This window comes from Hylobates moloch, unplaced genomic scaffold (assembly GCF_009828535.3).
Source record: "Hylobates moloch isolate HMO894 unplaced genomic scaffold, HMol_V3 SCAFFOLD_5, whole genome shotgun sequence".
Lineage (NCBI taxonomy): Eukaryota > Metazoa > Chordata > Mammalia > Primates > Hylobatidae > Hylobates > Hylobates moloch.
This window is the reverse complement of record NW_026652280.1, coordinates 9181477-9253565: the sequence shown is the minus strand read 5'-3', so window position 1 is coordinate 9253565 and position 72089 is coordinate 9181477. Positions and strand designations below refer to the sequence as shown.

At 38.4% G+C, this 72089-nt stretch overlaps 1 long non-coding RNA gene across 1 annotated transcript; it reads right to left on the bottom strand.

Annotated features, from left to right (window-relative positions):
• Positions 1 to 28949: 28949 nt before the first annotated feature.
• Positions 28950 to 50019, bottom strand: LOC116468050 (uncharacterized). The gene is made up of 3 exons (XR_004247972.1): positions 49675 to 50019; positions 41567 to 41745; positions 28950 to 29118 (listed from the first exon to the last, which is right to left on the bottom strand). It is a non-coding gene; the product is annotated as an uncharacterized LOC116468050 (long non-coding RNA).
• Positions 50020 to 72089: the final 22070 nt, after the last annotated feature.

Below are 72089 nucleotides of genomic sequence, written 5' to 3'. Positions count from 1 at the left end.
TTTCACATGCTCATCAGCCATTTGTATATCTTCTTTGGAGAAATGTCTATTCATGTTCTTTGCCTATTCTTTTAAAGCAGTTTGTTGTTGTTGTTGTTGTTGTTGAACTGTCAGAGTTCTTTCTTTCTTCTTTTTTAGAGATGGGGTATCACTTTGTCAACCAGGCTGGAGTGCAGTGGTGCTATCATAGCTCACTGCAGTCTCAGACTCCAAGGCTCAAGTGACCTTCCAGTCTCAACCTCCAGAGTAGTTGGAATTACCAGCCTCAAGCCACTCTATGGGGCTACTAGGAGTTCTTTATATATGTTCTGGATATTAATCTTATATTAGATATATAATTTGCAAATATTTTATCCTGTTCCTTGGGTCTTCTTTTTGTTCTTTTGATAATGTCCTTTGGTGCATAAAAAGTTTTTAATTTTGATAAACTTCAATTTATCTCTTTTGTTCTTCTGTTGTCTTTGCTTTTGGTGTTATGCTCAAGAAAGAGTTGCCAAACCCAATGTAATGAAGCTTTTCCTCTATGTTTTCTTTTAAGAATTTTATAGTTTTAGCTCTTACATTCAGGTCTTTGATCAATTTTTGAGTTCATTTAGTATACGGTATACATTTAGTATACGGTATACATTAAGAGTACAGTTTCATTCTTCTGCATGTGGATATACAGTTTTTTCAACACTATTTACAGAAAAGAATGTCCTCTTTCCATTGAATGGTCTTGGCACCCTTGTTAAAAATCCTTTGACCATAGATATGAGGATTTATTTCTGTGCACTGTATGCTATTCCACTGGTCTATTTGTCCTCCATGCGCCAGTACCGCACTGTTGTGAATATAGTATTTTTGTAGTAAGTTTTGAAATCATGACGTATGGGACCTCAAACTTTGCTATTTTTTTCTTTTCTTTCTTTTTTTTTTTTAATTGAGACAGGGTCTTATTCTGTTGCTCAGGCTGGAGTGCAATGGTGCAATCACAGCTAACTGTAGCCTTGACCTCCTGGGCTCAAGCGATCCTCTTGCCTCAGCCTCCCAAGTAGCTAGGACTACAAGTGTGTGCTATCACGCTCAGCTATTTTTAAATTTTTTGTACAGATGGGGTCTCCTTATGTTGCCTCGGTTGCTCTTAAACTCCTGGGTTCAAGCAATTCTCTCTCCTCAGCCTCCCAAAGTAGTGGGATTACAGGCCACGCCTGGCTGATCTTTTTCAATGTTGATTTGACTATTCCATACCCCTTGAGAGTCCATATTAAAGGTAGATTTTTCTATTTCTGTAAAAAAGTCATTTGGATTTTGAGTAAAATTCTCTTTTTAAATGAGTATTTACATATGGGATGATTTGGCAGAAAGAAGTTAAACATTTTGACTTTTATATTCTTTAATGATAGATCATGAGACACTTCCAATCTCAACAAAACATGTTAATATCTACAATTTTCCTCATCCAGAGACCAAAAAGAAAGATTTTAATTCATGCTTTTGTCTCCAACTGTGCATCTAAAATGGTTCTACCCTGGGACTGGGGAGACAGAGTAATGAGTGGTCAGAGAACTTAGAAGTCTTCTGATTGCTCTTTGCACTTGTTTATTTCCATGCATCCTCCAAATTCTGGCTAAACGTGGGGAACAAATGAATGTATGAATAACCAGCAGCCCCACAGGGTCGGGGAAAACACTCAACCAGAGAGACATAAGATTCATTTACTTTTCTTTTAATATTGTTTCATTGTGTCTTCTTTAGCTGTGGAGTTAAATATGGTTTTGTTTCAATACACTAAGTAATGGATTTACAGGAAATCATTGGTAGAGACTTCTAAAAGTTTTCTCAAATATCCACTGTAAAGATTGGGGAGAGAGGGATTGGGGGAGTCATGAACCGGAATCACAGGAGCCTAAGATCTGACCTCGCTGGTATAGATCTCTTCCCTCCATTTCCTCTTTTTCCCTATCTCTAAACGTTTAATCTTGAATTTGTTCTGGATAATTTTTCATAATCATAAATGGTTAGCACTAAAAGGCATCTCGGTAAGTTTTTAATCTTGCCTACCTTAATTATTTTAAATATAAAACAGGCGTATGTTTCTCAGTATTATTTCTTCTGTTCTGAGAGAAGAGAAACAGTATAGTCCCTCATTATTTCAAATCGAATTTACAGTGTTCCTTTTGTGCTGGTTCATGCTATTTGTGTTTTCTGTGTGTCAACCCTGTCTTCCTGTTTATGATACAAGGTCCTGAGGGGCGTGAGCTATAGCCCTTCAGGACCTCAGGTCCCTTTGCACTGAGTGCTTAGTGAATCTTACTGTTCAGCTGACTCCTAAAGTAATGAATTTTAATTCATGTAAAATGGAAAAATACCCGCTGCATTAGTGGAATGTGGCTTTTAAATGATTTTGACCTTTGGGGAAAGGACACAAAATAGAGTTTTCTTATCTTCTAATCCTGATGTAGTTGTGTTAGTCCATTCTCATACTGCTAATAAAGATATACACAAGACAGGGTAATTTGTAAAAGAAAGAGGTTTAATGGACTCACAGTTCCACATGGCTGGGGAGGCCTCATAATCATGGTGGAGGTGAAGAAGGAGCAAAGTCACATCTTACATAGTGGCAGGCAAAGAGAGCATGTGTAGGGGGAACTCCCTTTATAAAATCAGATCTCGTGAGACTTATTCATTGTCATGAGAACATCATGGGAAAGACCTGCCCCCATGATTCAATTACCACCTACTAGGTCCCTCTCACAGCACATGAGAATCATGGGAGCTACAATTCAAGATGAGATTTGGGTAGGGTCACAGCCGAACCATATCAGTAGTTAACACTGATTACACTCAGAAAGACACTAGAACATTTTAGTCATTACTGAGCTTTTGAATTGAAATTGTGGCACATATGGAATCATATTCTTCTTTTTTTGAGATTGCGTCTCTCTCTGTTGTCCAGGCCGGAGTACAGGGGCTTAATCATAGCTCTCTGCAGCTTTGAATTCCTGGGCTCAAGCAATCCTACCACCTCAGCACCCTGAGTAGCTAGAACTGTAGGTGTGTGCCACCGTGCCCAGCTTTTTTTTTTTTTTTTTTTTTTTTTTTGTAGAGATGGGGTCTAGCTATCTTGCCTAGGTTGGTCTCAAAGTCTTGGCCTCAAGCAACCCTCCCACCTTGGTCTCCCAAAATGCTGGGATTACAGGTGTGAGCTTCCATGCCTGGCCTGGAATATTTTTTTTCATGGATGTGCTTGATTTTTGCAATAAAAACCATAACATATTACAATAAAAAATTAAAATCTAAATAAATATAGATATACAACATGTTACATGTTTATGAGTCAGAATCCTTCGTATAATGTTAGGATGTAAATTCTGCTTAAATTAGTCTACAGATATAATGTAATTCCAGTCAAAATCTTAGCAGGCTTTTGTTTTTGAAGGAGAAATTGTTAAGCCGATTCTAAGATATATGAAAATGCAAAAGAGCTAGTAGATACAAAATGATCTTGAAAAAAGAACAGAGTTAGAAGAATTATAGAACTTAATTTCAAGACAGTGAGGCTAGTCAAATAGATCAATAGAACAGAATAGAGTCCAAAAACAGACGCTCACTAGTATGACCAATTACTTTTTGCAAAGTTACCAAAGGAATCCAGTAGAGATAAGAATATTTTCAATAATATTCCTAAAATAACTAGAAAACTGTATGGAAAAGAGATGACTTTTACAATATACACTAAAATTATTTGAGATTAATTTTAGACCAAATTTAAAATGTGAATCTCAAATCTTGTAGGGGAAGACTTAGATTATATAGTTATATCTTTGGGGTGCAAAAAAAGGAAAAGAAAATATATTTAACAATTGGTATATTGGACTTCATCAAAATTAAAAATGTCTTCTCATTAAAAATTATAATTAAAAAATGGACATGCAAGTTACAGACTACGAGAAAATATTTATAATGTGTGTATCTGATCAAGGAATCACGTCAAGAATTACAAAGAACCTCTATAGATAAAAAATAGGAGCCTAATTAAAACTTATCAAAAAACTTGAATAGTTTACAGAGGAAGTTTTATGAAAGGCCAGTAAATACATTAAAAGATGATGAATATCATTAGTCATCATTGAAATGCAAATCTGAATGGGAGATATCTTTAAAATCTCACTAGAAATGGCTAAAATTTTTAAGATTGACAAGACCAAATATTGACAAGAATGCGAAACAATGATCTCTCATAATTTGCAGATAATTGTGTAAAATGGTGCCTTTTTGATGTTTGACAGTTTCTTATAAAATTACACACTTCTCTACCCTACAATCTAGCAATTCTACTCCTATGTATACATACAAGGAAGATTAAAACATTATCTATAAAAAATACTGAATAAAATGTTCAGAGTAGTTGTATTCATAATAGCCAAAAAATGAAAGCAACCCAAATGTCCATCAACATGGACAAAATAGTCTGGCAAATATTCATGAATGAATATTCAGCAATAAAAACCAATGAATTACTGATAAACATAAAACATGGATCAATCTCTCTAAAAGTGTTTTGGACAAATTAAGCGAGGCACAGAAATGTACAAATTATATGATTCCATTTATAAAAAATTATGACAATTGACATCACAATGGTGGCTGACTCTAACGTGTCGGTTTGACTTGAGGGGAGCACAGAGGAACATTCTCCGATGATAAATTGTTCGACAATGATTAGAGGGTGGATTTTTCCACATGCCACAACTCATCAAACTATCCTTCGGATCTGTGCATTTCACTGCATGAAAATTATACCTCAGTAAAAAAACCAGTTGCATCCAGAATCAGAGCCGCATATATTAAAAGTTAATTCATGCTAGGTGAATCAAAGTAATGCTGCAGGATATTAAAGACAAAGAGAAAAATCTTAAAAGAAACCAGAGAGAAGAGACAAATGACCTATAAAGGAAAATGATTAGACCGCAGAGGAAATAGCAGTCAACCTAGAATATATTTCCAGAGCGGCGGGGCGCCGTGGCTCACACCTGTAATCCCAGCACTTTGGGAGGCGGAGGTGGGCGGATCACAAGGTCAGGAGATCGAGAGCAGATCACGAGGTCAGGAGATCGAGACCATCCTGGCTAACATGGTGAAACCCCATCTCTACTAAAAATACAGAAAATTAGCCGGGCGTGGTGGCGGGCGCCTGTAGTCCCAGCTACTCAGGAGGCTGAGGCAGGAGAATGGCGTGAACCCGGGAGGCGGAGCTTGCAGTGAGCAGAGATCACGCCACTGCACTTCAGCCTGGGTGACAGAATGAGACTCCATCTCAAAAAAAAAATATATATATATGTGTGTGTGTGTGTGTGTGTGTGTGTGTGTGTGTGTATATATTTCCAGAGCAACTATGATTCAAAATGAGGGCAAATAAAGACATTTTCTAGAAAAATTTCACAGTGGTTACTAATCAAATACTCTCAGTGAAGAAAATTCTGAAGTCCATAAGGAAAGAATGGTGTCTTGTCACAAGAAACCTTTTGCTGGGCTCCTTTGAAGAGTGTGGTGTAGTAAGTGGGTTATACCTGGGGTCTCTGTGGTCTCCATAGATGATGAACCTGGGGAGTCTCATCAGGTTGAATACATCTTGGAAAAGCCCAACCAACTTCACATTGAGTTGCATCAACGGTAGAGCGCACTGCCTTCCATCATCGACAAGGCACCCCGGAGCTGCTGCAGGAGTTGGCGTTGAGGGTCCTGAATAGCATGGCACACAGCCCTTGGTGCAGCTGGTTCCGTGGCTGGGTGTAGGAAGGATGTGTAGGGTGAAATGGGAGGGGATTTTTAGTGGTCACATTTTCTGGAGCAGCTCTAAATCTCCTTTTTTACATATGTTAGATTCTCCCCTATTTGTGGCTTTATTAGTGGTATCTGAGTTAGCCACCAACTCCTCCGATAATGCATGTGGATCTTGAAAATGAGAGCTTCATCATTATTTTTAAATACTTGACATGAAAAAGTTCACTTAGATTCAGAATGCTTTCATAGTTCAAGAAATTTCAATATGACATTTGTCAATGAAAGAAATAGAAGTGCTGCTAAATTCTTTAAATGTAATTTTAACTATTGTATGTTTTTCAAGTTTTAGAAAAATAAATTTTTACTCCCCACTTGTGTGAACAAAGTTTCTTGTCAAAGGTGACTATCAAAAATTGGAAGAGATCATCATTTAAAAGGTCTTATTGAGGAATTGTGTATACATATTTCAAACATTAAACCTGCTATTAAAGCAAAATATACATCCCGAATTGTCTCAAGATTCTCATTTATATATTTGAAAAATATTTGGGAATTCTATACATAGTATATAATATCTTCCCTAATACTTACTTTTTCTATAATAACTATATAATATTAAGATAGTCAAACTTTTTTCTGACAAGCTCCATTTAGATGCCCTTGCGTGCCTTTAGTTTACTGCAGTGTACCCCCCAAAATTTCATTTTTTCTCTATATACCATGATGTAAAAATGTGAGGAGACATTTATTAGCATATATAAGTATGCAGTATATATTGTTTCGTTGTAAGTATTGTTTCCAAGTACATACTGAAACATTTAAAATTTGTCTCTGTAACGGAAAGAAAGTGGAAAAAATAAGAAACCTAAGAAAAGACATTAACAGAAAGTAGAGATACAATACTAACGAGAGTGTTAGGTGGCATAGCCCCCAAAGATGTCCAGGCCCTAATCCCTGAAACCTGTGAATATGTTACCTACCTGCCCTAGGGACTTTGCAGAGTAATTAAGGTCACAGACCTTAAAACAGGGAGATTATCCTGAATTATCTTGGTGAACACAGTCTAAGCACGTGAGCCCTTGAAAGTTGTAGATTTTTCTCTAGCTGGAGTCAGAAAGATGGGGTAGTGGGAGAAGACAGACTGAAGCATGAGAAGAACTAGAACCGCTCCCTCTAGGAGCAGAGACCACCCCACTACTTGGCAGCCAGCAAGAAAATGGGGAACTCAGTCCTACAGCTACAAGAAACTGAATTCTACCACCACCCTTGGATGAACTTGGAAGTGGATTCCTCCCCGAGAGCCTTCAGAAATGAAAGCAGCCCTGCTAACACCTTGATTTTAATATCTATTTTTCCACTGATCTCACTGATTGAGTGGGCTTCACTGATCTATAAATGTCCATAATTCTGGGTGTGCCTGGCTATTCATTCAGGTCAGTAAAATTTTTTAGGCTCTCCAGCATTTATATACACAGAAGAGTTGCACTTCTGGCCCTTGTGGCCCATATTATTCCTATAATACGACAGCTAAGATGGTGTCATATTTGAGTTAGATGGGTCCTAAATCCAGTGACTAAAGTCCTTATGAGAAGGCCGTGTGATGACACAGAGAATTTCTGTTGTTTTAAGCCACCCAGTTTCTAGTATTTTCTTATGACAGTGCTAGGAAAGTAATACAACCTGGTTCCTGGATTCAGTGGGGAAATGGAGGCAGGACTAATATGACTAAATATTAAGTGACAAGGCACTATGATGACTCATGTATTTCCCCTATTAGGGCCCAAGTTAGTCCCACAATCCACAGCAGGAGCAAGGCTGAAGGCTGAGGTTAAGCAGATCTAGCTATGGGAGCTGCAGGAATTTGGAGGCAAGGAATGCGGCAGATTCAGTTCTAACGCTCTTGCTTGCACTCACATTGATCCACTGAGGGATAAAATGTACAAACAATTGTCATATATTGGCATGCATCCACATCTCTGCTCTCAACTCCTATCCCCCATTAGGACAAGAGACTCTCCAATATGCCTTAATAAACAGTGTCATCCCTCGAGTAGAATGTGCTTGGTACTGTGCAGAATTAACCTCAAGTAAAATAATTAAATAGGCTTTCTGTTCCACAATTTATGTAGCTTTCCTCCTGGTCTACATTACATTGAAATCCCGTAAACATCCTAATTGTTTTAAGAATCTGCAGTTTCCTTTAAAGAATTAATGATTGTGAAAATTACAGTTTGTTCTCTTTCAATTCCCCTAGGAACACCAAATGGTACTCTGAATGTCATTAATATAATATGCAAATGATCTGTTTGGCTCCTGCTTCTCCGTTTGGGGTAACCTTGTCAATCAGCCTGTTTGCACTAATGAGCTATCTGATGAAAGCTAGCCCAGCTGCGGAGAAGGTCACTGAAAATCTCGACCTTCCTTTTCTTGCTTAGGCCGACATGACGATATTTGATGGAAAAGGAAAGAGCTTTGATTGACGTTTATGTAAAATCACCTGAGTGTTAATGAAGGACCGTCAGAGATCTTATTGGGCTCTTTCCTCAAACACAAAGAGCATCTATACTTTTCAAATGAGCTCATTGTTCTATTTAAAGATTATTATTAGATATGATTTCAGGGTGTTCTTGAAGTGGGAATGAGAAGGTATACTAGATAATACAGTTGTGTATAACTACATTAAATTTTAGAAACATTGCAGCATGATATGAACATTACTACATGTCTGTATTTTTCCTGGTGATTTTCTGTTAATATCCTTGTGTTCTGAGAAACTTTCAATCTGTAGGTAAAAAGGACATGGTGTTTATTGTAACTAATTTACTAAATGGAGAAGTTAGGAAAATTTTCTTCAAATATCACTCAAAAATTTTAACCATACAAATAAGAACAAGATAAAAATCATGGGGCATTTGGATGTTCATTTGAAATTTTTAAGGGACATTTTTTTCCCATAAGAATTATCATGGATAGAAAACTTCTTAAGAGAAGGACCTTGTTGTGAAACAGAATTAACAGTGATCTTGGGTGTCTGAAATGAATAATGCACTCTAATAGTTGCTGTACATGAATGAAAAATAAAGAGAAGACATATATTTATTTCATCTTATGTGTTGCACAGTTTGATGTCTATGCATTCATCTAACTGATACATTTGATTTCATGTTTTTAGCTGATCTAAAAACTCCCACTTAAGATGTGGGCTTGGGTTAAGAATGCTCTGCAATTGACCCTCCAGTAGGCTAAATTGATACTGGTCATCCCATCTATCTCTCAATAGATTTTGTTTGATTGGTTTCAGGCAGAATCAGGGACATTGGCAACTGGTTGAAATGTAAAACTTATCTAACCTGATAACCCTGTGTATATGGATTTAGTGGAATAAAATATCCTAGTTTTCTCAAGGTCAGTTTCTTTGCAAGTGAACTAATTATTTCACTCATTCCCTATGATGTGGATTCCTGTTCTCAATTTGCTCACTGTTGTTAATGCTATTACTATTCTTCTATGCTCACAATGTTTCAACCTTACAATCAGCAGCAATCTATAGCAATCTCACACATTCATTCTTAAAAGTGTGTTCCAAATCCAGCATTGTCTTTCCTCTTGTTACTTTGGAGAACCTAATCCAGTCTGTGCCATCTCCTACCTGGATGACTCCAAAGACTTCTTAAATTCCGGTCCTTCCTGTAAGTGCACACATCATTTTTCCACCCATCTCGATGCCATTGTAGTCATCCAAAAGGTGTTTTCATCACGATTGCCCTTTCCCCAAGAGCCTTCAGAAACTCCCATTAAATAGGCTTCAATTCTGCTAAGACTTCAAGATCCCCCTGTACATTGTCTTCACGTTCTCACTTCCACTACTGTGGTATCTTTAGTGTCTGTTCATGATGTCTCTCAAAAACCTCATGTCCTTCTACTGTTGCTGGTCTTTGCTCCTGTGATCACCTGGGCTGGGAGATCCTCTTAATTCCTCTCCCGGAGTTCCACCTCCTCTGACAAACCCCTCCTCACGACTGTGGTCCATATCGATCTGTCTTTTCTCTTTCTCTTCATACTTTCTGACTTTTTTTTTTTTTTAGACGGAGTCTTGCTCTGTTGCCCAGGCTGGTGTGCAGTGGCGCCATCTCAGCTCACTGCAAGTTCCGCCTCCCAGGTTCACGCCATTCTCCTGCCTCAGCCTCCAGACTAGCTGGGACTACAGGCGCCCACCACCATGCCCAGCTAATTTTTTGTATTTTTAGTAGAGACAGAGTTTCACCGTGTTAGCCAGGATGGTCTCGATCTCCTGACCTTGTGATCTGCCCACGTGGGCCTCCCAAAGTGGACTTTTAAAAGTAATTGTTGCCCTACTAATTTGACATTAGAAACAAATGAATTAACCACAATCCATGACTTATGACACCCTTTCATCATTGATCCATACATGGCTTTCTTTTATTTGTATACTTGGTATTTTATTTTATTTTGTTTTATTTTATTTTATTGAGACTGAGTTTCGCTCTTGTTGCCCCGGCTGGAGTGCAATGATGTGATCTCGGCTCACCACAACCTCCGCCTCCCGGGTTCAAGCGATTCTCCTGCCTCAGCCTCCCGAGTAGCTGAGATTACAGCCATGTGCCACCATGCCTGGCTAATTTTGTACTTTTAGTAGAAACGGGGTTTCTCAATGTTGGTCAGGATGGTCTCAAACTCCCAACCTCAGGTGATCCACTCGCCTCGGCCTCCCAAAGTGCTGGGATTACAGGCATGAGCTACTGCGCCCGGCCTGGTTATTTTAAAATTGTAAAACAAGATTTCCATCTTATCTCTCAAGATTTTAGATCCTTATACATGATAATATAGTCTTCCATCCCTTCTTCCTACCTTTGCCTAAAGAAACCATCATTCTGAATCCTACATTTATCATTTTTTCTTCTCTTTTTGACATTTTTATTGCAGCTAAATGTTTTCCTAAAAATTTTGTTTATAAATGTTGGTTAGTTTTATCCTGATTAAAAGAGTTTGAGTGTTGTATGTAATTTTTGGAAAATTATTTAATGTTACAGTTTACTGCTAATTTTCAACCATATTGTTTCATGTTTTGGCCTGATCATTTGTGCTACTCTATAATATTCCACAACTTATTCACCTACTTTCCCAGTTGACGAATATTTGGGTTGCTTTTGAGTTTGCTGTTGGGTATGATCCTGCTGTGACCAACCTTGTACCTGTCTCCTGTTTTCCATGTGAAAGACTTTCTCAGGTACGAAGGTAGGAGTGAATAGCTGGGTCACTGAATAGTAGGTTATGTCAAAGTGTTTTCTAAAGTGACTGCCAATTTGTGTTGCCAGAGCAATACGTAAGAAATCCTGGCCGGGCATGGTGGCTCAAGCCTGTAATCCCAGCACTTTGGGAGGCCAAGGCGAGCAGATCACAAGGTCAAGAGATTGAGACCATCCTGGTCGACATGGTGAAACTTGTCTCTACTAAAAATCCAAAAATTAGTTGGGCGTGGTGGCACACACCTGTATTCCCAGCTACTCAGGAGGCTGAGGCAGGAGAATCGCTTGAACCAAGGAGGCGGAGGTTGCAGTGAGCCGAGATCGTGCCGCTGCACTCCTGCCTGGCTACAGAGCAAGACTCTGTCTCAAAAAAAAAAAAAAAAAAAAATTCTGTGGGATTATATCCCCTCAAATATTTGATATTGTAAGTTCTCTTGAATTTTCCCCAATTGTACACTATTTTCATTGTGATCTTCATTTGTTTTTCTTGGATTTCCAATGATGAACATCCCTTCTTATGCTCAGTGGCCATATGTGTTTCCTTTTCTGTGAAATCTTAGTTCAAGTATTTTGTTTATTATTTGTTTCTTTTGGGTTATTTGAAATCTTCTGATTTATTCATAAGGGTAATTATGATATGAATTAGTTATTCATATGTAATTAGTAATTGTTCATTTTGTGAATATAATATCCCAGTTTGCCACCTTTACCTTTAGAAGTGTCTTTGATTAAACCAAATTGCCAATTTTAATACAAGCAAATTTGTTAATATTTTTCATCAATTATATGTCTTAAATATTTTCCTATGAAATTATAAATATTTTCTAGTTTTTAATATGATTTAAAGTAAGAATTGTATTTGATCTTTAGCTTATGAATCACCCTTTTATCCAGCTCCATTGATTGAGTAGGGCCATTCTTTCATTCAGACATACCACTTGTGTCATGTTCCAAAATCTCATTTCTGTGGAACTGTTTGAGTTTTCCCCCTTTTCATTGATACATTTGTGCATCTCTGCATTACTATTACATGGCCTTATTTATTAGTTTCATAAGAAGTCCTGATAACTTGTAGGACATATACTACTCCCTGAATTTTTTTTTTCAAAAGTATACGTTTTATAGTTGGCCCTTGACAGTTTCTACGTTGAGTATGTATGTATGTGTGTGTGTGTGTGTGTGTATATACGTGTATATGTACACGTATATATATGTAGGTATATATGTATATATATACATGTACGTATGTATATATACGTATATATACACGTATATACTATACGCACACACACACACATACATACACAGTCATATGCTGCTTAATGACAGAGTTATGTTCTGAGCAGTGTGTCCTTAGGTGATTTCATTGTTGGGTGAACATCCTAGAGTGCCCTTAACACAAACCTAGATGGCATAGCCTGCTACAAACCTAGGCTATATGGTTTAGCTTATTGCTTCTAGGCTATACACCTGTACAGCATGTTACTGTACTGAATACTGGTAGGCAATTGTAACACAGTGGTATGTATTTGACATGGTTTGGCTCTGTGTCTCCACACAAATCTCATCTGGAATTGTAATCCCCAGGTGTCAAGGGAGAGACCTGGTGGGATGTGATTGGATCATGGGGGAGGACTTTCCCCATGCTATTCTCATGACAGTGAATGAGTTCTCATGGGATCTGATGGTTTAAAAGTATGATACCTCTCCACTTCATTTCTTTCTCTCCTATTGCTATGTCAGACACACCTTACTTTCCCTTCGCCTTCCACCATGATGGTAAGTTTCCTGATGGCTTTCCTGCCATGTGGAACTGTGAGTAAATGAAATCTTTTTTATTTATAAATTACCCAGTTTCAGGTAGTTCTTTATAGCAGTGTGAGAATGGACTAATATAGTATTTGTGTATCTAAACAGAAAAGGTACAATTACAAATATGGTATAAAAGATTAAAAATGGTATACCTGTATAGGGCATTTACGATAAATGCAGGACTGGAAATTGCTCTGGGTGTCAGTGAGTGTGTAGTGAGAGAATCTAAAGGCCTAGAACATTACTGCACACTTCTATAGGCTTTATAAACACTGTACAGTTAGACTACATTAAATTTATTTAAAAAAGAATAGTTGTTCTACAATGTTATAATGGCTACACAATCACTAGGTGATAGGAATTTTTCAGCTCTATTATTATCTCATGGGACCCTATTGTAAATGCAGTATAAAACTGACCTAAACATCGTTGTTAGGCACATGACTGTGTATGTGTATGTGTTTGTCTGTTTATATATTAGGATAAAATCAATATCTAGAATTTTGATTAGATTTGCTTTGACTATAATAGATAATTTGATGAGAATCAACATTTTATGTTATAATTCTAGTGATTTATATCTCTCTATTAAGGCTTTTAAAAATACCTCCTTCATAAAATTATATTATTTTGCCATGTATGCTACTTGCATATTTTTGTTAGATTCATTCTTAGATTCTCTGATACTAGTGTATATGGAATACTCTAATTGCATTGTATCAGTTGTTTTCTTTTTTAAAAAACTTCTATTTTAAATTCAGGAGTACACGTGTAGGTTTGTTACATAGGTTAATTTGTGTCATGGGGGTTTGTTGTACAGATTATTTCATCCCTCAGATATTAAGCCTATTACCCATTAGCTGTTTCTCCTGATCCTTTCCCTCCTCCCACCTTCCACCCTCTGAAAGGCCCCAGTGTGTGTTGTTCCCCTCCATGTGTCCATGTGTTCTCATCATTTAGCTCCCACTTAGACATGAGAATTTGCAGTATTTGGGTTTCTGTTCCTCTGTTAGTTTGCTAAGGATAATGGCCTCCAGCTCCATCCATGTCCCTGCAAAGGACATGATCTCATTCTTTTTTATGACTGCATAGTATTCCATGTATACCAGTTGTTTTCTGCTGGTACCTGGAAATGCATCTGATGTCTGCGTGTTCATCTTATACCAAACCATATCGCTAAATTCTTAAATTGTTTCTAACAATATTTTTTGTCTAATAATTTCTCTTGCCTTTCCTTTGGGTTTTTCATATAAAGATCATATTGTCAACAAATAATGAGTTTTATTTTGCCCTCCCAATGCTCTAGTCTCTTATTTTCCGGTCCCTTTGTTCTGGGTGTGATCACCAACACAAAGTTGAATAGAAGTGAGGACAGTTGGTATCCTTGATTTGTACCTGATTTTAAAATAAATGCTTTAAACATTTTCTCTTTCAGTCCAAATTTTTTTAATAGGTAATCTTTGTCAGGTTAATGAATTTACTTCATGTACCTGACTTATTAAGCGCTTTTTATCATGAATAGGTGTTGAATTATATCAAATGCTTTTTTGTTACCTACTGCATGTAGTATTGCTGTGGAAAAATTTGAAATCAATCTCATTCTTATTCTTTTATATGTGAGATGTTCTTTTCTGTGGATTTTAGAATTTGTTTTTCTTTTATAATGTCTGTAGTTTCAACTTAAAAAAAAATTCCTTCTCTTTAGCATTCTCGGTGCCCTTTCAATCTGAGGTCTTTTATTGTCCCCCTTCCCCCAATTGGGGAATTTATTTTCAATATTTCTTCAAGTTTCTTCTCACCTTCATGTATATTTTTGTATCTTTCTTGGATTCCTATCATTTAGATATTATTTTTACTTTTCATGTCTTTTTTATTTTATTTGAACTTTTTATACTTTACTTCTTCCTTTTGCAATATTTCCTAAATCTGGTTTTTCAGTTTATTAACTCATTCTTCAGCTGTATCATTTTGCTACTTATATAATCACTTATTACCTTAATAATGGTATGTATGTAAAATCACTCTCAGTGTCATACAACAATAAGCATTTATTTTTCAGTCATGTTTCTGGGTCAGCTGGGTGGCACTGTTTCAGGTGCCTCTCATTTTCTTCCTGGGGCTAGTGGCCTACCCGAGGACATATTCTTCTCATGTTGATAGTAAAAGGGCAAGAGCATAAGCTCCACCATACAAGTATATTTTGAGCCCTGTGTTGTGTCTGAAGACATCATACTAGCCAAAACAAGTCTTGTGTGGAGCCCCAAGACATTGATCTTTTGTGTCTCTTACTTCAGTATTACATTTCTCATACATAATATTTCTGCTTGGTTCTCTTTCATCATTTTTATCCCTTCATATTAATAATATCCTTTTGCATCCATCTAATTTGTATATTATGTTAATTTAAAGTTCACAGTTTACCTATTGTAATACTGTTGCCTGTTGCAATGTGCATTTTCAGTATGATGCTTTTCTTTTGTGGTGGCTGTGCTCTTGTCATGTTACTTTGTTTTGTGACCAAGCCCCTGTTTATGTCAGCGCCAAAGAGCTTTGGGGGCAGGGGGTTAATGAACTTCAGGGTGGAGACCTCAAGCAAAACAAACAAAGCCAGTCAATCCTTAGATTGTGCTTCTCTAGCCCTGAAGGTTTAGTGGGAGATGAGGAGGAGAGAGAAGTGACTAACCTCATCTGCTTTCCTTAGCCCTGCACTCACCCTTGACCCTTGTACTGCTCTGACTTTACTCCTGATACATATTAATGACTTAAATGACAGATGTAAGGCAGCACATCCACCCAGGTGATATTAATGAACAGGCAGAGCTGAGAACCACTGCCTTAGAGATTCTGTACAGCTTCTGCTTTGGAATTCTGCTGATCTCCCTTTTCCCTTGCTTGGGCTCTGTGAGGCTTGTGTTGTACTGGAAATGACCTCAGGTTGCGTATCCTGTGCATTCAGGGACTTAGGGCAAGTCACTCTTAAAAATATGACTTCACTAAAAATAATTTTTCCATATCATCAATTTATTATGCGTATATGAAGTGGCATTTCTCCCACTGGAATGATAATGAATAGTGTTGAGATATGATTCAATACAATATACTAAATAAATAAATTTGAAAGCTGTTTAGTGTCAACTGTAGATTTGTGTATTTAGAATTCAATGGACTTCACCTCTGCCGCTGGTTAAGGTCCTACTGCCATTGGTAATGATTTACTGTGACTCATGAACACTATAAATCAGTTTGCTCTCTAAATATAAGGAATCCAGTGAGTAGTGGAGGGAACCTTTTTATATTCTTTTTCCAGCTCCTTCATTGTAATACCAAATGTCATTGTAAAACAAATGAAATGCCATTCTAAAATATTTATTAGCTTCTTAAAGTGAAATTCCAATTGTGCTGCAGAAGGAAGTTTCATAAAATCTTTTAGACACTGCTAGCATGATCCTGCCTTTTTGTGCTTTCTGATTATGTAAACTTGGTCTTTGTGGTAAAACATGAGAACACTAATTGACATATTAAATACATGTATCAAAATTATGGGTAGTGTGTACAATGATAGCAGAAATACTGTGTGTTCAAGTTACAGGAAGTCCAGGCTCTGACTCGGAGCTTGCAGCCTTGTGTGGGGGCAGCTTTCCCAGAACACTCTTCTGGCGACCTGGACATATAGTACTGGTCTGAAGAGAGGCTCCAACACTAATCCTTGTTGGTTCTATTAACAGATAAAAAATTGAGTTGTTTAACATGAGGATTTTCTGAATTTGGCAACACTGCATTTGTATACAGAAACTTTATCCATCAATTTACTGTATACTATTAACTGAACATTAAAAAATGTGGTGAGGGGCCAGGTGCAGTGACTCACGCCTGTAATTGGGAGGCCAAGGCGGGCAGATCACGAGGTCAGGAGATCGAGACCATGGTGAAACCCCGTCTCTACTAAAAATACAAAAGAAATTAGCCAGGCGCGGTGGCGGGCGTCTGTAGTCTCAGCTACTCGGAGAGGCTGAGGCAGGAGAATGGCGTGAACCCGGGAGGCGGAGCTTGCAGTGAGCCGAGATTGCGCCACTGCACTCCAGCCTGGGGATAGAGTGAGACTCCGTCTCAAAAAAAAAAAATGTGGTGAGGAAACACAGACAAACATGCAAACGAAGCCCTTGTCCTCAAGGAGGTCGTATTAACTGCAATGACTGAGAAAGGAGCTCCTTGGTAGTGAAAGATATATAGAGGATGTCCTATATCATAAAGACAGTGTAGCCTAAGTCCAGCGTGTTTCTCTGATCATATAATGCCCAACTGACATAGAGTACAACTATGGTGTTGAGGGGAAAGATGCTCCAAGAGTTCATTAAGCAGCCTAGCATAGGGCAGCAGGAAGTTCAGGGAAAGCAGAGATGGATCGGGAAAGGATGCGTATGTGTAATTTCCATGAAGACATTTTTTAAATGGATTTTTCTGCCAGAGTCCAATTAGAAAAGTGGACATCATGTTATGCACTTCAAACGCAGGAGACTTAAGATGGGGAAGTCCCAAAAGTGTTGGATGAACCAAAGATTAAAACAGGGCACTCAATGTAACCAAGAAATAAATATCAGTTCAGAGAGCAAAAGGGAAGAAAGTGGTTTTACCAGAATTCGGAAGCACACTTGTTGTATTGCCTGTGCCACGTGAGATACTGAGACTGACTGGCTAGTGTCGGAACCTATAAGGTGGGAGTGTCCTGGGCCAATGCTGGATTCATGGTAAAGGGGCTGTGTGGCTGGTGATAACCATGGAGAGACTACTGCGCACACTAGGATTGCAGAGAGATGCCAACACTTCAGAGACACTGTTGGAAGGAGGGAGGTGGGGAGAATGAGCATAAACAGAGGCTTCTTCCTTAATCCCTTCAGTCTTTGGGTATTCTACTAGTTCCCAGAAATGACAAAATTCACAGCAAGCCAACAGGCAAGGGAGTCTGTAGGAAACGTAGTCTCTAGTATCATAGAGCCAATTATATAAGAGGGCATATGGGTTTGAAAGCCAACAGGTACATATTGAAACAACCTACCTTTTTGGCACTAGGAATCCATACACAGCCTTCTATTTATAAGCAAATTTCCATCTTACGCCAATAAAAAATCATCTTCCTAGCAAGATGAAATTATTCTTTTTTTTTTTTTTTTTGAGATGGAGTCTCACTCTGTCACCCAGGCTGGAGTGCAATGGCATGCTCTTGGCTCACTGCAATTTCTGCCTCCAAGGTTCAAGTGATGCTCCTGCTTCAGCCTTCTGAGTAGTTGGGATTACAGGCACGCACCATCATGCCCAGCTAATTTTTTTTTTTTTTTTGTATTTTTAGTACAGACGAGGTTTCACCATGTTGGTCAGGCTTGTCTCGAACTCCTGACCTCGTGATCTGCCTGCCTTGGCCTCCCAAAGTGCTGGGATTACAGGTATGAGCCACTGTGCCTGGCCTATTCTTTATACAGATGATCTAACTTGTGTCTGGACCAAAGAAGTGGATTAAATGGAGATGTAAAATTAATGATCAGTACTGCCTCTTTCAAGTCTTTTATGGTATTTTTATGGTATGACTAAATTCATAAATTTCCCCAAGGGCATAATACTGCTTTTGTTTTACTATTTGGTAGCAATGTGGTGATATCTCAGGGCCATCCACTTGGTCCTTCTTAGCTTAGGTCATGTAACCAAGGTGAGGATTCCGGCTGCTGCTAAGTGTGTACAGCAACTGTACACATTCCGGCAGGGTGGGTCTGTGGACCTATTATGAGAAAGACTTGGGCTAAAACTCCATTATTATCTAAACTGTATAAGTTTCCCCTCTGACAGTAAACCACCATGACTTTCCCTAGAGATTAGTGTCAGTGCAGGGCAAGTGTTTAGTAAATTCTAAAATCTGGGTGATTCTGTCTACCCAGTGTATAGCCCCTCAAGAATATGACACAAGTCCTTTTGAGGAAGCTTAGAAGAAGGATTGATAATGGACACCAGTGACAGTGTAGTAGGATTCAAACTCAAAAGGAGTCAGCTTCCCCTCCAATAAAAGGACTCTGCTTCTGTGAGATGGTCTTGTTCTGATACTGGGTAAGAGACTGTAATCCTCTGTTGTCCTCACTTGAGTTAGCTTCTGCTCACCAGACTGGAGACTATCCAATTACACAGTCCAGGTAATGATCCAGTAGGCAGCTCATCTCTCTCTTTCCTGAGTCTATTGGGTACCACCAGTGATCCCTGTGAGTTGTGAAAGAAATCAAATATGTTACTACCAAATGTACTTCTTTGACATCCTTTGAGATGGCTATTCATTGAGCCAGCAAACAGAAGTAGCTCTGCAAAGCTGTCTTTCGTGGGGAGAGTGGCATCTGTAGAGAGGCTGCATTGATGCAGCCAGGTCTCCCCTTGTCCAGATCTAGGAAAGATTAACCGAGTCTGACACTTTTAAAGGTCAGAAAGAAATATTTACCGTCCTTTGTCTCTGAGGACTGCTACCTGTGAGGTTTCATTTATATAACAAGACCACCTTGCTAGCCAGACTTCCTCTTCTCTTTCTCCCATAACTTGTTTTGCCATGATCAAAGCCCCCATTCACTCTGTAATTTCAAGATGGTATATAAGCTTCTGCGCCCTGTTAGGTGAAGGGGAGGTTTTCCCTTGGCCCCTACAGCTGAAACATTCGCATTGCCCTTCTGGCTCTATGGCCTACTACGTGCCCACCTCTCAAATCTGTACTACAACTTACTATTTAGTTTTTAGCATAATCCTCAGCCCTAAATGCATTCTGACTATAAGATGTGAGGTTTTTTGTTTGTTTTAGAGCTACCCTAAACAAACAAACAAATAAAAACCCTTACCTCTTCACTACTGTAGACATTCTTTGATTTTCTGACCATACCTTGAACCGAGAGTTTAACCTCTGAGTGTATCCTTTTCTTTCCCTGTATCTCCAGTGCATTTAGAAGTAACTGCCCCACACTGTAGCCCTTTGAATCATCGGTACTAAAAGTTACAGTTAAATGAAGTGGCCACTTGCTTTCCCAAAGCCTTGTCTTTAGTAGAATTTTGACCTCAAGCTACCAGAGCTGGTTAAGTCATTATAATACCACTTCAAGTATCAGTTTACTAGATACGTATTTTCTGCTACTAATAAGGAGGTCATTCTATGCAAGCTTTAACAGGTCAGCAGATCAATACTGGAATTCAGTTTTGAGTGATTGTTTCCTGGGATCACTACCGGTACTGAGTGCTATATAAGTCAGGGTCTTTTAAAGGAAATAAAAACCTAGATAGTCTACAAGGAGGGTGCTTAATCAAGAGAATAGCTTAAAAAATATTGGAGGAGATGAAAAAACAGAAAGTGGGTAGCAAGAGCTTGGTAACAGCAGGAAGCTGTTATTGCCCACAGATCTCAGGGAGGAAAAGGGAGGAGCTGGTGTTATCAGAGTCGAACACACACATGCTGCATGCTGCAGGGGGTCCCGAATTGGCGCTGAAACTTGTAGGAAGGGGCCCCTGATCACAAGGACACCTTAGCCAGTGCTGGCACCATGGAGGAGGGGTCTCAGAGGAGTGCCAGCAACACAGCGATTTCCAGAGACCCCGCCAGAGGCACAGGCAGGCAGAGAGAAGGAAAGAGGGAGGGAGGGAGAAAGGACAAAGATATTTCTCATTTGCTAGCCTTCTGTTTTCCTGCTGCTGCCTCCTATCCAACAGGAGGCCACATCATGAGGACACTGGGGAAATACTTACGGCTTTCTGGCTTTAGCCTTACTAAGCAGAGAACTGATATGTAGAAGTGAGCTAAGAGACCAGTAGAAACTGGTACAGAGAGATTTATATTGACAAGCGAACAAACAAAAGGTATGAGCATATCTCTATTTGCCATCATACCTGAAAATGTCCATTATTTGTGTTTTAACCCCCGAATAATTTCTTGGAGCATTTTTGGTGGAATTATAATGACATAAAGAATACAGAAGAACAATAATTCAAAGATATACACATATCAAATATATGATATCTCTGTATACCTGTATCAAATATATCTATATAATATATAGATACATATGACAGAAATATATATGTACAACTACAACAAACTGTGAGGGATCATTTTCCAAATGGTCACATTTTAAATCATTTGAGTGTGCATTGCCATGGCCACAATGACTGAAGGAACAGGAAATATTCCCAAGTAGCTTTTACTCTCTCTTGACCGTTACATGTTAGCTGTCCAGAAAATGTAGAAGAGTTGTTTACACTCAGAACTTATATAGGATTAAGAACCCATTCAGTCCTCCCCGATCATGCTCTGCTGACTGGTTTTATTAGAAGTTGGATAATGATCAAAATCATAAGGAAGCCTGCAGGAGGAATAGCATGCATTTATGCACACATAAGCATAATGACATCAGACACAGAAGGGACCTAGCAAGCCAGCGTGGACAGTTCTAAAGACCAAAGATATATATTTTTTCTTTTGTAAAAAGAGAAGATCCTTCCAAGAAAGAGGTCCCCCTGAGAAAAATAATTCATAGCTTTAGAAGTGAGAAAGTCATCTATCACTGGAGCAGTGTGGAGCCCTGATGCATGAGGCAGTCATCCCAAATCATTCCAGGGAAATCACGTACTTTGGAGATAACGCACTTTGCACATCCATACAGACCTTTGCAGATTGCAGATCATTGCCACTCACATCATGTGTTTTATGGCTTACGCCAATCTCATGGTGTACACATTAGCACTCCCTTTTACAAGACGGGAGCTGTTAAAGAGACTCCGTTCGTGTCCCAGGTCACAGAGTGAAAGCATCGGGTATTTACACTTGGTCTTCTGACTCAGGCCCATCATGCCAGTGTCCATCTGTTGTGCTGATGGTCTCTGCATCTTTGTGCCTTCCTCTGCTGAGTCACTGCCCAGGTCAGGCTGTCTTCATGTTCTGCCAAGACTACTGTGCAGCTTCCTCACTGATCTCTTCACTGTCAGCTGTGACACCTCCAGTGCTCCATATGGGGGAAAAATGACTTGATCGTATTACTCACTTGTGTCCTGTTGCCTCCAGAAAAAAGGCCCGCTCCTTGGTGTGGCTGATACTGGGGTGCAGGTCTGTCCCTACAGGGATTTCTAAGCTGTCTGCATTCCCTGCCCTCTAACAATATGAACGAGCCCTTCCTCCCTGCAGGTGCCGCATACTCTTCCTTGCCTCCTCGTCTGGGATGCCTCTGCCCTCCACTACCTCTCTACTGTTTGCCTGGGACATTGGGCTTATTGGATCAGGGTCCATTTAAGGGCTAGTTCCTCTTTGTCATTTCCTGAAACTCCTATTGGGAGAGTTTGGGCACCGGTGATCAGTGCCACAGCACTTCTCAGAATGACTTGCTCTGTGTTCCTGGCATTGAATCTTGTTGAAACTCCTTAACTAACTATATGATACCAGGCAATAACAATGACAATGAGGACTGCCATTTACTGGGTGTAAATGTTATGTGCACTGTGTGTCCGAAACTGTTCTCTCTGTTTTACATGTTTCCAGCTATTTAATTCCCTCAAAGCCTCAAGAGGAAGATAATATTATTGCTCTCATTATATGAGTTGTTTCATTTAATCATTAGAACAGTCTCGCCTATGGCATAGGTACTATTATTCTCCATGTGTAACGGAAGAGGAAATGTGGGCAGAGAGGTGAATTACTTGCCCAAGGTGACATAGCTGCTGAATGGTGGAGCTGGGCTTGGCATACTTCTTTAGAATCACGGCCTGCAGAGGTTCTGGTATATTTATTTTCAGGTCTCTAGCACCTACTCAGTAAATGGTTGCTAATTTGAATGTAAATTAGAAGGGAATAGTTATGACAAAAGTGCATATTGGGAGGCTTTCTCAAACTAAGACTGGAGAAGTAAGAAGACTCTGTGAAGACAAAACATACATTCAGACCCACCCAGGATCCGTTTCAGGACATCCACACATGAAACTTTTAAATTCCTGCATTGGTTATTTGTTGAACTTCTAGCTCCTGGTAATAGAAAGACAGGTTTTACAGAAAAGATCATTTGATCTCTCTCAGGAATGGAGTGGCGGCAGTTTATGCTCTATTCTCTGAAGTGCTGCCTTTAATTTATGACAGAATTAGAATGCTTTTTGTTAAGGCAACCTCTGTGCTTAGTGTTCTTTGTAGAAGACCATATTTTGAGACTTGAATTCTTGATTTCAAGGTCAGGAAGAGGAGATATGGAATGTCAGCGCATATAGTTCACATGCAAAATTTCATAGAAACTGGAATATCTCTGCCACCTATGAACCCTAGTGATTTTAATTTAGAAACAAATACAGCAAATGCTAAGAAAAATATAGTCTAATCCCTTGTGAAATTGATATTTTGTGGCTTCTATTTTGACTAATTTTCTGGTTGCACTTTTTTCCTGGAGGGCCGTAGAAAAATAACACATTTGGGAAGCTAGTCATTTGGATATGTTGTTCTGTTAAGAATGACAACCTCATTCTTTTTTTATAGAAAATCTACGTGGTAGAATGATAAGGATACAGTCCTAGAATTGGGTGAAGGATGACTTGTCAAGAAGGATTTGATTTTCAGATACACAGAGGTGATGACTAAGACTAAATCAAGGATGGATTTTCTTAAAGTGTCAGAGAAGAGTGTTAGATTGATGATTGGATTGTGGGGAACATGCTCAGAGACTGGGACATGATATAAGGTCAGTGTGTAAATGTGGAGAAAGAAACAATTTTGTTTTTGAGGCAGGAAGACTAAGTTGGTGTGTTACATATCAGCTAAGGGAAGCTCTTTGGCAAGGAGAGGGTGGTAAACAGTTTAATGTGCCAAAAATATTAAGAAGGATGAAGATTAAAAAAACACCATTTCATTTGGTGAAAAGTTGGACATTCCCTTATTTCCCAGGGCTTTGTATGGGAAAGTTTCTTTCCGCTTCTCTCCAGGTAAGCACTAAGGGGCACTTATGATTTAACCTGTCTTTTCCAGAGCACTTTTAAAAATAGAAAACATATGATTCATCTAGAGTACACAATGAATAATGAAGTAAGCAAGCTTGTTATAATCAGTGTAGTATCTTGCACTGTTTTCATCAGGGAATTTGATGGTTTTCTTATCTAAAGAAGAGGCAAAAATGAATCAAGCTAGGAAAGTCACTTTTACACACATGTCAATAATCCCATTAAAAGAGATTGATGAGAAATAAATATGGTGGCACTAGTTCAATTTTGTAGACAGAAAAGTCCCCAAGTACCTTTCCTCATTGGTTATGCTTGCAGGGAGAAGAGGCCCAAGCACACCAATGGAGAATTTTGCCATTAAAACACACACACAAAGCTCAAAGTACTTTGTACCAAAAGCACAAGTAGCTTACATTAAGATCATTTGAATAAATCAGTGTTTCAGTCTGCATCACATTGAATAGCATATTTTAGCTTCTTTAAGGGAATAATAAAAGAAGCAGCTCCTTGTGTTCCTCTCCAGAGTATTCACAGCTAATGAGCAGCTGGAGGCCTTGTTGGAAGTTAATAAACTCATCTTCAGAGGAGGCAGGCTGTGCTGCACCTTGTTGTGACTGAGCACTCAGGTCTGAGTCATTCATTCTATGGCCACGACTCTGGAAACTGCTTACCCTGTGGCCTTATCCATTTCGTCCAATTTCCAATTCATATCAAGTTTATTTAGCTCTCATTATCTCTCCTTAAACTAAAGCTACAAACAATCCACATCTTTACTTGTTAACATGATTATTATTAATGACAATGAGGAATTTATCAAGATCACATTGTAGATGCTACATGAGGCAATAAGAAGTGGGGAAAAATGTTCTTGAATGGACAGACTTGATAATCCTATAGAATTTTCTTTTTAAATAAATAATTGGAATACATCTGAATAGCAAATAATTGTCCTATTAAAAAGCACAGCTGGCTAGAGACGAAAAAGAAAACAATATAAGGACTCATGGGAAAATTAACAGTGAATATTGAATTTCCTGAACTTGGTTTCTAAACCGTTTGACATGCTGTTTTCCTTTGGTCTCCTTGTTTCCCACCTGGGGTTAGTCTTTTCACTGTGTGTAGTGGTTCTCTTTTAATCTTGCAGTTCATCAGTTCGGTGGAAATTTGAATTTTATAATTATTACAGATTGGGACAGAAATCAAAAGTAGGCCAAAAGTGAGAACCTTTCTAATTTTCTCCTTGGGCTCAAGCAATTCTCCCACCTCAGCCTCACAAGTACCTGAGACTACAGGCACGTACCACCATGCTTGGTTAATTTAAAAATTTTTAAAATAGAGATGGGGTCTCTCTATGTCGTTCAGGTTAGTGTTGACCTCCTGGCCTCAGGTGATCCTCCAGATTTAGCCCCCTGAGTTGCCAGGATTACAGGTGTGAGCCACTGTGCTCAGCTCCCTAATTTTTAAAAATCGTTTACTTACAGTGTCTCCTTGCTCCAAGAAGAACTATATATTCTCCTGATCCCCTTTGGCTGCACAAGGACCCAGTAGTAACAACTGTCACCTGGTGCTCTCCCCTTTAGCATTCTGAACTCTGAAAATTTACAAACAAGCTGCCTCCTAAAAACACCTGTCCAGTTCCTGCTTTGCTGAGTGATAGCGAGTCAATACCTTTTAAATTGGTTCAGCATGAATAATATTGTCACACATTTTAGAAAACGCATTGTAGAGAATGACACCTTAAGCTAAAATAATGATTTTAGTTAAAGAAAATCCAGGCCTCTTGGCTGTGGGAATAAACTAAGTCTTAGTATTCCAAATCAGAGCACATCACTTTTACTTGCAAGTGGCTACCTCATTATGAAGCCCCTTGTGGACAAATGTGGGAGTTTGTGTAAGATGAGTTGCTTAGCCTTTTATCTTTTTGTGACCCCTAAGTGGAATATAATAGCATTTTGGCTCCTATTACTGGCAAAAAAGTCAGTGTTTGCTCCAGGAAGTTGAACATTTCAATGATAAACATCCCAACAGTTGAATTATAAATTGGTAGCCTGCCTGGTGTGGTTGATAGTGCCAGCTGGCTTATCTTGAGCCCATGACATTTGATTGTCTTTTGCCTTCCTTTGAACAAGTTATCTCTTAGCCATCTGTCTTATAAAGTGAAAATAAATAGCTGCGATTCAATCTTGCATTGTAATGTATTGTTTTTCTCAGCAAGTCATCATGAAACTCATGAATGATATACGGGTAAACACAGCATAAACACAGGGCATGGTGTCTGATAGGACCTTTAAGATGTTAAACTTAGAGGTGATTTATGGAGACTGAATAGTACATTGTATTAACTTTTCATTGTTCAGCACCTTAAATATCCTCTTTGCTAACAAGTGAAGTGGTTTCTGTTCATTTTACCTGAATTTTCCTCCATAGCCCCAGAGCTTGCTTTGAAGGAAAACGAGCCCTGTGCGGATAAAGAGAGATGAATTGAATAACAAGGCAAGAGCAGACTGTGGGATGGGAGATTTCATCGGGTCGCTCATTTACTTGTTCTGTACAGTTGCTCCTACAGAAGACAGAATGAAAGGGCATTCCTGTGTCAGATAACCATGCTTGAGCTTCACGTTTCAGGCAGGAAGCAATGGATATATGTCCCTGAAATCAATTCAATGTGATTATTTGCTAAGTTTTCATGAATACTAAAAAGGAAAGGTCGGGTGACATAAAAAATGCCGTGCAATGGTTCCCTCAGGGGCTGGGCACTGGTGAGGTCTGCATTATTGCTTTTTGATCTTCCATTTGTCCTTTTCTGAATATGAATAAAATATACTTTGAGATTTAGTTTAAAATTAAGGAAAATTAATGATCCCCTTTGAAAATCAGTCTCTGCTATGCTATTAGTCTTTAAGAAAGTTAAGAAACCTTTCAAACTTTAATTTAATTAGGAGTCCACCATTCTCCCTCTCTTTCTCACTCTTAAATTGTATAGATTTTTCCAGGGGGAAACACCCTGATTTTCATTGGCGATTGTTTTCAGCATGCACTCTGTAGGTGTGGCTCAGTGGGCAACTTCAGTAAAGTTTCAGGATACAAAATCAATGTACAAAAATCACAAGCATTCTTGTACACAAATAACAGACAAACAGAGAGCCAAATCATGAGTGAACTCCCATTCACAATTGCTTCAAAGAGAATAAAATACCTAGGAATCCAACTTACAAGGGATGTGAAGGACCTCTTCAAGGAGAACTACAAACCACTGCTCAATGAAATAAAAGAGGACACAAACGGAAGAACATTCCATGCTCATGGATAGGAAGAATCAATATCGTGAAAATGGCCATACTACCCAAGGTAATTTATACATTCAATGCCATCCCCATCAAGCTACCAATGACTTTCTTCACAGAATTGGAAAAAACTACTTTAAAGTTCATATGGAACCAAAAAGGAGCCCGCATTGCCAAGACAATCCCAAGCCAAAAGAACAAAGCTGGAGGCATCATGCTACCTGACTTCAAACTATACAAGGCTACAGTAACCAAAACGCATAGTACTGGTACCAAAACAGAGATGTAGACCAATGGAACAGAACAGAGCCCTCAGAAATAATACCACACATCTACACCCATATGATCTTTGACAAACCTGACAAAAACAAGAAATGGGGAAAGGATCCCGTATTTAATAAATGATGCTGGGAAAACTGGCTAGCCATATGTAGAAAGCTAAAACTGGATCCCTTCCTTATACCTTATACAAAAATTAATTCAAAATGGATTAAAGACTTAAATGTTAGACCTAAAACCATAAAAACCCTAGAAGAAAACCTAGGCAATACCATTCAGGACATAGGCATGGGCAAGGACTTCATGTCTAAAACACCAAAAGCAATGGCAACAAAAGCCAAAATTGACAAATGGGATCTCATTAAACTAAAGAGCTTCTGCACAGCAAAAGAAACTACCATCAGAGTGAACGGGCAACCTACAGAATGGGAGAAAATTTTTGCAATCTACTCATCTGACAAAGGGCTAATATCCAGAATCTACAAAGCACTCAAACAAATTTACAAGAAAAAACAGCCCCATCAAAAAGTGGGTGAAGGATATGAACAGACACTTCTCAAAAGAAGACATTTATGCAGCCAACAGACACATGAAAAAGTGCTCATCATCACTGGCCATCAGAGAAATGCAAATCAAAACCACAATGAGATACCATCTCATGTCAGTTAGAATGGTGATCATTAAAAAGTCAGGAAACAACAGCTGCTGGAGAGGATGTGGAGAAATAGGAATACTTTCACACTGTTGGTGGGACTGTAAACTAGTTCAACCATTGTGAAAGACAGTGTGGTGATTCCTCAGGGATCTAGAACTAGAAATACCATTTGACCCAGCCATCCCATTACTGGGTATATACCCAAAGGATTATAAATCATGCTGCTATGAAGACACATGCACACATATGTTTATTGTGGCACTATTCACGATAGCAAAGATTTGGAACCAACCCAAATATCCATCAATGATAGACTGGATTAAGCAAATGTGGCACATATACACCATGGAATACTATGCAGCCACAAAAAAGGATGAGTTCATGTCCTTTGTAGGGACATGGATGAAGCTGGCAACCATCATTCTGGGCAAACTAACGCAAGGACAAAAAACCAAACACCGCGTGTTCTCACTCATAGGTGGGAATTGAACAATGAGAACACTTGGACACAGGAAGGGGAACATCACACACCAGGGCGTGTTGTGGGGTGGGGGGAGTGGGGAGGGATAGCATTAGGAGATATACTTAATGTTAAATGATGAGTTAATGGGTGCAGCACAGCAACATGGCACATATATACATATATGCAACAAACCTGCACGTCGTGCACATGTACCCTAGAACTTAAAGTATAATAAAAAAGTAAAAATAAAAATAAAAAAATAAAAATAAAAAGTGTGCCTCTGTCATTGACAGGAAGGCGACCAAGGATAAATCACTTAACCTCAGGTTTTTTTCATTAGTAAAGTAGAGATATTAACGTGTGCCTAACTTAGGTTTAAACACAACACTTAAATTTGGGTCATTGCAAGAATGAAAGGAGTATATGAAGTCGCTGTAGAACACTGTAGAATACTGTGTAAAGCAGTTATTTTTATTCATTAGTCCATAATGTCACTGACAATAGAGACAGTAGTGATGTCTTTCTATCCTGATTTGTCTCTCTTCATTGGTACTGACGGATGGGGCCAAGCTTGCAGTAGATGAGTTCTTCACTGTGTTTCTTACCTGGATTTTGAAGATCCTGAAATACAGAAATATTGTTTAGAAACAAAATTTTCTCTGGGTCTAATAATTTTCTTTTACATGAATGTACTTACATCACTGAGGGGAAGTTATTGCCAGTCCTGAACATTCTAGAAAGAAGGCCAGTAAAACTCAGTGATTAAGAAAGTTTTGAAAACCTTTCCCTATAGCCAAATTGGCTTGTCACTGCCTTCTGAAATATAATGTGTGCATGTCATTTCTGCTTTTGTTCCTAACAGTTATCATTTCTCTTTTTATTTTGTATAGAATGTCTCCCCTCTCTAGTCTTTCCTTTGTTTAGAACCCAATTAAGTGCACTTTTTCTAAAAATAGACATTTTGATTACTTCGGCTGTCCAGTAAAGACCATTCTTAAAAAGTCTTTGGTGGGCCGGGCGTGGTGGCTCAAGTCTGTAATCCCAGCACTTTGGGAGGCCGAGGCGGGTGGATCACGAGGTCAGGAGATCGATACCATCCTGGCTAACATGGTGAAACCCCGTCTCTACTAAAAATACAAAAAATTAGCCGGGTGAGGTGGCGGGCGCCTGTAGTCCCAGCTACCCGGGAGGCTGAGGCAGGAGAATGGCGTGAACCCCGGGAGGCGGAGCCTGCGATGAGCTGAGATCGCGCCACTGAACTCCAGCCTGGGCGACAGAGCGAGACTCTGTCTCAAAAAAAAAAAAAAAAAAAAGTCTTTGGTGAATGCGTAATTTACCATAATATGTATGTATCATTTGCCTCTTAAGGTCAATTGTGAATTCTTTGGGGGAAGGAATATGCATTGTCCTCAACTGTTAGAAAATAATAGTAGAATTTTATGATGACAGGATGATTAGATGAATAAGAAGGGCTACCCTAGTAAGTACTGTTTGGGAGCAAACAAAGTTAATTGGCCAGAAAGAGTTTAAAACATTGATTTGATGGAAAAAAGTTTTCAAAATCAATTTAAAGCTTGATGAATTTGAAATTAAGGAGGCAAAGTATTGACTTGGAAACCACTGATGTATGACCAAGAGTGTTTAAAGGAAGAAGACAAAAATTTAAGTTTCATATTTAGAAAAGGAAAAATTGAGGGTAAAATTAGACCCATGAAGAGAAATCTGGTGGGTCTCTTTTAGTTGTCTTGCCTTCTGTAGTCAATGCAACATAACTGTTGTATTTTTCACATAGAAAAACGAATGTAGAACCTATATCTCTTGCAAACCACATCCTGATCTTTACAAATCAATCTTCTTCCTATACCAAAATGTTCTCCTTTTAGATGGCAGCATTTGAAGTGATGGTGTGAGGTCCCAGAAAGAAATGCACAATTGTTGCATTATTTTATTTCATATTTAAATAGGTGGTCATCTTCTTATTTTCTTACCTCTTCTAACCAAAGTCAAAATACACAGAAAGTTGAATATACAGTTTTTGGAAAGAACAGTTTGCTATTAAGATTGGCAGCTTCTGTTCTGAATGTTCTTAACAGGACCAGTTCTTGCTTAGCATGTTCTTAGTTTTCCAAGTTTTTCAGACAATACTAAGACAATTTGCTTTTTCATGATAGAGATAAGTGTTACGTAAAAATGAAGTTACTTTATTGTCCATTCTCTGTTCTTTTAATATTACCTTACTGGTTTAGGTTGACTTGTGATTTTCTTTCCCAGTGGAATTTTCCATTAGATTGCATTTAGAAACAATATGGGTTCTTAGACTCCAGTTAAAAATGTTCACTGCTCATGGCCACTTGTCTTCAGGCCATAAGAAAGACACAGATTGACTGCATACACCATGAAACGATGTTCAATCACATTGGCTTTTGTAGGCTCACCTTTTAAATTATTCTTCTTGGCCGAATTTGATAAAATGAAAGGATTTTTACTTGTAGAGTCTTTGTGGCTACTTAACTCAGCTTTAGTATGCTGCATTGGCAACAACTCATTTGCATTTATAACTTAAATGTAGTGACATAGAAAGCAGACTTTCAAAGATCTGAATGTAGTTTTACAATCGAATTCTTTATCCCCATAACCTGTGGTATGTGATCATCCTGGCCTACCTTCACCAAGAATCCCATGAAGTCGGTTTAGCCAGAATTCCCATTACATCTGATGTTTCCTCTCAGTAATTTTCCATCCACTGACTTCATCCTCCTCTTGGCTATAAATCCCCACTTGTCCATGCTATATTTGAATTGAACCTGGTTTTCTTTCTCCTTTGCAATTGTTCCTGAATAGAATCTGTGTTCACAACTTTAACCTTAACCTCTGTCCAGTTCTGGTTTTCTTTGCCAGGCAGGATTTCTATTTCTAGGATCTCTACATAGTGTATAAATTTGAAACAACAATTGTGGGGTTTCTTTTTTTGTACTTCTTTCTTCTCATCTGTGAAAAAAATTAAGAACTTTATATCTGGATTTTCTCTGAGAATAAGTGTAATATTTATGGGGCTTATAGTATAAGACAGAGGCATAGTAAGGAAGAGGAAAGAGAGAATGGTGAACAAGAATTTCTATTCCAGTGGAGATTAATTTGTCATACTTGGGATGTGTCATTATTTGCTAAGTTATGTAAGTCAAATTATTTCCTATACATTATTTTTTATCTTTTGTAGTAAAATCTAAATATTCTATGGTGAGAGAAGACCGAAAACTCTAAATGCCGTGGCATTAGGGGCCCAATTTATTTTGGTTAATTTTTGCATCCTTAGCATCCAGCCCAGCAGCAGATAGATACAGAGCAGGTGATAAGCAAATATTTCTTTTTTTCCAAATATTTATTGATTAAGCAAATGAATAAAAATGAAACGAAAGTTCTATTCTATAAGTAATTTTTTAAAAAACCTGGCTAAACTGAACTCTTGAAAAGGAGGCTAATTCAAACACTTGGTCATTTCTACTATTGTTTTAAGTAGAAAAATCACAAACAAGTATCTAACTGAGCACTGAAGAAAAGAGCTAACAGCTTAAATAAAGTTGCAAAGGAGTTGATACTGGCATGCATACACAGAGACATTCCTAACACCTTGTTTGACTGTTCCACACAATTTTATTTCACTGGTAACAGTTTGCTGAAGAAATGGAGACAAACTGATATTAACAGAATGCTTCTCTGAGCTTGATGAAAGCATATTAACCAGACAGATAATAGCAACTTCTAGGAACTTAGTTGCTTCCTAACTCCTGCATAACAGAGACCTAAAGGTGAAGGTGAGAGTTTTATTTAATTATGCTCATTATGACTATCACAGCCCACTCAGGGATACAGAATGATCACTTCCTTCATTCTATCATTGCTTTAACTTAACAGACACCATCATTTTTCTGGCCAGTGAAAAATGTTTATTGTGTTCATCCTTTTATCTAGATTGGTGCTTCCCAGTAGAATTTTTGGTGCCGATAGCAATGTTCTAATATCTCTATTATCCAACACTGTGGCCATAAGCCATGTGTGGCTTTTGAGCCTTGGACGTGTGGCCAGTGCATCTGAGGAACTTGATTTTTAATTCAACTAATTTGAATTTAAATTTAAATAGCCGTATTGGCTAGTGGCTCCCATACTGCACAGGGTAGCTTCAGACTGTAGCACCGGTGTTCTGTGGTGGTATTTGGCTTTGGGCCAGATAGAGTCAGGGTTTGAACCCAGTGCTGCTATAATATTTACAAGTTATGGGAATTTTGCCACATTCTAAGGGATGACTACACACACACACACACCCCTACAGCCTAAGTAGACTTACCAAGGAGTCAATGTATAAAATATGCGTCTACAATAGTTACTGATGTATATTAGGCCAGCAATGATCCTCAAAGTCCCCTCACTTTCTGGATATATTATAGATAATAATTACAGTTTCTTAAGGAATTACTTTGGGCCAAACACTCTGCTGATCACCTTCCACACTTTAAGGTTAAGCAAAGTGACCAAGGCAGCAAGTGATGAAGCCTAGATTTAAACCCAAGGCTGAATCCAAAACCTATATGTTCATATATCATATATATGGGGTAATAACATATATAGTACATAATATATAATATATATACATTATAAAATATATAATTATATATTTATATATTAAAATATTTTTCATATATTATAAAATATGTTTATAATAAATTTTAAATATATATAATTATATATTACATACATAATAATATATAAATATTTATATACATATAATGTATTACCCCAGCTTTGCCTTTTAGCTTCCTGAGTGTGGGATGAATGGCTTATCCTTCCTCCTTGGCAGAGCACTTTGAATTTGACAGGAGCTCAACTTATGTGGGTTTATCATTGGCTTATTTCGTACAGAAGGCATTGATGAATAAGAAGGAAGATAGTATGTTGGGGGTGGCAATTCACTCCCTAGAGAGTATCAGTACAACAGTGTCTCTTTTCACTTGTTTCAGAAGCTCAAAGAACCCAAGAGCACTGTGTGATAGGCTGCTTTTACAGAGGAGTACAGGAAGATTAGAACCGAGACCTCAATGTCTCCTGCAATGATTCACAGCAACTTGGCCAGAGACCAGTATGTAAAACTTACCTAAGACAAGCCTCAGGACATATTTCAGAGTATCAACTTGCAAAAAAACCCATTTCTGAGTGCTAACATCATTGTATGTTGTCTTTTGCTACATAATTTTATTCTTATTTTGTTAAAAAAAAATATATTTTTGATTATTTTTCTTGTCACTCTTTGATTCCTGGTATAATAATAGCAGGGGCCCTGAATCATAGAATGAGGCCTAAAGACTCTGACAGTTGCAGCAGAATGGGGAAATTGGTTATGCTCACTCAGAAGAAGTGACAGATGCTCCTTCATCTCATGTGATGCTGGGAGGCGTGGGCATAGTTTCACGATCATCTCTGCCGAGGTAGGCAGGGAGCTCATGTGGACTTGATTCTAACCATTGGCTCCAATTTAGCATGGGCTTCCTGTTAAGTAGGGACAGCAATATTGACACTATACAATGCACAAAGTGTGAGGATAATGTAAGACAGATAGGACTGTTCCTTGCAGATGGTAGGTAAGTCTTTGACTCTGCACCAGGGAAGAATGCGCTTGGGTATAAGAGCTCATAACAGCTGCCACTCTGGGCCCTGGTCAGCTCTTTAGGCTCAGATAGAAGCCCTCACACATGTGTAGCTGAGTAAGAACACTCTCTTTGATAAGAACGATTTTAAGAGGGGCAAATAGAACCATATTAGGGTTCTCTTTTTATCTTATTTCTCAATGACATGACACTGTTCTGAATGCTGGATGCTTTATTGACGTGAGAATAAAAAGGGAGACTCTTCTGGTGCTGACAACAAGGTGTGACTCTCAAAAACTGGCCATTCCTCAGTAGGCATGTGGCCCTGCTCTCAAAGTTGCATCAGTAAGAATGGCTCAAGATCAATTTTTCTGAAAATCTAGTCATTATTTTTTGGCAGGCATTCTCTAAATATAATTGGCTTATCACTAAAATCCTATGTAGCAGGTTAACTCATTTAGTTACTTGGGATTACATTTTGTATTCAATGTATCTTGGAGGTACACCAAGAAGTTACCTTCATTAAAATTAGATGTCCTTTGACTGCAATCTGGAAAGAAGTGTTAAATGGTTTAAATGGGCATTTTATAACACCTGCTTTAAAAATTCTGTAGTATAAAATACTTATTTATAAGCTTTATAATGCAAAACTTTGAGACCTTTGGTTTGAGTGGATCTGATATTGCTGTTGAGATACTTGACCTTTTCTGCCAACCTTTCCTTTACCTACCTGATGGACAAGTTTCAGAGCTTTCTATGAAAGCATAAATCCATAACTTTTATTAAGGGATTAAAATCCTAGTCTTTTTGTTTGTGCACAAAATAAATCAATCTGTCTTTAATTAGTGGTGTAGATTATCTTCAAATGCTTTCCAAAGAGCTTTAACTCTTAGCTGTAGGATATCTTAGCTTAGCTATCAGGTTAGAACATTTCTTCAAGATTACTTGAAGTGCATGTGATAATCTATTCTTCTTATTGTTCTAAATTTTAGAACTCTGGGATCAAGTCAGACCACTAGAAAACCACATATTTAGAGAATCAGACAATAGTTTTGGCCTGTTTGCTTGTTTTTATTTTATTTATTTATTTACTTTTTTGAGACAAGAGTCTCACTCTATCCCCCAGCTGGAGTGTGGTAGCACCATCTCGGCTCACTGCAACTTCTGCCTCCCGAGTTCAAGCAATTCTCATGCCTCAGCCTCCCCAGTAGCTGGGATTACAGGTGCCCACCACCACGCCCAGCTAATTTTTTTATTTTTAGTAGAGATGGGATTTCACCATGTTGGCCAAGCTGGTCTCGAACTCCTGACCTCTGGGGATCCACCCTCCTTGGCCTCCCCAATGTGCTGAGATTACAGGCATGAGCCACTGCACCCATCCTGTTTTTTTATTTTTATTTTTAACTACATGTACATATTTTCTTCAGTGTCATGCATGTGACCATGTCAAGGGATGTTGTCAGAGAAATGCTATTAGGACTTCTTTTTGTGGGCAGAGGTTGTGGATTTTGTGCTTCATATACACAGTGAGACCTTCATGGGGATTCCTAGCATAAATGTAGTCCTCCCTTGTTATCTGCACTTTCACATTTTGTGGTTTCAGCTTCCTGAGGCCAACTAAGGTCCAACAATATTAAATAGAAAATTCCAGAAATAATACATTTTAAAATTCCCTGTTGATTTTGGGTAGTGTGGTGAAATATGCTGTCCTGTTCCATCCCACATGGGACATGAGTCATCCTTTTGTTCAGTGTATCCACACCGTAGATATTACCTCCCCCTGTTAGTCACTTAGTAGCTGTCTTGTTTATTGTATTGAAAAAAAATGTAGTATGTAAAGAGTTCAGTGTTATCTAAAGTTTTAGTCATTCACTGAGGGACTTGGAACGTATTCCCTATGAAAATATGTTGCCCAGTTCTTTTTATGGAAGAATGCTGTGTTTCCTAGTTCTTGATACCTAAGGAAAACTAAACTTTTCCTGAACATTTTTTTTCTTTTGGCCGTTCATCTTTTTTAATTTTAATTTTTAATTTTTATGGGTACATAGTAGGTGTACATATTTATGGGATACATTATATAATATATATTAATATTATATTAATATATATAAACATTATATATATTTATTGACAAGCTCTCACTCTGTCACCCAGCTGAAGTGCAGTGGCACTATCCTGGCTCACAGCAGGATAGTGACCTTTTAGGCTCAAAGAATCCTTCTGCCTCAGCCTCTCAAGTAGCTGGGACTACAGACACTATGCCTGGTTAATTAAAAAAAAATTGTAGAGATGAGGGTCTTGCCATGTTGCCCGGACTGGTCTCAAACTCCTAGCCTCAAGTGATCCTCCTGCCTCGGCCTCCCAAAGTGCTAGGATTACAGAAGTTAGTCACCAGACTTGGCCTACATGAGATATTTTAATACAGGCATCCAATATATAATATTCATATCAAGGCAAATGGGGTATATATCACCAAAAGCATTTATCATGTCTTTGTGTTACAAACATTCCAATTATGCACATTTAGTTATTTAAAAATGTACAAAAAATTATTATTGACTATAGACCCAGTTGTGCTATCAAATACTAGATTTTAATCATTCTGTCATACTTTTATACCCATTAACCATCCCCACTTTCCCGCTCCCATCCGCATCACCCTTCCCAGCCTCCGTTAACCATTATTCTACTTTCTATCTCCATGAGTTCAATTGTTTTAATTTTTAGCTCCCACAAATGAGTGAGAACATGCAGTTTGTCTTTCTGTGCCCAACTTATTTCATTTAACATAATGACCTCCAGTTCCATCTATGTGGTTGCAAATGACAGGATCTCATTTTTTTTTTAATGGCTGAATCGTACTCCATTGTGAATATGTACCACATTTTCTTGATCCATTCATTCACTGATGGATACTTAGGTTGATTCCAAATGTTGGCTATTGGGAATAGTGCTGCAGTAAACATGGGAGGGCAGATATCTTTTAGATTTACTGATTTCTTTTCTTTTGGGTATATACCTAGCAGTGGAATTGCTGGCCCATATAGTAGTTCTATTTTTAGTTTTTTCAGGTACTTGTACTAATTTATATTACCATCAGCAGGGTACAAGGATTCCCTTTTCTCTACATCCTCGCCAGCATTGGTTATTTACTGTGTTTTGAATAAACGCCATTTTAACTGGGTTGCAATGATATCCCATTGTAGTTTTGATTTGCATTTCTCTGGTGATCATTGATGTTGAGTGCCTTTTCATATACCCGTTTTCCATTTGTATGTCTTTTGAGAAATGTGTATTCAGTTATTTGGTCCATTTTTAAATTGGACTATTGAATTTTTTCCTGTTGGGTTATTTGAGCTCCTCATATATTCTGGTTATTAATTCCTTGTCAGATGAATAGTTTGCAAATATTTTTCTCCTATACTTTGGGTTGTCTCTTCACTTTGTTGATTATTTCATTTGCTACTGTAGAAGCTTTTTAACTTGATGTGATCCTATTTGTTCATTTTTGCTTTGGTTGCTTATGCTTGTGGGGTATTACTCAAGAAATCTTTGTCCAGACCAATCCTGGAGAGTTTCCCCAGTGTTTTCTTGTAGTAGTTTCATAGTTTGAGGTCTTAGATTTAAGTATTTAATGGATTTTGATTTGATTTTTGTATATGGATAGAGATAGGGATCTAGTTTCATTCTTCTGCATATGAATATCCAATTTTCTTAGCACTATTTATTGGAGAGACTCTTTCCCCAATGTATATTCTTGGCACCCTTGTCAAAAATGAGCTCATTGTAAAGGTATGGATTTCCTGCTAGGTTGTCTATTTTGTTCTATTGATATATGTGTCTGTTTTTATACCAGTACCATGCTATTTTGGTTATCATAACTCTGTAGTATAATTTGAAGTCAGGTAATGTGATTTCTCCAGTGTCGTTCTTTTTGCTCAGGTTGGCTTTGGCTATTCTGGGTCTTCTGGGGTTCCATATAAATTTTAAGATAGTTTTCCTATTTCTGTGAAGAATATCATTGGTATTTTGATAGGAATTGCATTTAATCTGTAGATTTTTGGGATAGTATGGATATTTTAACAATATTGATTCTTCCAATCCATGAACATGGAATATCTTTCTATATATTTGTGTGTCCTTTTCAGTTTCTTGCATTAATGTTTTATAGTTCTCATTGCAGAGATCTTTCACCTATTTGGTTAAATTTATGCCTAGGTATTTTATTTGTAGCTATCATAAATGGGATTACTTTCTTGATTTCTTTTTCATATTGTTCACTGTTGGCACAGAGAAATGTTACTGATTTTTGTATGTTGACTTTGTATACTGCAACTTTACTGAATTTGTGAATAAATTCTAATAGGTTTTTGGTGGAGTCTTTAGGTTTTTCCAAATACAAGGTTATATCATCTGCAAATAAGGATAATTTGACTTCTTCCTTTCCAGTTTGGATGCACTTTATTTCTTTCTCTTGTCTGATTACTCTAGCTAGGATTTCTAGTATTATGTTGAATAACAGTGGTGAAAGTGGGCATCCTTGTCATGTTCCAGATACTAGAGAAAAAGTTTTCAGTTTTCCACCATCCAGTATGATACTAGCTGTGGATCTGTCATATATAACTTTTATTTTGTTGAGGTATATTTCTTCTACACACAATTTTTTGAGGGTTTTCCATCATTAATTTTTTTTGAGTCATTACTCCCCAGACTGTGTTCTGCAGTCTTTTTCTTTTTTTTTTTGAGACGGAGTCTCGCTCTGTCGCCCAGGCTGGAGTGCAGTGGTGCAATCTCGGCTCACTGCAAGCTCCGCCTCCCGGGTTCACACCATTCTCCTGCCTCAGCCTCTCCGAGTAGCTGGGACTACAGGCGTCCGCCACCACGCCCATCTAATTTTTTGTATTTTTTATTAGAGACGGGGTTTCACTGTGGTCTCAATCTCCAGACCTCGTGATCCACCCGCCTCGGCCTCCCAAAGTGCTGGGATTACAAGCGTGAGCCACCGCGCCCTGCCTCTGCAGTCTTTTTCTAAGCAGACTGGTAAGTGGCACAAGGAAAAAGCTTTCTGGCCCCTTTATATGGTAATCATCACATTAACAGCTATGTGTGGTTGAACAGTTGAGAAGAAACAAACATTAACTTTAGTTAAATCCTGAATTTGCCAATATTTCTTACATCATGTGTGTGGTATGTGGGCATTTCAATTATGATCTGGCAGAACAGCATTAAGCAGATACCAGTTTGTGAAACGCTCCTACAGTTTCATGATTTTCCTCTTTACTTTGTTTTGGTTGCCAAGAGACTCAGAGAGAAATTTGCAAAATTTTAGACTTTAATTCCCCAGCCTGTGACCTGGACAAGGTAGCCATAGACATCTTGGTAAAATTTCAAATTCCACTTCATCCTACCTGCTTTGTGAATTGTGGCAGAGCTGTTTCTGCTGGGTCCCTGTCCCCACGAGAATGCAGGACATCGTGATTCCTCTTTCTCAACAATCACGATAGCAGGCTCTGCTTAGTTTTTCTCATTTATCTTAACTACTAATCTCTTTCTATTCTGGGCATTTTACTGACTTATGTTTTACTTTCAGTTCAGTTCTTCCAATGACCTGCAGTGAATACAAGTCGATAGACTTATCAACCAATCTCATATTTACTTGTTTCTGAAGCTTTAATATCCAGTCTCTTCCAATGAGCCCTACTCAGTGGATTTTCAACATATACTTTATCTTATAATATCATCTTTTTATGACTTTTATTTCTATCATCTTATTTTCCTTCCTTTATCTTTTTTCTTCAAATTTCTGACTTATTTATTATCCAATTTTCTTATACTTATCTCTGAAATCTGGCTCAAGTCCTTCATGTAATGAGATGATGGCATAAATAAATTACTTTTTTTCACAATTAATTAAAAATAAATAGGTTGTTTCCTTTCTAATACCTGAAGGGATATAGTCAGATGGAAGTGGGGATGATGCCATGGCAGGGATATTAGTGGGAGTGTTGCCAGATCATTTTGGAGAATGGGAGGTGTTAGGCAGAGCTGGGTAAGCATGAGGCTCTTTGAGGCCCTGAGCAGCATGGAATAAAACAGTGTTTCCTGGTCTGACTGACCCTAGCAGAAATCTCAGCTTTGTGCCTGACCAGTTGTCCCTTCTGGGTCACAGCCATGCAAGAGAGACCTTGGCCATGCTGGTGTTGTCGTCTCAGGATAAGGTGTCAGCTCCCTCCCAAGTGTGTGATTTGGAATCCTGATGTGCAGCAGCATGCAGAACAAAGTGCCTGCCACCACAGAGTGTGCCCCTCACTGCTCTCGGCTGCACTCACAGCACTGACTCCAGCTACTCTGCAATATTTTGGGAGAAATTACTTGTGTGCTTACTTCATTGGTCAAAATTCTCTTCCAGTTGAAATCGAGTGACCTACAATCATCTTTTTTTGCTTCCTGGATATTCTGGAGTGACACAATAGAGTGCATTGAGAACAAATGTTTAATTATTGAACAGGGCCCTGCCTCTGAACTGTTTTGACTAAAAGAAATACCACAGACATATTTCTGACCCTGATGCCTCGGACTTTGTTTTATGCCTTGATTTGTCAACATCCATTTGTCTTTTTCAAAACCGAAGTAGAGAATTTCATAAAAATTTTATTTGTCTTGCATTGGAATGAACACACCTCATTTATTTGATTGAAGTTGCCTCCTTTTCCCAGTTTTATTCCTCCTAACATCACTACCAGTTGAATACTTCAGAAACACCTCTTTTACATAGGTTACAGCATAAAACCCTTTAATGACTCCTGTTACGTATAGGTTAAAATCTAAACACATTATTATTTTGGATTTCCAAGTCTCCAAAGTTTGGGTCCAGTTTTTATTTTTAGCCTTATTTTTGATTAGTGCTCCTTTCACAAACCATTTGCTCCAATCACACTAACGTTTCCATTTGTTGCTTTAAGATTTTGCCTTGAATGTGTTCCAATACAGGTCTTTAATCTACATAAATAATATAGATAGTAGTAGAAGCAGTGAAAATAATGGTGACCACATTGAAATGTTTCAATCATGTATTTTTTTTTCCTGTCTTTCAACTATTTGTCATTTGTCTTCTTTTTACACGTTTCTTCACCTATCTTAACATCACGTCAGGGTCCTCTCAGCCCCCTTTTCCCTGTTATGCCTTCTGGACCACTGTGGCTAGAAATAAACCCTCTTTCCTGAGTTACTTTGATTCTTACTGTCCAATCATTGGTGACCACATTCTGGGCAACTTCTGCAACTAGGTACCCTTTTTTGTGTGTTTAGAAAGTTCTCAACTTTTAGGAGTGACTTATGTTCATTTTTCAAAGTGAATGGCACCTATTTCAAACCTTTTGTGGGATGTGTTGATTATATATAGAAAATTAAATTCTATTATAGCTAATACATACCTGCACACACATGCATAAATAGGAGCAATAAATGAGAGGACCAAAAACACTTACATGCAAATGGCAGGTGGTGACTCCTCCCCTCCTGTCACTGAAGCCACTCGGAAGATTTCTGTGTTCTCTCTCCTCCCTCTTCCTCCTCTTATTTGCAGGTCTCCATTTTGATGAGTTTTTCTGATCTGACAAAGTAAAATGGGGACTGTGAACTGAATTGCATTAATATAGTTCTAATTGAAAGTAGTCCAAGTTTACTATTTAATTTATTGTGTAATATTTAGTTACAAAATTTTGTGTTGATGAATGTGCTTTGTTTTTTTAAAAAAAATTGTGAGATGTAAACAAAAATTTAGAGGAGATCCATACTTAATCTTGTGCTTTTTTCCAGATGTTTTGGCTCAGTCCTGCAAGCATTATACTAATGACAAGAGTAAAATCAATGGAGATAACATAGGGATGCAAACATGAGCGCTTTAATCTATTAGACAACTTGATAATTCACATTTAGATTGCAAGGAAATGAAGAGAAATGTGCTGTCCTCTAATTTAATTGTTTGGCTCATTATTTTCTCAGAATGGATGCTATGTGATTCTTTCTGAGGTCAGCTGGGGATTTCTTGGAATGCTGTGGAGGGAGACCTGGTACAGGGTGGAATACAGACCTCCTGGGGACTGGCTGCATCAGCAAGATGCCCTCTCCTTTAGGCTGCAGCTACATCTGTGAATCATACATTTGGGAGGAATGTAGATTTTACTTGGGGATTTAACCTACTTGCAGTTTGTGGAAAATATCCGAATGGAATTACGAAAGCATCACCTTAATTATAACAACACATTTATTTTCCTTGACAGTCTTTTGTTTTGACTTATTTGAATTTGTTTATTTAAAGAAGGTTGGTAGGTGGCAGTTTTTGTCTGCCATGTGTGGTGTGTGTGCATGTGATACTGACCTAGCTAAAAATATTTGCATATGCCCACAGGCCATTGGTAAAATCAGAATCAGCATAGAAATGAATCAATTTATGCTTTGCGAGGATCCCATTTTTTTATATATACAGATGGGATAGTTGAATCAGGATGCATGATACTCCAGTGCATTTCTGAATTTTACTGCACCACCTGCAGCCTGTCTTTGTGCACCTGAAAACCCTTCAGAAGCAATGATCTCTGTATGTGATGTCCTGCACCCTGCTGAATTCATGCTGTGACGTTGTACATTGTCTCAGGGGAGGTGAAAAACAAGAGGGTTTAGACAGAGGCTCAATTTAGCTCTGGAATATGGGGGAAAAGAGCCTACAAAAATTTGCATACAATCTCTATTATTTTGTAATTGTGGAATTATTACTATTTTTCATTTAAGTCACTCATTCAGTGCACTTTATGGAGATTACCTTAATGAGAGTGAGTGTTTGGGGTCATTGGGACTCCTGGAGCTTTTTCTTAGTTGGAGGACAACTTTTTATTAAGGTTTTAATTTTTAAATTAATTTTTAAATTTTATTTTATTATTTTTTAAATAAATAAAATTTTAATTTTAATTTATTATTTTTTACTTTTATTAATCTATTAATTTTCTATTAATTTATTTATTAAGGTTTTTTTTCTTCTTTTTAGACTTCAATATTAGCCTGAAAGTAATTGAGAAGCCAATTCCAGAATTCTTGAGCTAACTGCCGTGGATATTATGCAAAATCAATGGATAATCTCCATACTTTTTATATGTCATAACAACCGTTTGATTAACTATTGTGGAAGATTTCAATTTTCTTTGAATCTCTGAATAGGCCTATTTGAATGTTTTTTAAGGAGAAGAAAACAGATTTGTAGTGTGAAATTTGGTGTAGGAAATGCTGATAATAATTAAAGAGGAGGCCGGGCATGGTGGCTCACACCTATAATCTCAGCACTTTGGGAGGCTGAGGCAGGTGGATCACTTGAGGTCAGGAGTTGGAGACCAGCCTGGCCAACATGGCGAAACCCCATCTCTACTAAAAATACAAAAATTAGCTGGGTGTGGTGGTGTGCATCTGTAATCCCAGATACTTGGGAGACCGAGGCAGAAGAATCGCTTGAACCTGGGAGGTGGAGGTTGCAGTGAGCTGAGATTGCACCACTGCATTCCAGCCCGGGTGACACAGTGAGACTCCCTCTCAAAAAAATAAATAAATAAATAAAGAGGAAATTAGGAATAAGAAAACAAGAAGGAGGTAATGATGTGTACAGAGTAGAACATACACATACACACAAACACACACACTGAGATTTTAAAAGCAGTCTTGAGAGAAGGAGGATGAACTTGACATGGCTGTGAGAGTCCCATGGGAGAGAGCCAGAGTGTTTTGCTATGCACTGGCATGAGGAGAGAGATGGAGAGATTATATGTACACTGTATACAATCAATAGGTAGGAGTTGGGAGCTCAGCCATGTGGACACACTGAATTTTCTTCCTTAGATAGGCTGTGCTAAGTGTGTTAACTTGGGTTTCCAAAGTTTTCTTTATCTTAAGTATCATGTTAACTTGGCATAATAAGGCATGATTAAACAGGGAGGCTAGAGAAAATACGCATTCCATCTTTCAAGAAGAATCCACGAACAACCTTGCTTCTCACACTGCTCTAGTGCTCATCCAGGCACTTGTTTCCTCTCAGAACAAGTATTTGCTGTTAGGGAGAATCTTAAAAGATGGGCTCATGTTTCCCTATGGAGGGACTTGTGTTTGGGACTTCTGCTTTCCTCTGCCCCTCATCCTGGACATTCCTCCAGGAGAAGGAGGCATGTCCCTTCCCTGACTGGTGAGAAGGAGGAACTGGCCATGCTTGGCTCAGTCCTGATGGCTTCCTTTTTCTCTCTCCCCCAGGGTCATCTGCCTGTCCATGGCATGCATTCTCATCTGCTCTTTGGAGCCCAAATCTTGCCTTTACTAATGGCTAGCTGTGTAATCTTGGAGAAATTTCTCAAATTTTTGGTGTCTTACTTTTTTATTTTCTAGATGGAAAATAGATGTGATAATAGATTGCCTCCTTGGACATTGTATGGAAGATTCTTTAATTAAAGATAAGGAAGACTTTTGTAGAGGTAAACAGATTAAGCACAGCATACACTATCTCTCACCTCAGAGACAGAGCCAACACATCCACGAATATGTGTCTTGTTGAAGGGGTGATATTAAAGGATAGGGGTGTTACACTTACTAAAAGCTGTCTGTATCTGATGGACACTTGATAAACCTTTGTTAGATGAAGCCCTAATTGAAAGAAGGAAGCTATATTTTGAAATGTCTCCAGATGATTCTGCTAAATACCCCTTTTCCTCTCCTGCTACAACACACACGCGTGCTCGCACACATACACACACACACACACACACACACACATTTGTATATATAAGCACATCACCTATTGAGAGTCATTGTGAAACCTCCCTCTTTAGAGCTGTCTTTTATTAAATTATTTATGACACATATGCTTTCTAAAGACAGCAGGCTGGTAATTTCTTTTTCCTCTTGACAAGCACTGTTAAGAATATACTTATTTTGTACTATTTTAAAAAGTAATATTTACAAACCACTAGCATTTTCTGAATTATATTTGACAGCATACACTACTTGCTTCATGATCCAAATATAGTATATTGAATAGATGGCGATGTCCTTCACAGTCACTATTGAGTCATAAGGCGCTGAAGGGAAGTCTGGCTCATGGGAAGTGCTCTCTCATACGGTGAGAGCAAAGGCTGGGACACGACCTTTGATTTCTTCCTTCTGTTATAATAATAGATTTTTAAAAAGTTCAAGCTCAAAATCTAAGTTGTCTTTCATGTTATATTCACTAATAGTGTATATTATAGCTAGATATATGTAAATATAGGTCTTTAGAATATCTTCATCTAAAATAATTATTTGCAGACAACACATCTATCATTTAGGTTCATGTTGTAGAAACCTGGATTATGGCTTAAAAAGGTTTCTAGTCACTCATTACTAATTTTCTTTACTTATACTTGCCTTTAATTCAATTTTGAAAATACATATAATATCAGAGATTTCCTTCTTGGATGTTATATGGAATGGTGAAATAATACCCTTTAGTAGTTGAGAAACATGGAGAATTTAGGAGGGTTAAGCTCAAAACAATATCGGCAAGGAGTACAAAGGCTTGGTTAAAAAAACAAACAGGTTATTTATATGTGGCTTATCATGAGATCATATAGTTTGATATGTGTAAAAAGTAATGCTCAGATATGTGGTAAAGTAGGGAAGATAAATAAAATTTACTCAATCTGTTTCTCTTAGATGGAAAGCTAGTGCCATATATTCTTTTTTTAATCTTCAGGGATAAACATAAAACATGGTCCCATAATTACCTCCGTTTCTAGTATGTTCTCTGTGTTGCAGGTATGATAGTAGGTAACTGGCAAGCATTGGCTAATTTGATTCACAATTTAGTGTGGCAATAATATGTTGGCTCTAATTTTTTAAATAGAAGAAAAAATAAGCATTCGATATGTAAATTGGAAAGCATTATCTCTTTAACAGAAGATTAACTTTATTAAACATTTTGCTGCACTAGGTCTATGACATTTGAGAAGAAAATTTTACAAAGATTTTGGAAATCCCCAAATCTACATATATATCTTTCCGTAAAGTACACGTACAATGATTTTGAGAACAAAACTCATCTGGAAGGCACATCCTGGAAGATGGGCTTGGTTCACTCCCTGAGTGCCCACTCATGTTCACCTACTAACATATAAACTCACAGGGGTAGGACTCCTGGTAGGACATGTGACAGATCAGAAATGTGAGAAGACAAGGGGGCTCGTGGACAGCTGAAGAGAGAGATATTCAATTGTAGAAGGCCCGTGTATAATCTCTTTCCACACTTGTTTGTGCGTATTTGAATAATGTTGTATATACAGATTTGTACCTGCGTTTCCCCTTCTATGCATTTCCCATGTCATTAGAAGAATTAAAATTCCTCTGTCATAGAGAAAAATAAAAATTATTTGTATTGTTGACTAGATATTTTATGTTAAGAATTATTAATGTTTGTGTGTAATAATGTATTCTGAAAGTTTTTCTCTTGGAAGCACACATGCTGAGGAATTTATAGATGTAATAATATGTCAAGATTTTGCTTCAAAATATGTACTTGAGAGGGACAAAGTAAGTAGGAGTATGAATGAAGTAAGTTTGGTACTGCGTTGATAATTGTTGAATCTACATGATGGAAATGATGGAATTTATTATACTGTTCTCTGTATTTTGCATATATTTAAACGTTTTCGTGATTAAAAGTTAAAGTTTTTCTATAAATTTAATTTCTAATGGCTTTATGATGGTCACAATAAAGATATATTCATGTAATCATTTATATTATACAATTTGGGGACATTTAATTTATTTTTTATTTTTCGAGATCATGTAAAGTATGGTAATCCACATTTCTCTGTGCATGAAATTTTACCAACATTTAAAATTATTCTAGGGGGAGAATTTTGGGGGTATATTACTGCACCAGGCCAGCCTGGGATACAGGCATCACGCCTGTAATCCCAGCACTTTTGGAGGCCAAGGTGGGCAGATTACTTGAGGCCAGGAGTTTGAGACCAGCCCTGGCCAACACCGGAAAACCCTGTCTCTACTTAAAAATCAGCTGGATGTGGTGGCACACGCCTGTAGTCCCAGATACTTGGGAGGCTGAGGCATGAGAATGGCTTGAACCCAGGACGTGGAGGTTACAGTGAGCTGAGATTGTGCCACTGCACCCCAGCCTGGGCGACAGAGTGAGAGTCTGTTTCAAAAAATAAAAAAATTTCCTGCAGCAATGGATGTAATCATTTAAAAGTGATATGCACTTTTCCAGTTGTTTCCCAAGTAGACTTAATTGTTTCCCAGATAGACTGGATATTTTTTCTAATATTATGAGAATGCCTGAGCCACCTCATGCTATTAGTATTGCCCATCGTCGTTTAAAAATATATCTTAAATTGATCATTTCATTATGGACATTAGAAGAATAGATACTTCTGGAAATATGAGAAATTTATGCTGGTTGTAGAAAATTTGGAAAGTGCAGAAACATCCCAACAGTAAAAGAAAAGCCACTGTTGAAGTGCGAATTTTTCTTTTTTTTTCTTTTCTTTTTTTTTTTTTTTTGAGATGGAGTCTCGCTCTGTCGCCCAGGCTGGAGTGCAGTGGCGAGATCTCGGCTCACTGCAAACTCCTCCTTGCAGGTTCACGCCATTCTCCTGCCTCAGCCTCCTGAGTAGCTTGGACTACAGACACCCGCTACCACACCCGGCTAATTTTTTGTATTGTTTTTAGTAGAGATGCGATCTCACTGTGTTAGCCAGGATGGTCTCGATCTCCTGACCTCATGATCTGCCCGCCTTGGCCACCCAAAGTACTGGGATTACAGGTGTGAGCCACTGCACCCGGCCTGAAGTGTGAATTTTTCATAACAATCTTTTTTCAAAATATTTTGAAATATTCTCTGCTGTTCAGTTATAATGATAGCTGGAGGCATTATACAACTTTATTTTGTAACATATTTTTTTCCAGTACAGATGTGAAAAGCTTCACATCTATTATTTAGTACTGCAATGTCAAATAAAGTTAGAGAGAAGTTTCAGAAAAAAAGATAAATTCGTAAAAGGCTGTATAGTCTCTGTGAGGAAAAGTGACATAGGACATTTCTCCATTGGCAGCAGTTAGGAAATGTAGAAAGAGCGTCAGAGTTTCTGAGTCAGCTTTCAGATGGATGTCCTCACTTTTTCTTCATTATACCCAAATGAAGATCTTGTTTGAATTTTTTTTTATTATACTTCAAGTGTTAGGGTACATGTGCACAACGTGCAGGTTTGTTACATATGTATAAATGTGCCATGTTGGTGTGCTGCACCCATTAACTCGTCATTTAACATTAGGTATATCTCCTAGTGCTATCCCTCCCTCCCCCCACCCCGAAACATTGCGGCACTATTCACAATAGCAAAGACTTGGAACCAACCCAAATGTCCAACAATGATAGACTGCATTAAGAAAATGTGGCACATATACACCATGGAATACTATGCAGCCACAGTTACATAAAAAAAAGGATGAGTTCATGTCCTTTGTAGGGACATGGATGAAGCTGGAAACCATCATTCTCAGCAAACTATCGCAAGGACAAAAAACCAAACACTGCAATGTTCTCACTCTTAGGTGGGAATTGAACAATGAGAACACATGGACACAGGAAGGGGAACATCACACACCGGGATCTTGTTTGAAATTTACAGATAGAGAAGTGAAGGCCTTGGAGATACAATGTTCTTCAGAAAGTGGTCAGAGCCTCCTAACATTGCGTCGGGGCTGCGCCCCTCCCTGCTCCCTCCTGCTTTGGCTTCTTGCCAGCCTGGGTGTTCCTGGTCCCTGCAATGCTTGCACTTTCCTGAGTCATTACTGTGGAATCTGTTGACCCTTCTTCTTGAGAAACTGTTCTTCCAATTTTTTTTTTTTTTAAGAAAACTGTAAAGTTAATGCATACTCTTGGGAAAAAAGAATTCTAACAGAATTAAAGATTATAATTGAAACATACTTTATGCACAGTTTTATATACCATTTTTTCTTAATACTATGAACAAGTTTTCTGTGTCCTTAGAATGGTTGTAAATACCATAGTGGTTACAAGGGGCGTAGCCACATTCTAAGAGTGCATCGCCATTGACTTAATGCTCCACTGTATGCTGTAATTAGGCCATAGCCTTGACTGACCCATGCTCCTGCCTAACGGTGACCAGTCTGCACCTCAGAAGGCCAGGCTCTCCCCTTGGCTGCCACCTACAGCCAATCTAACCAGCTGTGTACCCGAGTCTCTGTTTTTTTTTTTTTTTTAATGTTTTCCCCATTACTTCAAGGTTTGGATAAAATAATGTACTGTGGTTTGCAACCTGGCTTCCCAAATAAGGAGGCTGGAAGTCACAATCTGAAACTGAGTGTTAAATTAACCCCCTGTTCAGGGAATTGAGTAATGAGGAAAAAAGACCTTGAAAGAGCTAGGAAGATTCATTTCCTCTTCTCCCTTTTTCTGATGAACAAACTATTTCAGGAAAGAGATCTTGCTTACCTCTGCAGCCTCTCTGAGATATCCCTCATGGCCACATGAGTGCACTCAGCAAAGGACTCAACTTGGGAAGCTGTGGCCAGGATGGTATATGTCACTTTGCATTGCTTCTCATCCTTCCCTCTGTAGCTGTTTTCCTCACCTTCTTGCCATGAGTTTGCACGTCCTTAAACAAAATAGGATCCTTTTTAGTCATTGCCTCAGACCAGGCTTTTTAGGGAACCTGGGCTCAGGCAGAGACCTAGATGAAGAGGGAGGTAGAATGTTCCAGGAAGGAGATGCAGAATGTACAAAAGCTTTGTGGGGTGAGGGAGCATGATAGGGTAAAAGCAAAGGAAGGTTGAAATGAAAAAAAAAAAAAAAAAAAAGTAAATGGCAAATGTGAAATGTGATGGAGAAAGGAAGAGGAGGGGCATGTGATGTAAACTAGCTGGGGACAAAACCACAGAAGTTGGTGTAGACCCCGGAAGCAGTCTGGTCTTGATTCTAAGAGTAACAGCAATCTACTGTAGGGCTTCAGGGAGGATGGCAGTGGGATGGAGATAGGGTAGTGTGTTAGTCCATTTTCACGCTGCTGTAAAGAACTGCCTGAGACTGGGTCATTTATAAAGAAAAGAGATTTAGTTGACTCACGTTTCCTTGTGGCTGGTGAGGCCTCAGGAAACTTACAATCATGTCAGAAGGGGAAGGAGGGATGTCTTCAATGGTGGCAGACAAGAGACAGCCTGTGAAGGAGGAACAGTCAAACACTTACCAACCATCAGATCTCATGAGAACTCACTCACCGTCATGAGAACAGCATGGAGGAAACTGTTCCCATGATCCGGTCACCTCCTTCCCTTGACATTTGGGGATTACGGGTCCCTTCCTCGACACGTGGGGGTTACAATTTGAGATGAGATTTGGGTGGGGACACAGAGGCAAACCATATCAGGGTAGTGACACTGGATTTGAATTTTGAAAGGGCCACTCTGGTTATGCAGGGGAGAATAGATCATATGAAGGAGATTTGCAGTGTGGATATTGCTTGATCAGTTAGCAAGTGATGGCATGTTACTGGAGAAAGATGACCTTAGCTTGGACTACTGTGGAAATAATAGAAATAGAGAAAAATGAGAGATATTTGGGAAGTAAAGTGGATAAGATTGATAAAGGTTGGATATGTAACCTGGGGCAGTGGAGAAGTCTTAGATGATTCCTAGGTCTCTATATTGAGCTATTTATTGGATGCTGGTGGCATTCACAGAGGTCAAACATTTGTGATGTACCTGGTATAACTGCTCCCTGAAGTTCCCTGAAGCTGACAGAGTGAACAGATGGTAAGGAGCGGTAAGCTGGCCTTGCCTTCCTGGATTTTATGTTTTCAAATGACTGAGAGTACTTACGGATTGGATTTAGCCTCTTGCTCAGTACATCTGAGTAAAATAATTCCCTCCCCTTCCCCAGATCTGAAGCTAAATTATACGCTAATGAGCACATGTCTGGCCCAAATTAGGTCTAGAATGCATTTGTCTAATGTGGGCCTTCTGACTAATATTCAGGGAAGACTTGAGTCTTGATCACACTGATTTATAGAAGTCATCTTCATTTGTAAAGCATTTGTTGTGTTTATTATGAGTGAGACACTATGTAGGGCACAATATGAATATGACATGGGTCTTGCTCATTAATTTTCAGCAAGATAAGAGATTATATTGTCCTTCATCACATTGATTTATGAAAGAGTCCATATGCAGGACTCAAGTTCCTACCCTTTCTGCATTGCTGTCTTTGAGAGCTTGCAGTCATAGAACAGATTTTGAAAAATGGGTGGCAGTCAATTTTGACTGCCTCAGAAAATAGTACCCATAGTGTGGTTAAGAAGGTAGAGCATGGTTGGGTGCAAAAAGCTGAATATGCCTAACCATTTTCCTGTAAGTTGTATATTCCATATTTCTGAACTGGGTTAGTTATACCAACTTATAAGATGACATTTCTGAGAACAAGTTGAGTATAAGTCACTGATTATGTTTAAAACTGAAGTGTTATCTACTCTATAGTTATAAATTTTCTCAGACTCTTGCAAATTGTTTACTAATTGCTTGCTTTTCCATGTGATTCAGATTTTGTCTTTATAGATATGTGGGTTGGAAAGTGGGATGTGGCATATCCTAATCAGATATGTATTATTAGGAGGTTATCTTAAAGCCTCATTCTCAATCACTTTTATATATTTTTGGTGCTGATATAATCAATAGAATTTCGTATTCTAGGGAGTAAATTTGCTAAACTAGATGAACCAAGACAGTACATTATTAATGTATTCTTTAGTATTTAGAATCTTAAACATCAGCAGGACATGGGAGGTTATTCCTGACTTGACAATTGTTTTTTAGCCTCTTCAATAGGTAGCTTTGGCTCTTGTTTTCAGTGCTTTCAGGAATGAAGGCTCATGTGGACAGTGACAGTGATATATTCTTTTTTGCATGTTAATTATCAATATCTATTATCATTTATGCTTCATTATTATTTGCAACTATTTTAATGGCCACTCCTATACCCAGAATATCCATAGCATTCTTTAAAATTGTTTTTATTTAACCATTACTGTTAACATTAATTATATCAGTTTTGAATAAAGGGATATGGAAATATTCTATATAACTTTTTTACAGCCTCAATATACTTTTTTTCAAAATTTTGTGGTATAGAAGAATTTTCTTTCACCAACAGATTTTTATCCTTTGAAAATATGAAGGACCGCTGTTTTAGCAAGTCAAAATATTACCTGGGAATGATCAATGGTTATGATTTACCATCTTGTATTACTGGTTAAAAAACGGAAAATTTGAAAGACGCATGTATTTTTTAAATTAGTTAATTACCTTTGGATAGTCTCATAATAGTGAATCATTTTGTTGGAAATGACATAGTAGTATTCATTCCCTTTATCTTAGATTGCATTTAGGTCTTTGAAATATTGCTCCACATGTGAATTGAATTTTTTTGGGGTGAAGATTCTTCTAAAAGTTATCTGCCTCATTTATTTGCAGAGCATTTGTTGAATGTTTATTATAAGTGAGGCACTAGGTAGGGAAAAACATGGATAAGAAGATATGAGACCTGCCCATTGGTTTATCAGCAAGATAAGTTATTGCAGGCTTCCTCTTCTAGCAAATTTGGTGGATATTTACAGTGAGTGAACTTGATCACAGTAAACTGCTTTTGCAAGCCTGGTGAGAGAACTGATCCACAAATTATGTAATGTAAGGGATAGCTAAAAGCCATGATATCAATTTTAATAAGTAGTAGAAAAAGTATTAATTGTGTTAACAAAGTGGCATTAGTTGTATTACAATCCGTATGGACCTTGGTTTGCATAGGCCCCTTGTAAATAACTGGAATTAGAACTCTTAAACTTCTGGAATTAGAACTCTTACTGGTTTGTAAATTGGGTCAACTGGAACTCCTCCTTCAAAATCTGGAAATGTTGGGGTATGCATTTAAGATGAAAGAAAGGGAAGATTTTTTCTTTTAATTGATTGTCTATGCAGCTGGTAGTTATGTGTTTTATATACGTTTTCTATTTATATTGTCAGTTGGGTAACATTTTCTCCATTTCAGATGAAGAAACTGAGGGTTAGGGTGGCCAAGTACTCTTGTTATAACTTGGGCGAACTTGAAAGTGACCCATGTCGGCTGGGAGGGGTGGCAGTTCTCAGAGTCAGGGAGGTGCACTGGACAGAGAATCCTCTGTGTCCAACATTGTGTTCTACATTTTACAAGGATGTAATAAACAAATAAAATACAATACAGGTTAAAACTAAACTTGTTACAGTCCTTCCCAGCCTCATCTTCCACTATATTTCGTATCCTCATTGAATATCATCTACTTGTCTTCTATCCTAGAAATAAGCATCATGATCACCATCGTATTCAGCTACTATTTTATTTAGTCAACACCCAACAGGGGACAGACATGTTATATATTGTGTCATTTAGTATTTACAACTACTGAGCATTCTCATTTATTCCTGTTTCATATTGGATGAAACTCAGGTTTAGGAAAGAAAAATCACTTGTTCAAAACCTCAATTAGTGAGCAGAAAGATCATGACTCAGACTCAGGTGTACCTCACCCAAAGCCCAGGCTTTGTATAGTTCAGTAATTGCTTTCTATCTGGTCAAAAATTTATGTCACTTGAGCTCCTGAATATCTTTCTAGGCTTTCTCCTCCTATTATTTTTATTTTTTATTTTTATTTTTTGGTGGAGTATCACTCTGTTGCCCGGGCTGAAGTGCAGTAGCACGATCTCAGCTCACTCCAACCTCCGTCTCCCGGGTTCAAGCGATTCTCCTGCCTTGGCCTCATGAGTAGCTGGGACTACAGGCACGTGCCACCATGCCCGGCTGGTTTCTGTATTTTTAGTAGAGTCGGGGTTTCACTATGTTGGCCAGGATGGTCTTGAACTTTTGACCTCAGGTGATCTGCCTGCCTCGGCCTCCCAGCATGCTGGAATTACAGGCATGAGCCACCACTCCTGGCCTTCCCCCTATTTTTATTGCAGCTGCCTTGGCCTGCATTATCTGTCCCTTGGTGGAGTTATCTTTCTAACTCCGGTTCTTCCTCCATGTGTGTGGCTCACCTTTTGCCATTTCCCACTCAAAACCCTCAGATGGCATCATATTAGGGTGCATTCTGAGCTAATGATTCTTTAGCTGGCAAGGAAAACGCATGTCTGAATAAAGCTATAGAGTGGTTTGAGAAATTTTACTCAATTGGATTAATTTATATTTTATACAAGTAAAATCTTACACAATTTCATTGTACAAATTAAATAAAACACTAAATAGTAAATAGAAGAAGTAATGCTTGGCAACATTTTCATGGCAAGTGGGAATATGCTGACTGTAGAATGAGAAAATATTTGATATAAACCCTACTATTACAAAGAATGTGTCATGTTTGTTAATTATGGATAAAGATCTTATGCATCTACAAGTTGACTGATTTAAGGCAGGCAGTTACTGCGGGACCATTGGCTACCAACCCAATGTTTATGCTACAATTTTTTTTTTTTTTTTTTTTTTGAGGTGGAGTCTCTCTCTGTCACCTAGGCTGGAGTGCAGTGGTGTGATCTCGGCTCACTTCAAGCTCTGCCTCCCAGGTTTGCCATTCTCCTGCCTCAGTCTCCCAAGTAGCTGGGATTACAGGCGCCCGCCACCATGCCTGGCTAATTTTTTTTTTTTTTTGTATTTTTAGTAGAGGCGGGATTTCACCGTGTTAGCTGGGATGGTCTTGATCTCCCGACCTCGTGATCCACCCGCCTCAGCCTCCTAAAGTGCTGGGATTACAGGCATGAGCCACCGCACCTGGCCTATGCTACAATTCTTTCTTGCTAACAAAATTCCAGTTTTGTTCATGTGGCAAAGTGCTTGAATTTGGTAGATAAGTCACGGTGAGTCTCAGAGAATGCTGGTCATTCTAGTTCCCTTTGACAGTGATTGTCCTAGGGGGCCATATGACCCAGTTCTGGGCAGTGATCTATGAAGTCCTCTGGGCTTCTCTAGAAAAATACTTCTTCTTGAGAGAAATATTGCAATTCTGTAATGAGAAAATCTGTTCTTTTGACTGCCTCTTTGCTTCCTGTGTTGGGAATGATGGCCGGAGGTATGGCAGCTATCTTGTGACAATGAGGATTCAAGCCCGAGGACAAAGCTTACACCCTAAAACAGAAAGTTGAAGGAGCCTAGGTTTGATGGCCTTGAACCATTGAATCAACTCTATGCCAATCAAATGACTTCTTTTTAGCAAAGTACAAATATTCCTATGTACATAACCACCATTAATCAAGTTTTTTTTTAAATTATTTCTGTTAAAATGTACTATTTCTATTCCAATCGGGTACACATAAAGCATCTTTGAACCCTGAGAAGCATATTGTATTTTATTCCATCTTCCTCAGGAGTTAGTTTTCATCCTTGGCTTTGCTAGCTAAATACCAGAAGATTGTCAATATAAAATAATTTATATTTAATTTTTGGCATTATCAATTGCTGGTTATTAATAGACTGTGGTTTTAGGTATATACAAAAAGTAAATACAAAGTTTCTTTTCCATGGGTCAGAAAACACTGTGTGTTTGGAAGACTTCTACCTATCACTGGCAACAGCTAGCATGATTTCTCTTCTGTAACAGTGATGGGTCATTATTCCTATTTTCCTCTTTTTCTTGTAGGTGGCTGATAATGGAAATATACAGTTCAAAAACTTTCAAAGCTTATATACAGTATTGATTCACATGTATTGAAAAGAAAAGGATTGTGGTTTTGGGAATATTTTAGTCTAAAAATTCTACACAATAATATTGCATCACCCGCTTGACTACTTGAATACTATTCAAGTCATAATTGTGCAAACCCCATTTAAAGGTATAATTTGAGAACTTACACTTCTAATTACAAATTATTTTTAAATGCCATATTTCTGAGGAAACCTCATAGAAATATTTATTATAATGGCTTCCAAGTTTTACCTGCAGTGGAAATTGAGAAGAAATTCCAGAATATGAATTTATCTGGATATATAGTTGTGTTAGTCAGGGAGTTTTAGACTGCAGTGAGCTGTGATCACACTACTGCACTTCAGCCTGGGCAACAGAGTCCCTGTCTCAAAGAAAAAAAAAATCCTAGATATTTTTGTAAGGTATGTTTTAGATGAAGCTAACAGCCAGTAGACTTTGAGTAAAGCGTATTACTCTTTATAAGTAGATAGGCCTCACATAATCAGTTAAAGGCCTGAATAGAACAAAGACTAACCTCCCTCAAAGAAAAGAGGGAATTCTGACAGCAGATGGCCTTTAGACTCAAACAGTGCTATCAACTCTTCCTGGGCCTCCAGCTGCCAGCCTACTCTGCATATTTCAGACTTGCCAGCCTCCAAAATTGTAAGCCAATTTCTTGAAAAAGATCAAAATTTATATATAGACATACACGTGCACACAAACACAGACACACACACACGCACACATAGACACACACACACACACACACACACACGCTATTGGTTCTATTTCTAGTGGTTAAATGTCTCAAGCTCCTGGGTTCAGGCAATCCTCCTGCCTCAGCCTCTTGAGTAGCTGGGACCACAGGCATGGAGCACTACGCCCAGATAATTTTTAATTTTTTTTTTTTTTTGTAGAGATTGGGTCTTGCCATGTTGCATAGGCTGGTCTTGAATCCTGTGCTCAAGCAATCCTCCCACCTCAGCCTCCCAAAGTGCGGGGATTATAGGTGTGAGCTGCCATGCTTGGACTTGGATAATTTTTGACCAACTGTTTGGGTACCAAGGCTGAGCCAAGTTGACACATAAAATCAATCATTACAGTGTCAACCACTGAATTAATAATTTAGCATATCAAAATGTAAGATATGCCAGGAATGACATTATTACTCTTCTGTTACTTATTGTGATGAATTTTATAGCAAAGCAATTTTTTCCCAACTACTAGTGTATGTATAGCATATGTGATTAAAAAAATCTGTAGAAAAATATCTGAATTTTTCTCAAGTCTTGAAGATTACAATAAAGCTGATGATAGCTTTGCAGTTGAATAAAATTCTTTGATGTAATGAATTAATTTAGAAAAAAGCTGATTGGAGCATGAGCTGGTAAAATGCCAGCTATGCTGGCTTTGTAATAGGGATTTCTGGTGGAAAGTCAAAGGAAGGAAACAAGTTCTTCTTTCAGGAATGTATTAGATCATTTGTTACCAAATTTTAGCTTTGAAAACCCTGTTTAGGGATCCAGGGTGAGAGTCCATTGTGAGTAATGCAGTTAATTAAAAACTGTTGATTAGTAGATTGTTCAAATTGCATTGTGAGGATCCTGAATGACAAATAGAATTTGCTTATTTTCCACAATGATGCCATTTGAATGTCTATCAGAATTTTAAAACTTCAGATTATGAATATCGTCCCACTGGATGTGAACATTTTTAAAGTGAAGCTCTTTTTCCACTGTGTTTGGGAATTTCTTCTGAAGATGCTTTCTGTATTCTAGGGAGGGAAAAATATGAAACCAATAATTTACTCATTTCAGAATGGAGATGATGAATATATTTTGTCCCAATGTATTATAAATCAAAAGACAACTCCTTAAGAAGAATATTCTGATTTATTTAGCTATTTCCTCTAAGTAAGATAGTAGTTTAACCAATGGTACTTAGAACGTTTGTACTCAGCAAGAATCTTAGAAATAAATCATCAATGTGATTGACACACTCTTCCTTGGCTAGTTTACTGGTTCAGTGAGAATTTGGTTCTGCTTTTCTAGACAGTCAAGAAGGGCAGGCACTATTTAAAAAAAAAAGTAGCCCTGCTACATACTACTGTGGCTGATAGAACAATTTTCCCATGAGCAAGATCCACTGACACACAGCTCCCTACCCCCATGTTTGCTTGTGGTTGATAAGATGACATCTGCACAGCTGAGCCCTGTTCTAGGAGGAGCTATTAACAGGGATTCCTCCAGAAGAAATGTTCACCCAGGCTCGTGAGGACAGAGTGTGGATTAGACTATGGGGGAACTAGGTGGCAGAACTATTCCAGGATCCTTGCTTCAGGCTCATCCATTCTATGCACTAGCTTCTTTTTTTTTCATAAAGATCTAATGTTTATATATATATATATGTGTGTGTGTGTGTGTGTATACGCATATATTATATATATAAATTATATACAAACACACAGACATGCACACACACATATATATTTAATTTGGTGAACCACAAAGCTTGGCTCAGGGGACCTGGAATAGACTGCTTATACATTATTGAAATTAGCTCATGGAAAACACGCTGCAACCTTGTCAAATAGAAATATGCTTGCCCAGATTTGCGACCTGAAGTTGCTCTGGTTTCAGAACACCAGGGAAAATTACCAAATGCTTCAAACCTCCAAAAATGATAATTTTCAAAAGAGCTTAGCAAATTTGGCAAATATATTCGAGCTTCAAATATGCTGAAACTGAAACTGATGGGAAAAAAGCCCTACAGCATCCATATATAAGCTCCAGCCCCAGCTAACAAAATCACAACACCAAATGTCTCATCCCTCAATGAAGATCTCAAAGAGCACCTGACTTGACAGTGGTCAAAAGGGACAAAAGCACAGCTCAGGTGGGGAAAGTGAAATCCAGAGAATAAATCCATGACCTCGCGTGCTCTGGCCGAGAAGGAAGCTTGTGCAAAACGCTCCTTAGAGATGCCCAGTTTTTGTCACTATCCCAGAGAAGTTTAATTTTTAAAAATTAATGCTTCGTTCATTTGATATAGTTAACTTCTAGAAAATCTTTTTTAGGATTTGATTATGAGGTAAATGGTGTGCTCTGGCGGGCTTTGGGTATTGTCTTGTTATTTTAATTTGTATGTAATTGGGAAGTTGCTCTGTGTTCACTGTCCCTATGGAAATAAAGCAGTAGAAATGGTTCAATATTGCATGTCAGCTATCTGTTCTCTCTTTCTTTTGTGATGCATAGAATAGAAAATGTGTAGCCAGCAAAAGCAGATAATATGATTGTGTATGTGTATGTGTGTGTGTGTGATTCTAAAGCTACTATTCCTTTGTTTCATTTTTAGTTTGCAATATTTACATTATTTGTGCAATTTCAATTAACACTAAAAGAAGGCAGGAGATATTTCTGTTTATCTAAGGGTTCATGGGTTAAAAGTGATTCTAAAGTCTCATCTGACAGGCAAGCCTCTTTCAAATACAGTAACTCTTCTTCATCAGTTCATTTCCCCTGCATACACATTCTCCCTGTGAGCCACACCAAAATGTGAATACACCGTGTTTTGTCCCATTTCTTTGTCTTTCAATACTTTATTGTGTTTCTTTGGATATGCCCCACCCTCATATTTCTTATAAGAAAATTCTTATTTATCTTTAAGACTGAATTCAAATAGCACCTCCTCTAAGATGACTTCCAAGGATCTTTCTTTCATCTGTGCTAACATTACTGTGTATACACCACTATTAGAATACTTGGCTTATTGTAAAGGTTTTTAAAAATACACCAAAATTAAGAAAACATCTTCTTTCTTATACAAGGTGAAGTAGCATAGATAAGGGTCAAATCTCTGATCACTAGTCTCCATTCTTCCATTCCACGCTCTTTGGATTAACCACTGTTCTTGGTGTGGGAATATCCCACCAGGCCACTTTTATTTCTGTATGCATACACATTGCCCCATATAAAATGGACAGTGTTATCTTTTGGATTAACCACTCTTTGGATTAACCACTGTTCTCAGTGTGGGAATATCCCACCAGCCACTTTTATTTCTATATGCATATACATGGCCCCACATAAAACGGACAGTGTTATCTTTTGTGTGAGTTACAGAAATGACATAAGGGTGCATGTGTTGTTCTACAAATTAATGATTGTATATGTGACTTGTCTGTTAGCCTGTAGGAGAGATTCACTCACTCCATCAGATGGTGAAGTCCTTTAGTTCCAAGATGATTTGTGCGTGGTCCATAAGTGTTCATATGCATGTGTGTTCACCTGTGTGCTCTATATGTGTTCACATATGTGAATTCATATGAGTGGGGGTTCATGTGCATGCATTTCATTGTTTTATTCCTTATGTCTTCTCTGTCCTCACCTCCCAACAGTACCTAGCCAATGACCATTACAGACTCAGTATTTTAACATAAGTCTATCATAGAGATAAGTAGTAGTATATATCCATGTTGCTCCTTCATGACTATAGAAAGACTTAATAGAATCAACCCAAAATTAAAGATTGAGATATTTAATGTGACCAATGAAGTATTTAATGTGTGCACTCTCAGGCAAACGACATGTAGGTACTGGAGTCTCAGTAGGTGATCTTCCTCATATGTTAGATAGAAAGGAATTTCCACAGCGATATTTCCATCAAAATTACAACAAAAAACAATTATTTTCATTTTTTGCCAAAATAGTTTCCTAATTCAGATTATACGGTCTGATCACAAAATGATAAATCCAGTTAATATGAATGTTTTCCTTAAGATTAGAAGGAAAAGAAACAGTCTTTTCTTTGAAGAATATTTGGACAATTGAAAGATATTAGTGGAGAGGAGTTTATTGAGGCCAAATAAAAAACAGATTTGTGACACGTTGTTTTTCTTATTTTTAGAAAGCATATTGTGAATTATAGTCTAAAAATTAGCTCAAGTTGTCCTGGGGAAGAGGGTAGCAGGCAACTGATCATAAATATTAACCACTTCAGGATTGTATAAATGACAGTCTTTTCTCTCAAGTGCTAGAAATGCCTCTGGCAAAGGGAAAAAAATGCCTCGGTGGCAAATGTTCTTTCAAAGAAAGGCAAAGAAAAAGCAAACTTTCCATGACTAGTCTTGTTCTTCATGTTATTTAGTGCATTTCTTGGTTACTCAAGTCTCAAGGACCTCCAGTTACTTCTAATCTAAATGCAAGCAGGATTGAATAACATCTGATTTTTCTTACTAGGGCTACCTCTCAGACCAGCGGGAAATCAAACGGCTCCTCACATATTGCCAGGGGTGTGGATTCTCTACTTGAAAAGCATATGATTTGATATCAGAAAGCATTAATTTAAATCTCAATTTTGCCACTTACTGGTTGTATGAATTTTGACAATTTATTTAACTTTTCTGCACCTCAGTTATCTCATCTGTAAAATAAGAATGATAATTTCTATGAATTCTATAACTCATCGTCTTAATGCAAAGCTAGGAAATTATAACCTGGTCTTCCCACTATGTTCACATGGTCATTACTGGCTGTGTTTTGGTCCTTCTCCTCACATCTTTCCCAAACCTGGCTGGGGACCTTTCTGACTGCTGGGTGCTCTTGGTGGGGGGTGGTCCTGGATATTTTCCAGTGGCTCCTCTACACCTACTTACCCTCTGCCCTTCTCTGCCTTGCACTGTCCCTCAGGAGTCTGACCCTTATTGGCTGCAAGGGATGCTGCCACCCTCTGGCTTCTGATAGGGCTTGGCCAGTGGGAGGTGTCAGCAGGAGCTGGGAGCAAGCAAGTCAGATCTCTTATGCCACGCAGTATGGGGGCCAATACCTGGGCTCCTGGCCACAGCTCTCCCTCAGGGGTCCAGCGACGTTCCCTCCTTTACCTATCAGGCCTCTTCCTGATGGTAGACTCTCCGCTCTTGCTTCACCAATGTTTGTTAGTTCTCTCTGCACTGTAAATTCTCCTTTTATAAAACTCTTCTGAGTTACCTGTGACTATGCTGTGTCCTTCCTGCACGAACCCTGATCCATCCGAGAGAAAGTGGGAGCAGTTGAAGGAATGGCTCGGCCTCTCTCTATCTAGACTCCACAGGCATCACAGCTACACAAAATGCATTCTGATAGCTGTTCTGAATTCTCAAATTTAGTGCACAGTATAACAGCCTAGGCCTGTAAAGGAATCTGTTTCCCAAGATCCCAGTGAAGTGGACAGATTTATTTATTTCTGTAAAGTTTCTTTTGAAGTTTAATGAGAACTTTCTCTAACATTTCATAAGCAAGGAGTCAGTTATCAGAAAGCAAAAGCAACACAAAACCAGAACTGGTAGAATAATGGATGTGGTCTGATAATTTTTGTATGTGCTGCCAAGATAGAAGGTGATGTATCTGATTCAATCATTTCAATTTTCTTCTTGGATAGAAGAAATTAAGAATTAACTGAGAGCAGTTACAAGCTTAATTCTTGGCAAATAGTAATTTTTATAGCCAAATGAGACTTGCAATAACCTATACTTATAAACAAATATATTTTAATATATTTTATTATACTTTTTTGATAGTCATATGAATTAAATTTAATCTTGAAAGAAAAATACACCAAATTAATGAAATCTGAGCAACAGAGTTTGTTGTTTAACCCCAAATTTACCTCTATCTACAATTGTTTTAGAACTTAAGAATCAACTGAGAGTAGTTATACTGAAATCATCTATATTTGGTTTCTTGATGAATCTGTTAGGTGTTTTTAGAATTTTTTTAAATGGCAAGATGAAAGTTAGCATATAGCACCTGATGATACACCAACTAATGTTTAGGGAATTGACTAGCTATCAGTATGATACATTAAATAATTATCACTCTTAACCCATCTAACACGAATTTTCACTGGACTGATTTTAATTATAGCAGAGTCAAAACTGATCCTGACTCACAGATTGGCAAAGCAAGGAGATATTCTCCTCCCTCAAAGCAACATTGGCTACACTCACTGGCCTTCTGACTTTGGGCAAGCAACTAAAATTTTTAGGCCTCAGTTTCCTCATCTGCAAAATGATAAAATGATAACTAGTTCTGCTGTCTTCAGAGGGTTATCTTAAACTTTAACTGAGCTAGTGCTTTGAAAGTATAGATTGTTAACCTTCTTGGCTCGCTTGAGATAGTATGTTATTTGACTTCAAGAGTTTTTTTCTAAACTGCAACAGAGAATTTTTCATATATAATGAGACAAAATGAATAAAGAATAAGTGAAAAAAGTAAAACTCCTGCAAATCTACTTAGTTCAGCATTTTGTTTAATGTGAAGAATGGGCCTTACTTGATGCATGGGAGTATTTGACAGCTCATACAAGAGTTGATTGCTATTTGAACAGGGTGGTTCTGTGGATTTAATTGTAGCAAAAGCACCAACACTTCCAGTTTAACAAAGGAAGATTTTCATCCTTTTCGGTACAGATGACAGATTTGTGTGATCTTCCTTTATTTTATTTATTTATTTATTTATTTATTTATTTATTTATTTATTTATTTATTTTTGAGACGGAGTCTTGCTCTGTCACCCAGGCTGGAGTGCAGTGGCGTGATCTCGGCTCACTGCTAGCTCTGCCTCCCAGGTTCACGCCATTCTCCTGCCTCAGCCTCTCCGAGTAGCTGGGACTACAGGCGCCCGCCACCACGCCCGGCTAATTTTTTTGTATTTTTAGTAGAGACGGGGTTTCACCATGGTCTCGATCTCCTGACCTCGTGATCCACCCGCCTCGGCCTCCCAAAGTGCTGGGATTACAAGCGTGAGCCACCGCGCCCGGCCTGATCTTCCTTTCTTAATGGAGTTGAGTGGTCACAGTATAGTGAGCAGATATCTAAATTCGTCACCTCTCTATATTTCAATGTTTTATAATATTTAAGAATATATATTTCAAAATAGTGGTATATTCAAAAGATGATAGAGTTTTAAGTGAGACAAATGTGAGTTAGAATTTTAAACTCTGGGCCGGGCGCGGTGGCTCACGCCACCTTGGGAGGCCGAGGTGGGTGGATCACGAGGTCATGAGATCGAGACCGTCCTGGCTAACACGGTGAAACCCCGTCTCTACTAAAAATACAAAAAAATTAGCCAGGCGTGGTGGCAGGCACCTGTAGTCCCAGCTACTCGGGAGGCTGAGGCAGGAGAATGGCGAGAACCCAGGAGGCAGAACTTGCAGTGAGCCAAGATCGTGCCACTGCACTCCAGTCTGGGTGACAGAGCGAGACTCCGTCTCAAATAAAAAAAAAAAAAAATTTTTTTAAACTCTGCCTTTTACTATGTTTGTGATGGGAAAAATTTGTTGCTCTTTTACAGCTTTGCTTAAAGATGTGTTTTAAGAGTTAAGTAAAATCATGTTGATAAAATACTTGGCATAGGGCCTGGCATTCATTTGCACTTCTTCAGTTCTGCAATTACCCATCTACTACAGATCTGAGACAGTGAATAAATTCATTGACAGAGTTTTGACACATACTAAGCTTTTTACCTCCAAGTTGGAATGCAGTCAAGCATCACTGTTCTATTAACTACTATTTGTAGCTCTATTGAGATATAACTGACACAAATTGTACATATTTAAGGTATACAATTTTATGTTTTAATATACATCTTCATTGTGAAATGATTACCACAGTCAAGCTAATTAATATATCTATCGCCTCACATAGCTACCTGTTTTTTTTGTGGTGAGAACACCTGAGATTTACCCTCTTATCAAATTTCAAGTGTACAATACAGTAGCATTAACTATGGTCACCATGTTGTCCATTAGATCTCAGAGCTTAGTTATCTTGAATAGCTGAAATTTTATACCTTTAGACCAACATCTTCCCATTTTCCCCTACTCCTCCTTCCCCAACTCTGACAACCACTATTTTACTCTCTGTTTGAGTTTGACTATGTTAGATTCCAGATATAAGTGAGGTCATGTATTATTTGTCTTTCTATGTCTGGCTTATTTCACTTAGCATAATGTTCTCCAGGTTCATGCATGTTGTTGCAAATGGCAGGAATTTCTTTTTATAAAGGCTGAATAATATCACTTTATTTTTTATATATATATATATATATATATGTATATATCTCCCATGTTATCTTTATCCATTCATCTTTGATGAAAACAGGTTGGTTCTGTATCTTGGCTATTGTAAATAATGCTTCAAAGAACGTGAAAGTGCAGATGTTTCTCCAATACACTGATTTTATTTCCTTTCGATATATACACAGAAGTGGGATTGATGCGTCAAATGGCAGTTCTAGTTTTTTATTTTTTGAAGAATTACTATGTTTTTTTCATTAATGGCTGTGTCAATTTACATCCCCACCAGTAGTATATAAGGGTTCCCCATTTCTCCACATCTTCACAACACTTGGTACTTCTTGTGTTTTTGATAATAGCCATTCTAATAGTGTGAGGTAATATCTTATTGTGGTTTTGATTTGTATTTTTCTGACACTTAGTGATGTTCAGCACCTTTTCATACATATGTTAGTTTGTTGTATGTCTTCTTTTGAGAAATATGCATTCAGGCCTTTTGCCCATTTTTAAGTCAGGTTATTTATTTTTTGCTATGGAGTTGTTTAAGTTTCTTATATATTTTGGATATTCACCTCTTATCAGATATACAGATATATAATACATATGTACATGTATGTGTATATACATATATGTATGTGTATATACATATATACATTATTATATACACATTATATACATAGATAGACACACAATAATTAGGAAATATTCTTATTCTGTAGGTTGCCTTTTTACTCCATTGACTTTTCATTTGCTTTGCAGAAGAATTTTAGTTCGATGCAATCGCTCTTGTTTATTTTTGCTTTTGTGGCCTGTGCTTTTAATCATATCTAAAAAAATATGGGCATCGAGATTTTTCCCTTTCTTCTGGTAGTTTTACAGTTTTAGGTCTTGTGTTTAAGTCTTTTGTTCATTTTCAGTATAATTTTGTATATGGTATGAGAAAAGGGTCCGATTTCTTGTTCCATGTGTGAATATTCAGTTTTCCTAGAACCATTTATTGAAAAGACTGTTCTTCCCCATTGTGTGTTCTTGGCACCCTTTTGAAAATCAGTTAGTTGTAAATGCATGGATTTATTTATGGGCTCTCTATTATGTTCCATTTGTTTATGTGTCTGCTTTTATGCCAATACCATACTGTCTTGATTATTATAGCTTCGTAATATATTTTGAAGTAAGGTAATATGAAGTCTTCAGCCTTGTCCTTCTTTATCAAGATTTCTTTGACTATTTGGGTGTCTTTTGTGTTTCTACATACACCTTTGAATAGACTTTTTTATTTCTGAGGAAAATTCAGTTGGAATTTTGCTAGGGATTTCATTAAATCTGTAGAGTTCTTTGGTTAGTATGGACTTTTTAATAATATTAATAATATTAATTTTAATAATATTAATTCTTTCAGTCCACGAACATAGGATACTTTTCCATTTCACTGTGTCTTCTGTAATTTTCTTCATCAATATTTTCTGTTTTCCAGTGTACAAGTCTTTTAACTGCATGGTTGAGTTTATTCCTGAGTATTTTATTGCTATTGTAGATGGAGTTATTTTAAAATTTTTCTTATCAGATAATTTTTTTATCTGTCCATAAAGGTTCTGCTGATTTTTTGTATGTTGATTTTGTATTCTGCAACTTTACTGAATTTATTAAGACAATAATTTTTTTGTCTTTACAGACTTCAGAATTTTCTCTATACATGATCGTATCATCTCATCTGTAGAGATAATTTTACCTTTTCTTTCCAATTAGTTGCCTGTTAAAATCTCCCTCCCTCCTTCCCTCCCTTCCCCTCCCCTGCCTTCCCCTTCCCTCCCCTCCCTTTCCCTTACCCTCCCTTCCCCTTCCCTCCCCTCCCTTTCCCTTACCCTCCCTTCCCCTTCCCCCTCCCCTCCCCTCCCCTTCCCTTCCCTTCCTCCTTATTGTTAAAAATGAGGTCTTGCTCTCTTGCCTAGGCTGCAATGCAGTGGCACAATTATAGCTCATTTCAGACTCAAACTCCTGGGCTCAACTGATCCTTTCACCTCAGCCTCCTGAGTAGCTGGGACTACTAATAATAGTAAATAACTTTAAATTACTAATACTAAATAATTTTAAATTATTTTCTTGTTTATTTGCTCTGGTTAATAGAAGTGGCAAAGGGGACATCCTTGTTTCACACCAAATCTTAGAGGAGAAGCTTTCAGTATTTTTCCATTGATTTCTTCAATTCCAGGATATCTGCTCAGTTTCTTTATTAAGAAATATTTTGTTAATATTTGTTAACATTTTGTTCTTGTATTGCTTTGCTTACTTTATTTAGTTGTGATCTTGTAGTTCATTGAGCTTTTTTAAGCTGGTTATTTTGATTTGTCTCAGGCAGTTTGTAGGTCTTCATTTTCTTAGGGTTAGTTACTGGAGCTTTACCAGTTTCCTTTGGTTGTGTTGTTAGTGGCAGTGGTGGCCCATTGGGAGCAGCTGCTGTCATGACACCAACTGCAGTGGGGGAGGTATGGTGGGGCTGTGTGCTCCATGGAGCAGGCAGGAGCCCCACTCTCCTGGGTGCATCTGCAGCTGCCCAAGTTGCAGCTGTGGCTTGGACTTCCCTGTGCACTTGGGGGCTGGGAGCAGGCAGGAGTCCCGCCCTCCCAGGTGCAGCCTCAGCTGTGGACCCAGGCATCTTTGCACTCTCAGGGTCCTGGAAAGGCCCTCTCTGCCCCTGCAGGCTCAGAGGTGTCTGCTCCTGCTGCTTGGCCTCTCCTGGCTCCTGACTCCTTCTCCAATCTCAGAGCAAGGTTAGGGCTGAGCCCAGGTGCTGTTGCAACTTAGCTGGCTGTGCACACACTTAGGGCAGTGCTGACACACAAGCCCCCTGCTGTCTCAGCCCCCTCCAGACTTTGGGCACCAAGGAGCACAGGAGGAAGGCTAAGTAGGGACTGAGGGCAGTTCAGTGCTGGCTTGCAGGGACCCCTTTTCATGAACAGCCTGATCTCCATGAATGGGGGCAGGAGGCAGACAGGTGCCTGAGTAGAAAGGGCAAGTCCTTAGTGAAGCCTCACCTTCAAGCTGGATAGGGCCTAAAGCCTGGGGCCCAGGCTGCCAGTCCCACAGACCAGAGTGGGAACTTGTGGTGCTTTTCCTAGGCCCATCCATGGCAACCCATGGACCAATCGGTGTGCACGTCCCTGCTCTGAGGCCCATAAACACCCTGGACTCAGCCAGACTTGTGGAGATTATTGGATGACTGGATGTGGAGAGGAGCTACCCACTCCATGGTCTCCTTTCTGCGGACAGCTGAACACTCATCGAGACACCCTGCCTGCAGAGAGGAGCTACCCAATTCAGTTCTCCTCTGAGCTGCTCTGTCACTCAATAAAGCTCCTCTTCACCATGCTCAACCTCCACTTGTCTGCATACCTAATTCTTCCTGGACACAGGACAAGAACTTGGGAGCCACCACATGGCAGGTCTAAAAGAGTTGTAACACAAACTGAAACATGCCCCTTGCTCATCACGTTGTGGATGACAAGAAGGAGAGAAGAGAGAAGAGCTGTGGCCCTCTGGGGAGCCCAGGCCTAGGAACTCTCAGAGCCTGCAGTTCCTGGCATGTCCAAGCTTCCAGGTGCCACTCAGTTCCCCGGTGCCACCTGTGGAAACTGCTTGTGCTACATCTGGACCAGCTGCAGCATTGTAGGGAGCCAGCACCCATGCTGGCACCTGGAGCTGCCTACCCTGCCACAGCCAGCATGCCTGGCTGTGGGTAGTGGCTGAACCCCAGGGCTGAAGCCAAGTCCCCAGGGGCATGGGCTGCTTTTGAATCTGTAGGCAGGACTACTGTCAGCAGGCCTATCACCAGGGCATGGGCCTGCCCTTTCAAAGTGGGCTTTCTTATTCTTGTGCTCCATCAGGGTTTCACAACCTCCTACCTGGATCCCAAGGCTCCCACCAAGGCACTTTTGTCCATGGGTGCCTGGAAAATTGTTGTTTCTGTAGGGGGATGATGGCTGGGGACCTCCTATTTCTCCATCTTTGTCTCTGTTAACTATTCTTTAAAAATGCCAAGATGTAGGGGCTTTGTTGTCTGTATTTTTTTGCTCTCTTAATTGCTCTGAAAAGAAATAGTATGAAAATAAAAAACTTCATTGGAACCAGAGCTAAGGACAGTTTGGTCTATCTCTACATAACTTGCAATGTGGAGTTCACAGCATTGTTCATAAAAATAAAAACCAAATAAGATCAAGGCTACCACTAAATTCAGCTATCACACTAAGAGCTCATTCTATTGAGGGAAATTTTATGTAATGGAAAAGCACCTTCAGCATAGCCTTGGAGTGCGATCTCTACTCCCTGCAGCAGGTGAACATCCTCTTTCTCAATGAGTATTCTAGAATCACAGAATTTGAATTACAGGAGAATCCTTAAAGGGCACAATGAATTTAAGGTCATATGTGCTTTCAACTCAATTTCCAGGTAAACAATGCCCACACCCAGTGCTGTTCAGCTGAATCAGGAAGAGTGTTTAGAATCCATCTTTGAACTCAGCTTAGTCACGTGGACTCTCTGTCCCTGCTGAGGCTTCAGCTACATCGATGATTGTGCACCCCCCAGATACCCTTTTCAGTCACCTGGTATCATTCTATTTGTTTTAAAGTTGACAGCATAGTTCTCAAAGTTAAATGACCCAACTCTATTCATTTGACTCTTCTGGGATTAGATTCTGGTCACGGCCCTTGGCTTCTAACTGCTTAGGTTTTTAATGCAGACCTTGTACTAAGCTGATGGTGCAATTCCTAGAGTATTTTATAACATTTCCATCTAAGAAGTCCATTTCCAGTGAGGTCAATGCCTTTAGTATTCATTGCTTAGCTCTAAACTTGTATGTAAATTGGAGATTAAAAAAATCCTTAATTTAAAATAGTGATCTGGAAGACTCTATGCTTCTAAAATTTGTCCATGAATCCTCCTCTTTTATAGGTCCTCCTAGCAGGCAATAGAAAGTGGAAAAATATGTATGTAAATTTTATACAGTGATACTCCCTGTTGCACAGTTTCTCCAATTTAAAATGACTTGATGCACGAGAGAAAGGAGAGCTAACATTTCATTTGTGCCTTTTCTCAGATGATAGAATAGATACAAAAACATCGTCATAATAAGAACATCCATGAGAATGAAGCTGACTTATTTTTAAAAACCTTACATGAACCTTGAATTTTCCGGGGAAACAGGGAGTCACAAAAAGGCAGTGAGGTTTTGAAGAACAAAAATCTAATGGCCTAATAAAGATATAAACAAAAATAATAAAATATTAACTTGGTTTCTTCATCTTTGAAGTAACCAAGTTGGATATTGGGTCAGATTATACCTCTAATGTAATATAATTTTATACTTCTTTGTTCACTACCAACAATATATGCCATAAAAATTTCTAGTCGAGAGATATCTTAAAGAACCACTGGAAACGAGATATAGAACTTTAGATTTAACCACCATGAATTCCATAAATAACTGTCAGAACCTATACACAGGTGATCTCTTTAATAAATTGAGAACTGAGAATTGTTTCTGATGAAAGTTTTGTGAGTCTCTGTAGCCCCGGGGTTCTGTGCCCATGAATCGAAGGACTTTTTGACTTTACATAATGCTGGAGCAATACCTTTAGAGGTGGACAAATCCATTTAAAATAAGCTCTCTGCAAATGCCACATCCTGCATTTTCAACCTGTGGGCTGTCACACAGACATGACTGGGCCTCTTAGTATATGCCACCAGCAAAGTGCGGCACCTGTGAGGCACACACCTTCAGTTTATGTGAACCTGAATCAGGCATGAGCATGCACACCCAGACGTGCAATGGAAATAGCAGCACAGCACCGCTGGGCTCTCACTAACCCCGCATATGGGAGTGACAGCTGTTACTGGGGCTTGGAGCAGATTCTCTAAGCATTTGGTAACTGCGGTAAGGATAGTAATCTCTGCTCTAACAGTTGGTTTGGCATAAGGGATTATTGTTGGGAAGCATTTCTTCCTTTTTTAACTAAAAAATTGCAACTGGTATCACTATTTTTGATTTAAAGATATTTTCAGCCTCTGCCACTGTACCGTATCACACAACAGTGCAGAGGTGTTCCATCAAGATTGTGCTGAACTTCTTAAGAGCGATTTCATAAATATATGCACTTTTGAAAAAGGAGCCATAAAATGAAATTGTGGTTGTTCCAGAACAATCTCTGTCAAGGGTGATGTTCACTCCCGAGCCTCTGATCACCATCCTCAATAATAACAATAAAATTGCCTGACTGTGACCTCCTAACAGACTTGTGGTTTCCTGTTATTGCTAATGTTCTGTCTGTGGAAGGCAGACGCAGTTTCTCTCAGGTGCACCATTAAATTAGGAGACAGAGTGCTACTGCGTGACTGGTAACATATTGAAGGGAAGATCAAGGAATGCTGCAAGACAGCCCAGGGAGATGTATCAGAAACAAACCTTTTCATTTTCCAAGCATGAAGCTCCTATCAGACGACTGTTGTGAATGCCCATGAAAATCATAATTTATCATTTTGGGTGCTTCTGAGATAAATCTTATCACAGATTTTTCTTCATTTTCTTTCTCCTCCAACATTATCAAGATTACCAAGGATGATGTTGGGATAAGAAGATTGCTGACACCAAAGAGTGAAAATCTATGCTTTCAGGTTGTCTTTACTAAGCTCAAAAGCACTCGGAAAGAATAATTTAGGCTAACTTATTAGCCTAATTTAGCTGAAGACACATTGACAGCAAACTGAATCTTGAAGTTTCTCAGTGGAATATATGGGGTCATATATTCCAACGTGAACAGCCTTGGAGATTTCAATAGGCCAAAGAGAATCCTCTGATTACTTATGCTCTGTTCTACTTGATCCAATGATGTCCTCTTTACGTGGTTGTGTTGCAGGATCCGGATGTAGAGGACAGGGCAGAACTGTACTCTGAGCTTTTTACCCTCAGTTTTCTATGAAAGCCTAGCTTTTCTACATTACTGAGCTTCATGATTTTTTTTTAACTTCTCTTGAAATATAAATCCAATTTTCACTTAATAGGACTTTTCTACTGTTTTTTCACTTGCATTCTCTTCCTTGAAGATTGTATTTA